The sequence below is a fragment of the Hemiscyllium ocellatum genome, unplaced genomic scaffold (assembly GCF_020745735.1).
Source record: "Hemiscyllium ocellatum isolate sHemOce1 unplaced genomic scaffold, sHemOce1.pat.X.cur. scaffold_460_pat_ctg1, whole genome shotgun sequence".
Classification (NCBI taxonomy): Eukaryota; Metazoa; Chordata; class Chondrichthyes; order Orectolobiformes; family Hemiscylliidae; genus Hemiscyllium; species Hemiscyllium ocellatum.
This window is the reverse complement of record NW_026869069.1, coordinates 393-72,481: the sequence shown is the minus strand read 5'-3', so window position 1 is coordinate 72,481 and position 72,089 is coordinate 393. Positions and strand designations below refer to the sequence as shown.

Sequence of the window (72,089 nt, the reverse complement as noted above, 5' to 3'; positions counted from 1 at the left end):
CACTATCTATAAAGAAACTATCTCTGACATCACTGTTAAAAACATGACTTTTGCTCATTTTAATGATCTCTGTAATCCAGCCTTATAAATTGAGAAAAACCTAATTACTTTTCCCCCTGCAACAATACCTGTTCATTTTTGCAGATAGCACAGTCAAGCAGCAAGATGAAATTTATCATTATTCTTAAGTATGCTAATAGAATTTTGAAAATCTATATGTTGCTAATATATAATAATTTTTCATTTCATTCCATAGAATATAGAACAGTACAGCACAGTACAGGCCCTTCGGTCACGATGTTGTTCCGACCTTTTATCCTACTCTAAGATCAAACTAACCAACATGCCCTTCATTGACCATCATCCATGTGCCTATCCAAGAGTCGCTGATGGATCTGAATCTACTACCTACCACTGGCAGTGCATTCCACGCACCCACCACTATCTATAAAGAAACTATCTCTGACATCTCCCCACAACTTCCCCCATTCACCTTAAAATTATGCCACTTTGTGGGGAAAACTCTTTCATTATCTACTCTATCTATGCCTCTCATCATCTTATAAAAATCTATCAAGCAAACTCTCACCCTCTTTCACTGCAATGACCAAAGCCCCAGCTCCCTCAACCTTTTTTTTCATAAGACAAGCCTTCTAGTTCAGGCAGCATCTTGGTAAATCTCATCTGCACCTTTTCTAAAGCTTCCTCATCCTATGTAAAATGAGGTGATCAGAACTGAACACAATATTCCAAGTGTAATCTCACCAGGGATCCATAGAGCTGCAGCATAACCTCGTGGCTCTTAAACTCAATTTTCCTGCGAATGAAAGCCAACACAGCATATACCGTCTCAATAAACCTATCACCTTGGATGTCAGCCATGAGGGATGTATGGACGTGCACCCCACGATCCCTCTGTTCCTCCACATTGTCATGAATCCTGCATTTAATCCGAAAATATGCACTCAAATTTGAAATTCCAAAATGAATAACTTCACACTTTCCCAGGTTGAACTCCATCTGCCACTTCTCAGCCAGCTCTGCCAATGTCCTCTAGCAACATACAAAAGCCCTCCACACTATCGACAACTCCACCAACCCTCGTGTCATTGGCAAACTTCCTAACCCACCCTTCTACTTCCTCATCCAAGTCATTTATAAAATCACAAAAAGCAGAGGTCCCAGAACTAATCCCTTCAGAATACTACTGGTCACCGTGCTCCAAGCTGAAAACTATCCATGTAATCTCACCCTGTCTTCTATGGGCCATCCAATTTATTTTCTAACTAGGCAGGTTTCCTGTATCCCATGCTTCATTACTTTCTAAATGAGCCTACCATGGGGAACCTAATCAAACACCTTGCTAAAATCAATATACACCACATCCACTACTCTGTCTTCATCAATGTGTTTGTCACATCCTCAAATAATTCAGTAAGGTTTGTGAGGTATAACCTGCCGCTCGCAAAGCCATGCTGACCATCTCTAATCAATCAATACTTTTCCAAATAATCATAAATTCTGTCTTTCAGAATCCTCTCCAATAATTTTCCCACAACTGATGTAAGACTGACTCATTGATGATTCCCAGGATTATCTCAATTGCTTTTCTTGAATAAGGGAGTAATGTTTGCCACCCTCCAATCATCTGGTATGACTCCAGTGGACAGTGAGGATGCAAAGATCATTGCCAAAACACAGTAATCATTTGCCTCCCTTGCCATAACAACCTAAGTTATATCCTTTCTGGCCCAGGGGACATCTATCCCTGTGATTTTTTAATATGCTCAGCACATTCTCCGCCTTAGCATCGACCTGTTCCACCATATCAGCCTGTTTCATGCTGTCCTCACAGGAACAAGGTCCCACTCACTCGTGAATACTGAAGCCAAGTACTCATTAAGGACATCCCCTATCCCCTCTGACTCCTGGCACAAGTTTGCTTCACTATATGGAGTATAAATGTGGAATTATGTCTCAGCACTGAATTAATGTAAAGATATTGCAGTGTACAATCACTCGATTACTTTGAATATTGAGCTGTATTTTAACTGAGAAAACACAGTTGAATTGATTTGATTATATTTCATTTCACGCTAACATTTATTGTATTTCGAAGCGCAATAAGAGCTTTCTTTTTACATATATATAACTTACTTAAAATTCCTCGCACGTTTATGTACAGAAAATAGAATTAACATCTGTTTGTTCCTTTCTTTATCGATGACTGTTCATTTTGAATTTGTGGAAGTTATACATTATTGAAAGGAAGGGAAATTGCATTTTTAAATCAAAGTACAATGATCATGCAGTTTTATCAATCTGTCTTTCAAAGAATTGTCATGAGATTCCTCTTTATTTAAGACCACCATTGTGTTGTTATTGTAAAATAGTGTTTAATTTCCAGTCCATTACACACAGAAACTACCTAATTAATTCCCATTCGAATACTGCAATAAACAGCTGATTAGTTTTCATTTGAGTAACCACATTAAACATAATATTACAATCCTGCCCGTCCTGGGTGGGAACATTATGAAAGGAGCTTGTGGAGCTGTGGCAGTGTCTATATTACTGGACTCAAGGGAAGGTTTCAAATCACACCTTCACCAGAAATGTATCAAGAGCTATCTGAATGGTGATTAGAGAGCACCTAAGCACAGACTGAACTGCTTTTCAATTCAACATTAGATCTGCTTTTATCTATTACATCAATAATCACAAAATCTGATACTTATTTGTGTCAGGTTACCAAGAAATATTGTTGGAAATTTCACTTTAGCCACATTGCTTTTACAAAAAGACTTACATCTGTCCCTGTTTACTCTAACTGAAAGAAATCTGAAGAGGATTTTCACTTTTACGAAAAAAAGGGGAGATGGTTCCCATTTAAATTAATGCTTCTTCGATTTGCCCCTTTTCAGCTTCTGTAAGGTTTCATAATAACGCTCTACTTTCGGATAGTGGGGATACCTGTATCTAATTCTGTTACTTATAAGTTCCTGGAGAAATTTGAAAATGTTGCAGAATTAAAGATAACGATGTCTAAGTAATGTGATCGATCTTTTTTTGTTACAAAGAGGCAAGTCCAAACAATTGAAACACATTAAACATTATTCTCTCATGATATAAATTTGAAATAAAGTTGATATCTTCTTCAGTAAACTAACAAATGCAACCACTAATTACATGTCAGTCAGCTGGTTACCTATTTTGTAACTAAATGTTGTGATTCATCTCAATATTACTCTGTCCTTTTATCAAAGTGAACTTGTATTTGTTCGGTTTATGAATTGTCAGAAACTTGTATTTATTTTTCCATTCACCTGTTCATTTTGACCGATAGATTGAAATGTTTTGAAAATATTGGGGTTTGTTCATTTAAAAATAAGGTTTGCACGTCTCTCACATATCTCATTTCTTATATTATGATTCAAGAATGTTTCCTGGTGGAATTCGAGTAAATTCCAAACATTTGTTGACTTCAAATAAGATCTGTAACACCCAGTTATCAATCTGTTGTTAATGTTTCAGCTGGTTACATTGACATTGATTAGGTTCTCATTCAGAGAGATCAATTAACAATTAGAAACTATTTGCAGGATTATTGAATTGAGAGATACAGATGGGCAAACATTTTTTTGGAAGGAATTGCTTTTTCATTTGAATGTGTAAACTGTTCAAGAATTCTACCTCGCCTTCCATTGGTTTTCTTGTCGAGAATGCAGATTTGTAGTTCATGTGAATTTTAATGTGTTCTGTATTTTGAGATTTGTATCAGATTTAAGAAGAAAAGGAGAAACAATTAACATGAAAACTTTAGTGAATAGAAAGCAAAGGAAATTAAATTGACAGAGGCAACTTTTAGTATAATCTCTGAATATTCAGTCAAATATTTCTAATGTCAAGAGCGTGGTGCCAGAAAAGTGCAGCAGGTCAGGCAGCATTCGAGGAGAAGCAGAATCGACGTTTTGGGCATAAGCCCTTCATCAGGAATATTTTCTGATTATGGCCTCAAGCCCAAAGTGTCGATCCTCCTGCTCTTTGGACGTGCCTGCCCTTGTCCAATGCCACACTCTTGGCTCTGATCTTCAGCTTCAGCTTTCCTCACTTTCTCCAAATATGTTTAATGAACATGAACTGAAAAGGTTAGCATCAGCACTTGAACAAGACCAAGATAACACATTTTTTGCAATATTTATAGAGAAAACCTGTTTGAGAACATGCAACAAATCAGATCGAACAACACTCTTGCCGTTGGAACCCTTGGCCATTCACAATAAAGAATAACCATGCTTTGAACATCCAGTATGGTGTATAACTACTGAACTGAAATACCAGAGGGACAATGATTGCATTTATTGGAGGGAATGATAACCAGTTCCTTACTGTGATAGTGGTGATTAATCTCAGAAACAATAAGATATTTACTGTGATTATTCCACTGAACAGTAATTAGATGGTCATGAAGATCTTTGTGTGGCTTCATGTGCAGTGTTTTGTTTGAACATTGATTTCAGTAACATTGAGATATTTTACAAGATTGACAATTGACTGTTAAAGATAAGTGTTAAAGGCAACTTTTTTTTTAAATGTCAGTTTTGTTTAGCGAAACACAATTCTAATTATACGGAATCCCTACTATGTAGAAATAGGCCATTTGGCCCAACAAGTCTACACTGACGTTCCAAAGAATAATCCACTCAGCACCATTCTGCTCTCAGATTATTGGACATTTACCCCTGACTAATGCACCTAACCTTCACATCCCTGAACAGAACGTGCAGCTTAGCATGGCCAATTTATGTAACCTGCATATCTTTGGATTGTGGGAGAAAACCAAAACATGCAAACTCCACACAAACATGTGGCCGAGGATGGAATCAAACACATTTGCATAACACTGTAAGACAAAAGTGCTAACCACTGATCCTCTGTTCTCAATGCCCAGCCCCCATGCAAGAAGTAAGAGACGTGCAAAACAAAAAAATAAAAATCTCTAACAAATCACAAATGAACAATAATTAGAAAATTAACATGATCAAAGGACACAACAATATTCAGGTGAATTGCATTGTTTAATTACAAATTTGGGAATGAGCTAACTAACGAATAACGGGAAGTTATATTTGCTTATTTCACTGATGAAGAAATTGACTGCTTTTCATCTTTTTAACACTGCAGAATAGCAATTTATGTGCCTGAAATTTTTGAATTAAGCTCTTTCTAATAAAAGAAATCAGTGAAATCACATTGACTTCTTCATCTTTAAGACTGCAACAAATCAAATACTTTGCAGGAATTTAGAACCAGCAGGATTAGTTAATTTGGTTGCTTGGGAACTCGAAGAGAATAAACAGCAGATTCTGTGAATTAGTCATTCAATGCGATTATTCAGCTGAAGACAACATCCCTTCTTTGTAAAAATGCTCAACTTCGAAAAATTCAAAATGCATTGTCACGGTTTAATGAAACAATACAGAGATGTTAATTCTTTTTCATTTGACTTAACAAAACGCAGGAATTTTCAATGATTTTGTTGCATGAAAAATACTTAAATCTTATTGTGATTAGAAGTACAATAAATGTTTGCATCGAAGTGAAATATATTTAAATGAATTCAACTATGTTTCCGTGGGTAAAATAAGAATTAATATTAACAATGATTGAAGGATTGTACACGACAATATATTCAGTTATTTATGTAAAGAGCTGTCATTCCACATTTACAGCAAATACTGGATTGAATGATTATTAGGTATGAGCAACAACTGAATAATAAAATTCGATCAATGAATTTAGAAATAATGAGAAATCTCGTTTTGCTATGTGACTGAGGAATATGTGCAAACACACAGGAATTATTGCAGTAAAAAGTAATTGCAGGTCTGTGAATTTAAAGTCTGTGATTATGGAGATCATTCAAATAAGCAAACATCAGACATTCATAATTAATGTTGGATGGGAAGTCCTTGGATCCATCGTGGGAAACTTGACCTGAAAATAAAGTTTCATATTGCTGTGTTGGTACTCAGAAACGATTGGTCAAATTAAAATGTGAATCTCACTTTACTTGTTCAAAAGACTTTCTTAAATAATTGCACAATTATTATCATGACAATGACCTGATAATATTGTTATATGAGCAATTAAGATGATTAAATATTTCAAAAACACTGCTGTTATGTTGATGGAATATTTATTAAAATTGGTAAATTGTGGAATACAATATAGTAACCAGCTTTATGAATTGAAGAAAAAATGAGCCATGCAGTGATTATAGAACTTTTTGTTTCTTTACTAAATACAAGTAACACAGGAAATATGAATTTCTATCAAATGGTTTCCTCATGGAGACATGTTATTTTAATTTAGATGATTAATATTATGATCAGATTTCAGACATTTGTGTCAAAATTTGGAAGAAAGTTAATAGATAATGAAAGTGAGCATGAAAGTGAACAAATGATGCAGATATTTGGTACATAAAGGAATTATAATAATTGTGTCATTATTATACAGTGATGAATAATGTTGGAATAGAAAAGACAAAAAGAATCAACGTGTTCAAAGCAGTTCTTTTCTTACAATTAACTGAAACCAATAATCATTTTGTAGAGCGCCTGAAAAAAACAGTCATTTACTGTGTTATATAAACTGAAAACGAATTCCATTTTGCAAAAATGGAGACTTTTCCAAATTCAAAGTTTAGGTTTGCTGAATTATACAACAAAAATTGTTGCAATTTGAAATATGTCTTGCACACAGAAGTAAAATAAGTAAACTTAAAGATTTTTAGAATGACAAAACGTTTGTTGTTTGCATGATTGTATTACAGTCAATATCCGTGATAAAGTAGAAGCATTGTTTTAAGCAACATAAATCATCTTTAACTCCTGAACTGAAATAGAAGATATCAATTGCACTTGTTGCATGGAACAGTAAACAAATGCTTACTGTTGTCATTGATTTCAGAAGCAATAAGGTACTTACTCAGGTTATTCTATTGAACAATAATCAGATGGTAATGGAAGTCTTTGTGTAGCTCTATGTGTACTGTTTAGCGTGAACATTGGTTTCAATAAAATTGAGATATTTACATGAATTAGGAACAGATTGATAATAGGTTGCGAATGATCTGATTTAAAATCTAACAGTTTTCTATATTTATTATGATTGCTGAGTGAAACGTTCTTAAACCATCATGCAATCAACGGGATAAGTGAGAGTTGGCAAATCCAACTTTCAAATGAACACAACCTGATATTTTCACATCATTACAATGTCACATTCAATATAAATAAATGATTGGAAAGCTAAGATCAAATCTCACACAATTCATAAACTGACCAGTAATTTTAAAAAAATCATATGGTATTTGTTTATTTTACTGAAGAATTAATTGATCTTTTCTCATATTTATAGCACTGGAACATAAAATTCTATGTGTTGTTTTAACTAAGATCGACAGAACAAGAGAAAATTAATGACTAACATGACTTTGTATATTTCAGCTTTATGAGTGCAACATTCTCAAATATTTTCCGAGGAATATTGATTGAGTGGAATTAGATACGTCTTGCTATTAGTGACCAGAAGAAAGTATATAGCAGATACTGTGATTATTGGAATGAACGATGATACCTCCTTATAATCTACTGATATTGTGATTGGATATACAGTAAATGTCAGCATCGAAGTAAATTATAATCAAATCAATTCAAAAATGTTTCCAAGTTTGAAATAAATACAATATTCACAATGATTGAGAGATTTCACTTTGCAATGTCCTTGCAGTATTTATTGTACGGAAACATAATTCCACATTTATACCCCTTACTGGATTGCACAATTATTATATATAAGATATATTAGCAACAAAGGGATTTTAAAAATCATATTCGTGAATTTGAGAATAATGAGATATCTCATCTTGATATTAGACTGAGTAATATATAGAAATGAAGAATAATATTGCAGGGAAACATAATTGGAGCTCCCTGAATTTCAAAGGTTGAGGTAATTGTAATCTTTCAAATGAGCAAAGATCAGATATTTACAAAGAATTTTGCAAGGGATATTATTGGTCGTTTTGTATTTAGATTGGCCTGAACAAATAGGTATTAATATAGTAGCATTGACAATAAGAAATAATGAAAGAAATTTAAAACAACACTACAAAGTCTAAGTTAAATTGCTGTGTAATTATTGTAATTGATAAATGCCTTTATAATCCTGACAGATAAATTGACTTCATATTTTGAAAGCACTTTGCTCTGATGTTGATTGGATATTTATTAAATTTAAGAAACTGAAAATTAAAGCATAAAACTAAGCTGGATGGTGTGAAAAAACCATTCAGCAACAATGGAAAAAAAACAGATTTTGTTCAAAAATGCAGGCAATGCAAAAGTTATATGCTTCCAATAGCTTTCTTGAAGAGTTATGTTAATATTGTTAACTTAATTTTTATCACAATAAAGGTTTCAATATTTATTTCAGAATTAGGAGGAAAAGTTTTAGACCATGAAAATGACTATTATTGTGAACAAACTGTAGCGTCAATGACATTTGGTACGGAAAGGAATTCTCATAATTGTGTGATTATTATTCACTGCCAACTAACATGGAAGGAAAAAGGAAATTGTCAACATTTCCAAGCATTTTTCTCTTATAATGAAATGAAATTAAAAATCATTTTGGAGGGCACATGGTTTGAAAAAAGTAAATAGTCACATCATGTGACATTTGAGCTGAAGACTAATTCCTGTTTCCTCGATTGTAGTCTTCACAATAAGTTAAAACTTATTGTTGGTTGGACTAAAGAAAAAATGGATATAATCAAATTGTTTTCTTGTACACCAAAAAATGCAAATGTAAAGCAATTTTATCATGAAAATTATATCACTCTGAATGTAATCATTTCACACACAATAAATGTTTGTATTGAATTGAAATGTCATCACAGCTGAAGAAGTGTTTTCCCCTGACAGGGAATGAATACTCAGGAGGCAGGCTGAGTTCAGGCATGTGGAAGATGTTTACTGATGCAGCAATTAAGGGCGGCACGGTGGCACAGTGGTTAGCCCTGCTGCCTCACAGCGCCAGGGACCTGGGTTCAATTCCCACCTCAGGCAACTGACTGTGTGGAGTTTGCACGTTTTCCCCGTGTCTGCGTGGGTTTCCTCCGGTTTCCTCCCACAGTCCAAAGATGTGCGGGTCAGGTGAATTGGCTATGCTAAATTGCCCGTAGTGTTAGGCAAGGGGTATATGTAGGGGTATGGGTGGGTTACGCTTCGGCGGGTCGGTGTGGACTTGTTGGGCCGAAGGGCCTGTTTCCACACTGTAAGTAATCTAACCAGTTAATGAAGGGATCTTCCCCCGAGTCCAATCTCGGAAGGGAGATCCATGAGACTCTGTAACATGGACAATACACGTCAGCATTTTTATGGACTTTCTGCATCACAATGGCCACATGCACTGTGGTTACAGTTCTCTCCTCCTCATACCGACACCCAATTTAAACACATAATCACAGATGGACATTCTAATGGACATTCACAAATTCCTTTCATGTTGTTTAACAGGTACGATAATCTCCAGGCTTTGCGATCTTTCCACACATCTTATTAATTCAGATTCCAAAGTTATTCCTGCACTCCCTCGGGCCTCTCAGGATGCCTTATCAGTTGGGACATTTTGAATTCTGCTATTCATTATATTTTATTTTATCAAAGTCAATTACTCCTCATATTGCTCACTGTCCTAATTATATATATATATAAAGAAATACAAAAGACCGTTAGTTTTAATTTACTTGCTATAAGATTAGTAATATGACTTGTGTTAAAATGTTTGTTACATTGTGTGAAATTATCCAGCTACTCTTACTGTCAGGACTTTATAGTTAATGGGCAGTCAACATCATACCTTGAAGTTAATTCCTAAAACTAGCTAACTGCACATCTAACTCTAAATGCTTTTCTATAATTTTTTTGATAGGCATTGGTTACATGTACCTAATTATGTTACAAATTACCCCTATGATTCTCAGGAATCTGTAATTAGAACCTTTGTTTTATATTCTTAGTAACTTTAAAATAATAACTATTTCTGACAAACAAACTCTTCTATTGTCGCAACAGCTGATTAGAAATCTCATATAGCTGCCCGTCATATGTAAAAATGAACAGCATTTGTTGGAGTGTAATGGGGGGCACGGTGGCACAGTGGTTAGTACTGCTGCCTCACAGCACCACAGACTCGGCTTCAATTCCCGCCTCAGGTGACTGAACTGTGTGGAATTTGCACATTCTCCCCGTGTCTGCGTGGGTTTCCTCCCACAGTCCAAAAATGTACAGATTAGGTGAATGGGCTATGCTAAATTGCCCGTAGTGTTAGGGGCAGGGGTAAATGTAGGGGAATGGGTCTGGGTGTATTGCGCTTCGGCGGGTCTGTGTGGACTTGTTGGGCCGAAGAGCCTGTTTCCACACTGTAAGTAATCTAAACTCAAAAAAAAATCAGACATCACTTAATATGTAAGGCCGAATATTAATCCAATCATTTCTGTGAACATTCAAATTAGAAAGGAACAGATATTACCTGGGAGTGTTGGATGGGGAATCATTAGTTAGTTTGTGTTTGTGCTGACCTGGAATGAGAGAACTATTATTTCTTTTTAATATTGACACTAAGAAATAATGGATTAAATTAACATGTGAATTAGACGATGTTTATTACAAAACCTAGACTGAATTACTGTGAGATATTTGCAGAGACATCGAATTGATAATTAATTTTAGAACTTTGGCAAAAGTAAATGATTCAATATTTCCAAACGGGTTTGCTGTGATGTTGACTAGATATTTCTTAATCTGTCAGCTGAGAATGCACATTCTGGCATGATGATGTGGCAAGACATTAGACATTCAGTGAACGTTGATCAGAAATGGTTTGTCATTCAAAATTCGCAGATCTTCAAGATTTCTGTACTTGGTTTCTTAGCTTTTCTTCTGGAGAAATATAATATATAATAAGAACAAATTCTGCATTGTATTTAATTTATGCAATTTTTCATATCATCAATATTTAGACATATGTGTCAGAATTATAACGAAAATAAGTCAATAAGGAAGATTTATTTTCACAGAAACATACAGTCAACAGCATTTATCAAGGTATTTGTTTTAATATTGTCTCTGAATAAACAGATAAATACGTTTAATGGGGATCTGTTGACAATGTAATGAGCCACAACCACATTTTTATCATAATTTTTGGATTAGAAACCTATCAGAAAAAGATTCCTATATTTAAGACTTGCTTCATCTCGATACATGTTATGAGTAAAAACTTCAGTCAGAAGTAATAAGGTGTCATCATTGGTCTGGGTAAGATATAGTGTGTAAATTATAATAATGTGTCTGTTACATATCTTTGGATCCGGTGAGACTGTGGTATTTGCTATGGTTATTCATCCTGAGAACAATAAGGCACGTACAAAGAGTTTTTCACCGAACAGTAATTAGGTGTCTTGAAGACCATTACGAGTACTTTGATTTCAATAATGTTGAGCTGATTTCCATGATCTGGGAAATGTTTCACAACATTTTACCAGAATTCTGGATTCTAAGCATTCAATGGGTTTTGAGCAAATATCCTTCACTTGTCGTCATTCTCAAGCGAGGTGTCTAACGCTCAGGCACTGGCTGCAAGTTAAGGTGCCAGGAAGTCTGCTTAAAACTCTCCAAAGCTCAACTCTCGGGTTGGTTGTGACTGGATCTCCAGAAACGTTGTAAGCTCTTTAACCGGGCTTTCCACTGTTTTTTGGAACTGGTTATTTTGTCTAATGCTTGCTTTTTAGCTCCGATTTCTCAAGCTTTAGGAATAATTAGAATGTTCAATTATGGGCGACAGGTCACTTGACCTTAGTGGACAGGTAAGATATGGTTCCCTTATTGTTTTAATAACGAATTGAGAATGAATCTTTGCATTTTAACAAATAAAAGTTTCAATTTTTTCAGTGGTTTACAATGACATTGATTAGATACTCATTAAGAGAGATCAACTGACAATTATAAGCTGTTTGCAGGATTATTGAATTGAAACAGGATACAGGCGTGCAGAGATTTTTTTAGAAGGCATTGCTTTTTCATTCAAATATCTCGGATGTTCAAGAGGTCTATGTAGCTGTTCATTGGTTGTCTTGTCCAGATGCTAATTTATAATTCATATCGCTTTTATTGTGCCCGGAGTTTTGAGATTTGTATCAGATTAAGAAGAAAACGTGGAGCTATTAAAATGAGAACTTGAGTGAATAGAAAGCACAGTAAATTTATATTACCGAGGAAACAGAGAGTATTTGCTCCAAATAAGCAGACAAGTATTTTTCATGTCGAAAGTGTGGTGGTGGAAAAGCAGAGCCGACCAGGCAGCATCCACGGAGCCGGAGATTCATGATAGAACATAGAACATAGAACAATACAGCACAGAACAGGCCCTTCAGCCCACGATGTTGTGCTGAACATTTGTCCTAGCTTAAGCACCCATCCATGTACCTATCCAATTGCCGCTTAAAGGTCACCAATGATTCTGACTCTGCCACTCCCACAGGCAGCGCATTCCATGCCCCCATCACTCTCTGGATAAAGAACCTACCCCTGACATCCCCCTATACCTTCCCCCCTTCACCTTAAATTTATGTCCCCTTGTAACACTCTGTTGTACCCGGGGAAAAGTCTCTGACTGTCTACTCTATCTATTCCTCTGATCATCTTATAAACCTCTATCAAGTTACCCCATATCCTTTGCCGTTCCAATGAGGAAAGGCCTAGCACTCTCAACCAATCCTCGTACGACCTATTCTCCATTCCAGCAACATCTGGTAAATCTGCTCTGCAGCCTCTCCAAAGCTTCCACATTTTTCCTAAAGTGAGGCGATCGGAACTTCACACAGTACTCTAAATGTGGCCTAACCAAGGTCCTGTACAGCTGCAACATCACTTCACGACTCTTGAATTCAAGCCCTCTGCTAATGAACGCTAATACACCATAGGCCTTCTTACAAGCTCTATCCACCTGAGTGGCAACTTTCAAAGATCTATGAACATAGACTCCAAGATCCCTCTGCTCCTCCATCTTACTAAGAACCCTACTGTTAACCCTGTATTCCACATTCTTATTTGTCCTTCCAAAATGGACAACCTTACACTTGACAGGGTTGAACTCCATCTGCCACTCCTCAGCCCAGATCTGCATCATATCTAAGTCCGTTTGCAGCCGACAACAGCCCTCCTCACTCTCCACAAAAACCACCAATCTTCGTATCATCTGCAAATTTACTGACTCACCTTTCGATTCCCTCTTCCAAGTCATTAATAAAAAATACAAACAGCAGAGAACCCAGAACTGATCCCTGCAGAACTCCACTTGTAACTGGGCTCCAGGCTGAAAATTTACCATCTACCATCACTCTCTGACTACAACCAGTTAGCCAGTTTCTATCCAACTGGCCAAATTTCCCTCTATCCCATGCCTCCTGACTTTCCGCATAAGCCTACCAGGGGGAAACTTATCAAATGCCTTACTAAAATCCGCGTACACTACATCTACTGCTCTACCCTCATCCACATGCTCGGTCACCTCCTCAAAGAATTCAATAATATGATGAAGGCTTATGCCTGAAACGTGGTTTCTGCTGCTCCTCAGATGCTGCCTGACATACTTTGCTATCACAGCACCACATGCTTGACTCTGATCACCAGCACTTGCTTTCCCTCACTTTCTCCAAATATTTGTAACGGACATGAACAGAAAATGTTAGCCTCGGCAGTTGAACAAAACCAAATTTACACTTTCCTTTTGCAATATTTGGACTGAAACCTGTTTGTCACCATGCAACACATCATTATACAAAATATACATTCTACAAGAATTGTGAATTTCCATCCACTGAACTCCTTGTAGAGATGTGTTACATTGATTTATATGATTAATATTATGATGAATGTTTAAACATTTGTGTCAGAATTAGGAAGAGAATTAGTAGATCATGAAAGTAAACAGGAAATTGAACAAACAATGTAGTCAACAACATGTGGTATATAAAGCAATTTTAATAATTTTGTCATTATTGTACAATGATGAATAACGTCAGAATAGAAACAGCAAAAAACAATTGACGTGATCAAAGCTGTTCTTTTCTTACAATGAAATGCAAGCAATAATCATTTTGGAGCACACATGATTTGAAAAAGCAGTCCTTTAATGTGAAACATACAGTGGCGACTAACCTTTTTGCAAAAATGTAGGAATTTCAGAAATTTGAAATGAAGCGTTTGTTGAATTTGCAACAAAAATGGCTGTAATTTGAATTGTCTGTTGCACACACAAAAAAGCTTAAACATTGTTAGAATGACAAAACTTTTGTTCCCAATGTTCTTGTATTCCAGTCAATGTCCAGGATAAAGTAGAATTATTGGTTGAAACAATATAAATCATCGTTGACGACTGGACTGAAATATAAGATATCAATTGCACTTACTGCAGGGAATATTAGACAAATGCTTACTGTTGTTATTAGTCTCAGGAACAATAAGGTATTTACTCAGTAATCAGGTGGTGATAAGGAACTTTGTGTTGCTTTATGTGCTCTGTTTTGTGTTAACATTGATTTCAATAAAATTGAGGTACTTACATGAATTAGGAACAGACTGATATTTGGGTGTGAAGGATCTTTTTTAAGATTAGACATTTTAAAATATTTACTAGAATTGCTGAGCAAAACACACTTAAGACATCATGCAATAAATGAGGTAAGTGAGAAATATGTAAAGTCAGTTTTCAAATGAACACACCCTGATATTTTCACAGCATTTCAATCTTACATTCAACATAAATAGGTGAGTGGAAAACTAAACATTTCACACAATTCACAAACAGATCAATAACTAAAAATTGATAAATAATAGCAAGTGGCATTTGTTTATTTTACTGAAGAAAAACAATATTATTTTCTAATATTTGTAGCACTGGAGCATCAAGTTCTATGTGTTGTCCGAACTAAGCTCTTCAGAACAAAACAAAATCAATGAATATAATTCCTTTGTATATTTCATCTTTATGACTGCAACATTCTCAAATATTTTCCAAGGAATATTGATTGAGTGGAATTAGATACATTCTGTTATTAATGACCTGATGAAAGTAAATAACAAATACTGAGATTATTGGAATTAACAACAGATGGAAGCATATCGAATATTGATTTGAAAGGCAATTCAATTGATTCTTAGATATTTTCGAATCAGAATTCTGTACAAGGTGGGAATTGAAACTGTGCCTACTGGTGTGGTAGCAGAGACAGTAACAGCTGCACAAGATTCCTTCATAACGTTCCCAGTCATAATGGGCATGGCGACAATCACATGCTTGTTACAAATTCTAAGCTAAAGTGTTGTGTACTTACTGTAATTGATAATTGTTTCTAAAATCCTGATAGATAAATTGACTTAATATTTTGAGTGCACTTTGCTCTGATGTCGATTGTATATTCATTAATACTAATAAACTGAAAACTAAAATGTAAAAGGTGGCTTTAATAATTAAAAAAACACTCAGCAACAATTGATTTTCTTTTGTAGATTCATGTCCATTTAATTAATGTAATTTTTACCATGATAAATGTTTAGACATTTATGTCAGAATTTGGAAGACAATAATTAGCCCAGGAAAGTGAGTATTATTGTGAAGGAAAGGTCGTGTTAATGACATTTGGTCCCAGAAGTCATTTTGTACCAAGTGACTGATAATTGTGGGATTACTGTTCACTGACAACTCATGTTGGAAGAAAAAGAAACTATCTCAACATTTCAAAAGCAGTTTTTTTTTCTTCTTATGAAATTAAATAAATAGTGTTTTGGAGGTCATAGGATTTGAAAAATAGAAACAGCCATTTAATATGAGATTTGAGCTAAGGATCGTTCTTTCATCCCAGTGTAGTGTTTCCAATAAATTAAAATTTTGTGTTAGCTGAACTAAAGAACAAATGGATGTACCTACATTGTTTTCTTGCACACATAAAAAGTAAAACAATTTTAACATGGAAATTATATTACTCTGAAAGTAATAATTTCACACAAAGTAAGTGTTTGTATTGAATTGAAGTGTCAATCATAGCTGCAGGAGTGTTTTCCACTGAATGAAGACTCAGAAGGCAGGCAGAACTCTGGGAAGTGGAAGATGTTTATCTATGCTGCAACCAGTTAACATAGAACATAGAATATTACAGTGCAGTACAGGCCCTCCGGCCCTCGATGTTGCGCCGATCTGTCATACCAATCTGAAGCCCATCCAATCTACACTATTCCATGTACGTCCATATGCTTGTCCAATGACAACTTAAATGTACTTAAAGTTGGCGAATCTCCTACAGTTGCAGGCAAAACATTCCATAGGAGTAAGTGAGGACTGCAGATGCTGGAGATCAGAACTGAAAATGTGTTGCTGGAGAAGTGCAGCAGGTCAGGCAGCATCCAAGGAACAGGAGAATCGACGTTTCGGGCATAAGCCCTTCTTCAGGAATGAGGAAAGTGTGTCCAGCAGGCTAAGATAAAAGGTAGGGAGGAGGGACTTGGGGGAGGGGCGTTGAAAATGCGATAGGTGGAAGGAGGTCAAGGTGAGGGTATAAGGCCGGAGTGGGGTGGGGGCGGAGAGGTCAGGAAAAAGTTTGCAGGTTAGGAAGACGATGCTGATTTTGAGGGATTTGACTGAGACAAGGTTGGGGAAGGTGAAATGTGGAAACTGGAGAAACTGGTTGGAGGGTTTCTAGGTGGAAGATGAGGCGCTCTTACTCTAACCATTGTGTTGCAATGGTCTGACCTGCATGTCCTTGGTGGAGTGGGAGGGGGAGTTGAAGTGTTGAGCCACGGGGTGGTTGGGTTGGTTGGTCCAGGTGTCCCAGAGGTGTTCTCTGAAACATTCCGTAAGTAGGGGGCCTGTCTCCCCAATATAGAGGAGGCCACATCGGATGCAGCGGATGCAATAAATGATGTATGTGGAGGTGCAGGTGAATTTGTGGTGGATATGGAAGGATCCCTTTGGGCCTTGGAGGGAAGTGAGGGGGGAGGTGTGGGCGCACGTTTTGCATTTCTTGCGGTTTCAGGGGAAGGTGCCGGGAGTGGAGGTTGGGTTGGTGGGGGTTGTGGACCTGACGAGGGAGTCACGGAGGGAGTGGTCTTTTCGGAACGCTGATAGGGGAGGGGAGAGAAATATATCCCTGGTGGTGGGGTCCGTTTGGAGGTGGCAAAAAAATATTCCATACCCTTACTACCCTCTGAGTAAAGAAACTACCTCTGACATCTTTCCTATATCTATCACCCCTCAATTTAATGTTATGACCCCTTGTGCTCCTCATCACTATACTTGGAAAAACGCTCTCCCTGTCCACCTTATCTAACACTCTGATTATCTTATATGTCTCTATTAAGTCACCTCTCAACCTTCTTCTCTCCAGCAAAAACAGCCTCAAGTCACTCAGCCTTTCCTCATAAGACCTTCCCTCCATACTAGGCAACATCCGAGGAAATCTCCTCAGCACTCTTTCCAAAGCTTCCACATCCATCTTATAATGCGGTGACCAGAACTGTACACAATACTCCAAGTTCGGCCGCACCAGAGTTTTGTACAGCTGCAGCATAACCTCATGGTTCCAGAACTCGATCCCTCTATTAATAAAAGCGAAAACACTGTATGCCTTCTTAACAAGCCTGTCAACCTAGGTGGCAAATTTCAAGGATCTGTGTACCTGGACACTGAGATCGCTCTGCTCATCTACACTACCAAGAATCTTACCATTAGCCCAGTACTTTGCATTACAGTTACTCCAACCAAAGTGAATCACCTCACACTTGTCCACATTAAATTCCATTTGCCACCTCTCAGCCGAGCTCTGAAGCTTATCTATGTCTCTCTGTAACCTACAACATCCTTCGTCATTATCCACAACTCCATTGACCTTAGTGTCATCTGCAAATTTACTAACCCACCCTTCTACGCCCTCAGCCAGGTCGTTTATAAAAATGACGAACAGCAGTGGACCCAACACTGACCCTTGCGGTACACCTCTGGTAACTGGACTCCAGGATGAACATTTCCCATCAACCACCATCCTATGTCTTCTTTCAGCAAGACAATCACTGTTCCAAACTGCTGTATCTCCCACAATCCCATTCCCCTGCAGTTTGTACAATAGCCTATTGTGGGGGAACTTTTTTGAATGCCTTGCAGGGATCATCCCCCAAGGCCAATCTCAGAATGTAGGTCCATGACACACTGTAACGTGTACAGTGAAAGCAGCAATTGTACATACTTGCTGTATTACAATGGCCACATGCAATGTGGTTACAGTCTTTCCCTCCTTACACAGACACCTGATCCTGTAGAACACCTAATCTCAGATGGACATTGTTATGGATAGCCCCAGCTTCCTATTGTTTCATGATGTTTCATGATACCAATGTTCCGGCATTGGTATCTCTCAATGTATCTTATTTCTTCAGTTTACAAAGTTAATTATTACACTCCTTCCAGCCTCGCACTCTGCCTTGTCCACAATTCTCAAGAATCTGCAATTAGAAGTTCTTTCTTAATGTTCTGAGCAACTTTAAAATAGTAACTGTTTTTGACAAATGAACCCTGTGAGTTGCCCTGATAGCTGCTGTGACATTTAACTGGGCTGTATCCTGCAGCTGGTGTTTATTCATTCACTGGGACAATTATTCTTTCGTTAATGAAGGTCAGGGTTGGTCGTTTTCTGTATCTGGCATGTTCTTATTACTGTCTGGAATATTACTGTCTGGACTGGCATACTGATGGAGTTGGAGTGGGATTTTACAAAATATTATTTTCTTTCATCAAGATTGGAACAGACTGTTAGTTTATCTCTCCTCCGCCATCTTGTGTTTTAATTCTAGGGCAGGTTGCGTCTTTTTGTTTGTCAGACATTTTGTATGAGCCAACATAGGCCATTCTATTCCAGATGGGGCGGGGCACCCCTACAACAGCGAATCAACCAGGATTTCAGTATTAAAATACAAATCTGCATTCGCTACCATTAGGGAACAATACCGTGCAATATGCCTACGTCACTGAGACTTAATTCCACACTTAAAGCCAAATATACTGGATTTCAACAATGATTAAATATTAGATATAAGGAAAAATTTGTCTCAAAACAGGTCACTGCGAACTTAAAATAATTAGAAACTTCATATTGCTATCTGTAACATGTAGAAATGAACATTAATTATTGGAGTCTAAAACAATTAGATGTATCTTCATTTGTCATGCCGAATATTAATCCAATGATTTCTGTGAACATTCAAATGAGAAGGCATCAGATAGTTCCTGTGAGTGTTGGATGAGGAATCATTGCTTAGTTCATGGATGTGTTGACCTGGAAAAAAAGATCCATTTTCCTTTGTAAAATTGGTATGAAGAAGTAATGGCTCAAATTGAAATGTGAAACTCATGATACTTGTTATTAAACTTAAACAGAATTATTGTGTGATGTTGGTCTAACAATGAATTGGTAATTTATTTTAGAACGCTGACACATTAAATGATTCAATATTTCCAAACGAGTTTGCTCTGATATCGATGACACAGTAATTAGTATCAGTGAGCTGAGAACTAGAATGCTGGCATGATGGTTTGGAAAATACATTCAATATGCAGTGATTATTGATCAGAAAAGTTTTGTCATTCAACATTCTCAGATACTCCTGCAATCTGTACTTGCTGTCTCAGCTTTTCGTCTGTAGAAATACAATATATAATCCATTCAATTTTCCATGTCACCAATATTCAGACATTTGTGTCAGCATTACAAAGAAAATAAATCGATAAGGAACATGGTTATTATAGCGAAATACAGTCAACAGCATTTATAGAGGAAATGTTTCAATCTTGTCTCTGAGTAAACACGTGAAAAGGTTTAATGGGGATCTGTTCACAATGTACTTAGCCACAATTACATTTTCTTAACATGATGACTGGAGGGAACTTATCAGAAAACTCGCCTATATTTAGGAATTCCTTCATCTCAATACATGTTACTATCAGCATCCTCAGTCACAAATAATGAAGTATGATTATTGGCATGGGAACATGTTGTGTGTAAATTATAAGAAGGTATCTATTGCATATCTTTGGGATGATGTGATAGCGTGATGTCTGATGTGTTTACTTATCCTGAGAACAATATGAAACTGACAAAAGGTTTTTCACTGAACAATTATCAGGTGGCCTTGAAGACCATCTTATGGCTTTATCTGCAGTGATTACTTTGAGTTCAAGACCTTTGATATATTTTCCATGATTTGGAAAATGATTAGATTACTTACAGTGTGGAAACAGGCCCTTTGGCCCAACATGTCCACACGGACCTACTGAAGCCCAACCCACCCAGACCCATTCCCTTACATTTACTCCTTCACCTAACACTACGGGCAATTTAACATGGCCAATTCACCTAACCTGCACATTTTTGGACTGTAGGAGGAAACTGGAGCACACCCACGCAGACACGGGGAGAATGTGCAAACTCCACACAGACAGTCACCTGAGGTGGGCACTGAACCCAGGTCTCTGGTACTGTGAGGCAGCAGTGCTAACCACTGTGCCACCGTGCCACCTAATGATTAATAACTTTATGACAAATATCTACATGTGGTTATTAGCTGGATTCAAAGCATTCAATGTGTTGGTGCCAAAACCCTTCATTGTTGACATTTTCAAGAGAGATATATAATGCTCAGCCATTGGCTGGAAGTCAAGGTGTAAGAAAATTTGGGTCATCCTGGAACTGATTGATTCTCGCTGCTGTTTGACTTAGTTTGATTAATTTTGTGTTTGTCCCGATTTATCTGGCTGTAGGTGAATTTAGAATGTATAATGTCTGTCCAAGGGTCACTTCACATCACTGGAGAGTGAAAATATAGTTCACATACCGTGATAACAATGAATTGATAATTAAATTTTGTGTTTTAACAGATAAAATGATTTATGTTTTCCAGTATTTGTTAGATATTGATTAGATATTTATTAAAATAGATAAACTGAGAATTGTAGTCCTGTTGCAGGATTGTTGAATTGTTAAAAGGTACATATGTAGAGTGTTTTTGGAATGATTTGGTGGGGCCAGTGTTGGATTGGGCTGTACAAAGTTAAAAAAATCAAGCACCACCAGGTTATGAACCAACAGGTTTATTTTGAAGAACTAGCTTTCGGAGCGCTGCTCCTTCATCAGTTGGTTGAAGGAGCAGCACTCCGAAAGCTAGCGCTTCCAAATAAACCTGTTGGACTATAACCTGGTTTTGTGTGATTATTTAACTTTGTTTTTTGGAAGGAATTGTTTTTTTCATTCAAATATACAGGCTGTTCAAGAATTCTATCTTGCCTTCCATGGCTTTCTTTTGGAGATCACACATTTATAGATTAGATTAGATTAGATTACTTACAGTGTGGAAACGGGCCCTTTGGCTCAACAAGTCCACACTGACCCTCCGAAGAGCAACCCACCCAGACTCATTTCCCTACATTTACCCCTTCAATATGGTCAATTCACCTAACCTGTACATTTTTTGGACTGCGGGAGGAAACCGGAGCACCCGGAAGAAACCCACACAGACACGGAGGGGGATGTGCAAATTTCACACAGACAGTTGCCTGAGGTGGAAATTGAACCAGGGTCCCTGGCGCTGTGAGGCAGCAGTGCCACCATGCCGTCCACAATTCATATAATCTTCACTGTAATCAGTATTTCAAATTTGCATCAGATTTAAGATGCAAATGAGGACCAGTAAACGAGTCCTTCCATGAATGGAAAACACAGTAAATTGAATTTACAGAAGCAAATTCAAGATTGGTCCAAATAAGCAAATAAATACTTTGAATGGAAATGATCCGAAAATGTTTACATCTACATTTGGACTAAGTCAAATGATTCTTTTTTTTGAAATGATTAGACTGAAAACCTGTTTGAAAACATGTACAAACCAGGACTATTGACAAGTCTTGCTGTTAGCGCTCTTGGCCAATCGTAATAAAGAATAAATACTACTTTGAGTAACAAGTATCATGTGTAATTGCTGGGCTGAAAAGTAAGAGGATAGCTCTTGTATTTATTGGCAAGAATTATAACCAAATGTTTACTGTGGTTACTGCACTCAGTAACAATAAGATCAAGATCAATGGCTGTTGGAATCCTTGGCCACTCGTAATGAAGAATAAACACTGCTGTACGCAATACGTATCTTGGATAATTACAGAACAGAAATTTCAGAACACACTCATTGTATTTACTGGAGGGAATGATAATCAGATGCTTACTGTGGTGATTGATCTCAGGAACAATAAGACAGTTACTCAGATTATTCCACTGAACAGTAATTAAATGATCATGAGACCATTGTCTGGCTTTATGAATAGTGTTTTGTGTGAGCATTGATTTCAATAACATTGTCATAGTATCCAAGTCTACAGGTTAGGTGAGTTGGCCATGCCAAATTGCCCATAGTGTTCACGGATATGTAGGTTAGGTGCATTAGTCAGGAGAAATGTCGAGTAATAGAGTAAGGGAATGTGTCTGTCTGGGTGGGTTACTCTTCAGTGGGTCAGTGTGGACTTGTTGAGCCAAGTATCCTGTTTCAACACTGTATGGTTTCTATGACTCTATGATTCTTTGATTTAGGAATAGATTGATAAGCGAGTGCTAAAGATACTATTCAAAGTCAACAAAATCTTTATGTTGAGTAGAATTGCTTAGCAAAATGCATTGAAGCCATCATACACAAAGTGAGATAAGTGGAAGTTGTAAGGTATTTTGATTAAATAAAATGAATGTCATTAGTTAGATATTTTAAATTTGAAAAACTACAGTGTCCTCAAATCTAAAATTTAGAGACAATGTAATGTGATACATACATTTATTAATGACTGAAGATAATAAATTGCCGAATCTGTGATTATTGGAATGAACAACAGACAGAGCAAATCCAAAATTGGATTGAAAAGCAATTCAAACTCTGCTTAGATATTTTCTAATCACCATTCTAAGCTGTTTTGGTGCATCTCTGTTGAAGATGGGAACTCAACGCACACTTCCTGGTCTCGTGGGAGACACTCTACTGGAGTTCCACAGGTTCCTTTCATTATGTTCCCACCAAGGAAGGGTGGGATTATAATTAATTGTGATTACGCAAATGAAAACTAACCAGTGTCCACTCCTATAATTGGGCTGGGAATTAATTCGACTGTTTCTATGCAATGGACTGAGAATGAAATGGTAATTCACAATAATGATGGTACTAAGTATATAGGCTCTTATGTAAAAATTACTATCGTGACAATTGAAGGACAAATAAATAGACATATCAGGCGCTTATTGTAAATTCATGAAAAATACAACTGCTGAATATGTTTAAAGCAATTTTTCTGATAATGAAAAGATAATTAGAATGCTTAGCACCAGGTGGAATCACCAAAACAAAAATTATTCACTGTGACTATTCAGCTGCAGGCAGCTCCCCTTCCTTACACAAATGTACAACTTCCAACAATTCAAAATGTACTCTGATTGATAAAGGGAAGAACAAACACATGTACGTTTTTTTCTCGTGTTTACAAAAAAAAGTCACAAATTTGAATATTTTTAGCTTTAAAATATTTAACCCTTGCTGAGATCAGAAATACAATAAGCCTTCACGTTGAAGAAAAATGTAATCAAATCAAATCAAAATATACATCAATATTCACAATAATTGGGAGAGTGAACACTGCAATATCTTTCCATCAGTTGATGTACTGAGCCATAATTCCACTTTTATATCCCTTACTGGATTGATCAGTTATTAGATATTAGCAATAACTAAATTATTAATATGCTGTCAGTGAACTGAATATTAAAGAGAAATCTCACATTGCTGTTTGAATATACAATGTTCTAAAATAAACAGTAATTATTGGTGAAATGTCATTCGATATCTCTGAATCGATGAGGCTATGGTTACTTTGATTGTTGAAGTGAGTGGCATTCAGATATTTCCAATGAGCATGGGATGGAAAATCGCTCTTTTTGGTATAGACGTAAAAAAAAAGTTTTATTGGAGTATTGTCAATAAGAAATATAGGATTAAATTATGATGTGCATCTCACCTTACCGAATATTTTCAAGTTTTCTCAAAGGTTTCTAGTCCAATCATCAGTTTAAAAGGAGTCATTTTGGTTCAGCAGATCAGTAACTGCAAACATTTTCAACACATCTCCATCAAATCTGATAATTCAGAAAAAAATACCAAAGCAATACCAAATGATAAAATATATCTTTAGATTAGAGTCAAGTTCATTCTCTACTTATTTTATTCCTATTTTTGATACCAGTGACTAAATATTGATTAGATTAAATGTCATATGTGTTAGACATGAGTTTTCTCTCAAAGATCTGTGCAACACAGGAATGGGCCCTTTGGCCCATAATGTTGTGCGGAACATCATGCAAAATAAACTCACCCCTTCGGTCTACCCTTGGTCCATATCCTTCCAAATTATCTAAATTAACATTTAAAAAGCCCTAATGTATCTGCCTCTACCACCAACCCTGGAAGTTCATTCCAGACACCTATCACTCCCTTTGTAAAAAACAAATTGCCCCTCACATGCCCCTTGAACTGTCGTCCCTAACCTTAAACGCATCTCACATACTTTTGGCGTTTCAACTCTGGGAAAACCATTTTGACTGTCAACCCTATTTACGTATCTCCTGATTGAATAGACTTGCATCAATTCTTCCTCCATCCTCCGCTACTCCACAAAAAAGCAACCTGAGTTTTTCTCACGTCTCCAAATCCAGGCAGCATCCTGGTAAATGCCCTCTGTACCCTCTCCAAAGCCACCATACCCGTCCTATAATGTGGCGAATAGGAGTGAATACAATACTTTAAGTATGCCTTAACCAAAGTCTTATAAAGTTGCAACATGACATCCTGACTCTTGTAATCAGTTCCCTGACCAATAAAGGCAAGCATGCCATTTGCCTTCCTGACCACCCTATCTACTTGCATGGTCACTTTCAGGGAGCCATGGTCTTGAACGCCAAGATCCCTTTGAACAACAAAGCTGTTCAGGGTCCTGCCATTACCTACTTTTCCTTAATATTTGAGCTCCCAAAGTGAAACACCTCACAGTTGTATGGATTAAACTTTGCCTTTAATTTCTCTGCCCATATCTGCAATTTATCTTTTTCCTGCTTCATTCTTTGACAACCCTCTACATTATCCACAGCTGCACTGAACTTTGTATCATCTGCAAATTTATTAACTCACCAAATTAGATTTTAATCCATGTCACTTATATATATTTGTCCCGCAAACAGAAGGGTTCCAGTGCAGATCCCTGTGGGAAAAAGACAGAAAATAAGGAAAATGCAGAATTCTTGAATAAATGAGGTTTCTTTCAATGACAAAACTATTCTGATGAATAATCTCTGAAGGTGTGATTTTTGTTTTGAAATTAACCCAATATTTTAATTCTCAGTTTACTGATCTTATTGAATATCTAGTACAAACTGCTGTGAAAATATTGAATCGTTTTAAGTGTTTAGTTCCAACATTAATTATTCTTTAATTGTAATTTCAATTATCACACCATCATGAGAGTTGAATCTATTATTTCTTAGTGCCAGTATCATGATGAAATATTTACACTCGTTTCAGGTCAACACACCTGCAATCAAGCAAAGTTTTCTCACCCAACACTCATAGTAACTATCACATTCTCTTTCATTTGAATTCTCATTTTAATTAAATGATCATTAATCAGTCTTATCAATTAAGAGATGACTAACTAGTTTTCACATCAATATTTCAGTTCTTTCCAACATATTGTACAATTACATTGCAGTAAGGTTTTCTCATCATTCTTAAATTTGTTATCAGCTATTTTTGTGTCTGATTTCCAGTATCCACAGTTTTTTGCGTCCTTGTATTAATTGTATTTCATTTCAATGCTAACATTTCTATATTTCTAATTATTACAATAAGAGCTAAGTATTTTTCATGTTAAACATTGTATTAATTTCACGTGTTTCTTGTGTATACAAACCAGAATTAACAAATGTTTGCTCTATTCTTTTACAATAAATCTTGAATTCTTAGAAATCACAATTTTGTGAAAATGAGGGAAATTATCTTTCGATTAATAGTCACATTGAATGACTAATGCTTTACTTCCAAGTCATGAGCATTACAAAGCAGTTTAATTTTGAGTACATAAATGACTGCTTCAAACATATTTAATTACTTGATTATCATGAGATTTATATCTGTTTAAGATCATTGTCGCTTCGTTCCAACATTTTTATGAATTACTAATTCCTTTTATCAGTCCATTACACACTGGAATTGTCGAATACAACCCGGTCTGATTATCACAATAAATATTCGAGCAGTTTTCCCTGTGAGTAACCATCGTGAGTGCTTGGCTCTCTCTCTCTTATTCCTGATGAAGGGCTTATGCTCGAAACGTCGAATTCTCTATTCCTGAGATGCTGCCTGGCCTGCTGTGCTTTGACCAGCAACACATTTGCAGCTATGATTATAGTCCTGCCCTTCTTGCATAGGAACATTATGTAGGGCTCTGGTCATGTCTGTACTGAAAGACCAGGAGGTATGGATTCAATTCTAAACTTCAACAGAGATGTGTCAAAGCACATCAGAGTTGATTAGAAAATATCTAAGTGTCTACTGAATTATTTTTCAATCCAACATTTTCTCAACTTGTATCCGTTGTTCATTGTAATGTTCACAATATCTTGAATTTATTTGCTTCCGTTCACTGACTAAACTATGAATGTTATTATGCTGCTTCTAAGTACCTCTCAACTTTTAATAACTTTGCAGTCATAAAGATTCTACAGTGTAAATTACATTTAAGGTAAGGGGAAACGATTTAAAAGGGATCTGAGGGGCAACTTTTTTCACAAAGTGTGTTTGGCTCACACGGAATGAGATGTGAGAGGAAAGGCGTTGGCTGGTACAATTATAACATCTAAAAGACTTTTGGACAGTTACATGGATAGAAAACGTCCAGAAGAATATGGAACAAACACAGGAAAATGGGGCTAGTTTAGTTTAGGGAACCTGGCCGGGCTGCCTGAATGGCCTGTTTCCGTGCTGTACCAAGCTAGCATTGTACAATTCAAACTTGACTGCGATGGGTAAAGGACTGAACAAACGGGTGTTGATTCGATTTTGCGTCTATAAAAAGTGACATGAATTTTAAATAATTTTGTCACAAGAAATAGTTCACTCTTATTGTGATCAGAAATACAATGAATGTGAGCATTGAAGTCAAATATAATTAAAACAATTCAACTGTGTTTATATGGTTAAAATAAAAATTGATATTCACAATCATTGTGAGTTTGTACACTGCCATATCTTCACATTACTTCATGTACTGAGCCATTATTGCATTTACTGAGCATAAATATACCCCCGACTGAACGGAAAAATAATTAGATGTTAGCAACACTTAGATTTCCAAAATCTATCAGTGCACCGTGAAGAAGGAGAAATTGATGTAATTTTATCCTGATCGATGATCCAACATTTGTGTCTGAATCAGGAAGACAGTAAGGAGATAACCAAAGTGAATATCAGAGTGACCACAAGATACAGTCCATGACATTTGATAGAAAAAGGAATTTGCATAATTCCATGGTTATTGAACGTTAATAATTAATTCCCTCCGCAGCTACTGAAACAGTCCAAGTCCAAGTACAACAAGATCTGGACAATATCCAGGTTTGGGCTGACAAGGGGCAAGTAACATACATCCCACACAAATGCAGGCAATGATCATCACATATAAGAAATAATCTAACCACCATCCCTTGACATTCGCTGGTATTGCCATCATTGAACACCCACGATCAACATCCTGGGAATAATCATTGATCAGAAACTGAATTGGTGTCAGCACATAAACACGGTGGCTACAAGAGTAATATGTTGGAAAGAACTGAAATATTGATGTGAAAACTAGCTAGATGGAAAGACAACTATCTTCAAGTTCCCCGATAAGGTACTCATCACCCTGAATTGGAAATATATAGCTGTTCCTTCACTGTCGCTGCGTCAAAATCCTGGAAATCCCCACCCCAAGGTATTACATAGAACATAGAAAAATACAGCACAGTACAGGCCCTTCGGCCCTTGATGTTGCGCCTACCAAAGCCTACCTAACCTACACTCGCCCAATAACCTCCATATGCTTATCCAATGCCCGCTTAAATGACCATAAAGAGGGAGAGTCCACCACTGCTACTGGCAGGGCATTCCATGAACTCACAACCCACTGAGTAAAGAATCTACCCCTAACATCTGTCCTATACCTACCACCCCTTAATTTAAAGCTGAGTCCCCTAGTAACAGCTGACTCCATTAGCGGAAAAAGGTTCTCACTGTCAACCCTATCTAAACCCCTAATCATCTTGTACACCTCTATCAAATCTCCCCAAACCTTCTTTTCTCCAATGAGAACAGACCCAAGTGCCTCAGCCTTTCCTCACAGTTTTGTGCTGTATACCCACAGCAGGTAGAATGCAGCGGCTCAAGAAGACAGCTCACCACCAATGTCTCAAGGGCAACTAGGGACGGGCAATAAATGCTGGGCCCAGCCAGTAACACCCACATCACATCAAATAAATATTATTATAATGTCTGCAAGATCAAAACAGCTCCACACTGTCCTAGCTGCAATCTCTGCCCCTTATTGAAAAAGATAAAAGAATCTGACATTGCTCAACTTTCTCATCAAAACCAAGTACAGTATTCACCCCAGCCCTCTCTTATATGAACCAGCAGCATTTCCACCACCAACCGTAGATCCTCTTAAAATATTTTGTCAGTAACTTTTAATTAACTGGTTACTACAATTACAATGCAATCTGTACAAACAGACCAAATACCTTTTATGCAACAACAAATTTTCTAACGACTTTTCTCGATCTCTGTCATTCTTTTTAGTTCGATGAGGTAGGGAGGGATGGAAACACGACAGTGATGTAAGATATATGTAATACAGCGAGACAGGGAAGCTAGTATGGCTCATGTTGACTCTTAGACCCCACACAGTGAAGCAACACATTCACTGCATAATAAACATAACATAACATTTCAACCCCACTCACACCCGGCGTGACAGAAATAAAATGTGGATCGGTTGGACAGGATAGGTTTGTTACAGTTAGAGTTTGGGAGAGTGAGGGGTGACATGACTGAAGTATCTAACATCCTGAATGGTTTGATAAGGTGGATGTGGAAAGGATGTTTCCACTTGTGGGTCATTCCTGAACTAGAGGGAACTGCTTTAAAATTGGGTTCACCCTTTCAGGACAGCGATGATGATATTTGTTTCCCATCAGAGGGCTGTGCAAATTTGGAACTCTCTGCCCCAGAAGGTGGGCTCACTGAGTATTTTAAGACACAAATTGATAGATTCTTGTTAAGGGACGTTGGCGGAAGATGGAATACAAATCACTAACAGATCAGGCCTGGTCTTATTGAATGGTTGGGCTCGAGGGGCCGAATGGTCACCTTCTGCTTCTCTCTCACATGATCCCCGGACTGAGAGCTTTGTTTCAAATTCATTCACTGGGATGTAAGTGCCACTGGCTGTGGGCAACATTATTCCCCAGAGAGCAGGTAAGGGCCAACCACATTGCTGTGGGTCAGGAGTCACATGTAGGCCAGACCAGGTCAGGATGGCAGCTTCCTTCCCTAAAGGACACCAGTGATCCAGATGGGTTTTTCCTGACAATCGAGAATAATTTCATCAATAGACTCATAATTCTAGATGATTATTAAATTCAAGTTCCACATCTGTCGTGGTGGGATTCGAATGAGGGACCCCAGAATATTCACTGGGTCTCTGCATTAACAGTTCAGCAATGATACCACAGGACTGTTCCCGAGCTACAAAGGGTGGGAACCAAAACCTTGATCAAACAGGGAGAATTAAGGAGCGTTGAAGGGAATGGGGGAAGAGAATGACCAAGTTTAGGTTCAAGGCAACTGAAACTAAAGCCCCCAACAGGGAGGAGAACAAAGTAAGAAACCCTCACACAGCTGGAATTGGATAAGTGCAGATACCCCAGGGAGGTGTGGAATTACACAGGGAGGACAGGGTGAAGGCACGGGTAGGTTTAAAAGCAGTGAACCAAATTTTGAAAATATCTTTCTGAACATAATGTAGATCAGGTTAAAACTGAGGTAGTGTCTGACACAACTTGCTGCAAGGACACAGACAGGAGAATCTGAGGTGATCATGAGGTAATGGAGGTAGAATGTGGGAGACAAGCTGAGACTGTATTGGAATAGTCATGGTGAGAGGGAACAAATGCTGGATGCAGGGTTTCAGCAGCTGACGGACTGATGCTGAGGTGAGCCTTCGGAAACTGAGCAAGTGACCACCATCTAATAGGACAGAGAAACTGATCCCTCAGCCTGAAACTGACTGACCACGTGGCTGTCAGTGACTCCAACACAAGTGAATGGAAACATTGCTCAGAGCCTGTTTCTGTAACATTGTACGCAACCAGGAAATAAAAAACATGAATAATGAGCTGAAAACAAGGCCCTGCTCTATTAGAGTCTAAACTATTCCATGTTCAGTTACTGAACATTATTGATTCACAGAATATTCTAACCTGCAGAATCACAGTAAAAGGGGAAAGTAAACAACATTCTGGCAAAGACATAATGAAACAACTGCTTGTATAAAACAGCTGAGAACAAAGGGGCTGAATCCTCCACAAACTGACAAACACAGGTACCATCGGTTTATAGATAGACAATGAAATTCTTCAGAAAAACCCTTCCCTGCCGATGGTGTGTGAACTGCCACTTATTTCCTTTGAAAAGAGTCTTTGTTTCCCCTCAGAAAAGCAGGTGTGTCGCGCACTTACAGACTGACTTACAGACAAAGGAAACCTGATCTGAGACTCGCAGGTTAATGAAGCTATTAGTGACAGCCCATTGCACACAACAAGAGCTTAGACCACAACAGATTCTAGTGAAACCAACAATGCAATGGAAAAGGTGAATTAGTCTTTATAATCATGCAGCCTCTCTCAATCAAATAATCCTAGTCAACTTCCAAACATTTTAAAACTATTAATACCAATGTATACATATTTATTTCCTTCCCTAATTTCCTCCAAAAATATATCTAATTATTCTCTTCAAAGTACATTTTGAATGGTCAATTCATAATCACAATTCATTTCCAATTATTCTTAGAACAAAACAACTTGCAAACTAAAATAGTATTCATGTCAGTAATGACACTGGAAACTTTGTTATGTAGTTTAACCATATTTCCAAATATTGTTTTGGTTCATTATTGCAGTGAAGCTAAAATTAAAGTCTATTTATTTTCTCTGATATCCTTCCATTACTTTATTCCCTAATAACAATGCCCATGGTGTAATGGGTGACAAGCATTAAAATAAAATCGAATTTTCAATGCAAGAACTGGTACAAATGATCACATATTATTCAGTCCATTCATTGTCGTTGATGTTGAGTTATTTTCACTGTATGATCATGTTAAATTCACTTAAATAATCACAGTACAATTCTCACCTCTATAGATCTGTAAAGTGAATGTCAAGTTATAAATATTTCAAGTAAAACCAAATTCACATTTTGTTCTGTTTTATTCCAGGAATGATGGAATGTGTTCCATTATTATGAGAAACAGGAACAAGTGAAGGTGGTGGCTCTTAGACATGAGACCTAAAAGCCAAAGGACCAGGTTGTAGTGACAGTGGGGGATGTACCTAGTGCCCCGCTCTCCTTGGAAGGCAGTGAGAATGGTGACACTGGCTAGAACGGGTTAGATGACAAAGCGCCCACGTATCAATAGGGGGACGGCAATGGGTGGGATGACCCACCACCCTGTAAGGCCCAGAAGGCCGTGTCCATGGCACCGCTCGGCATCAAAGCTCAACGTGGCTAGACAGTAGGGAGCAACAAAGGGAACTGACAGAAACCAAACCTGAACCGTTTACCCGGCTGAACGACAGGTGTTGGTGAATGACCACCCAGCCTGATAGAGAAATGGTAATAATGGGCCTCATTGAGACAATATGGATGAATTAATTGAGGTACACAGTCTCACCGAAGGTGGTGTCAGCCAAGATCTCTCAGGCCAAGATACCCTGACGTGTACAGCAGAAGCTGTCCCTGCAATGAGAGGGTGGGGGTGTGAGCCGGTTCCTCCCAGTGCACAGCCGATCAGTGGCTCCAGGCATTTACAGATATTACAGGGACACACTGGGGAGGGGACAGGCTGAATGGGCTAAAATAACCTTGGTGTCTCAGGGACCCAAGGGTAATATCGAGGATCATACAGAGAGGAAGCCTGAGGTGTGTAAGGAACACGGGGGATTACCAAACCCCAAACTGTGATGATGAAATAGGTTTGATGTGTTTAAAAGATGACATGGGACCCTATTTAACTGTAATTATAAACATGGGACTCCCAGTGGGAGATAATTCTAACCAAATGCTGAATTGGTCATGAGAGCCGAGGCAAACGCAGAAACATAGAGGAATAGCTTCAGTACAGGGAGGGTAATCAGACCCACAATGTTACAAGGGAAGCAGGAAAGGGCACATAGCCAAGGAACGTAGGCAGAGAGAGGGAGATAGATGTTCACATTGTGTGTGGCCTGTGTTCATGTAGGCACATGCAGAGCCCATGAATATTTATTGATGCTGTGTTTGCTGTATTAATAAACATTAATACAGGAGCAGCTATATCAGTTACCGATATGGATTTGCCCCCACCCTCTCAATTACTAAAATGAGAGCATTTGGAGAGGGAATCGAGGAAGCTGGATAAAATAACCCGATGCAGATCACCGATATGGCAAAATATACTCAGATATGGGAGTGTGAAACTGAGGAAGGGACCATTCTGGGAGTTGCCATTTTAGAACAGTTAGGAGCAACTATTGATGTAGAGACCTGAACTGTAATATGGGAACAACCTGGACAGGCCTGAGACAGGAAGCAAAGGAGAGGCGACATCTCCAGAGTAGTTGCATTGCAGGGAGACTGGAACAGTCAGGGAATCTGGGGAGTTATAGCTAGGACCCAAACAGCAGTGTGGGGAACTCAAACAGGAATGTGGGTTATTATCTGTGGATCCTGCAAAGATCGAGGGCCCTCTCACTCCCCACACACACAGGATCCCATTAAAGCTGGGGCTGAGGAGGCAGTCATTGTGACAGTAACAGATTGAGAGAAGCAGGGAACAGTCAGACCGACAGTATCCCAGACTAATTCACTGAATCCAGACGGCTCATCCCACCTCACTATTGATTATACCTCCCTCAGTAAATCCACCACTAAAGAGTATCCTACAGTAGCAAACCACACCACTGTATTTAATGGATTGAAATCGCAACAGGATATAGTCTCAGCCCTTGATATTGTGAATGGGTTCTGGTCCATAATGGCAGAATAAACTGATGTTTACTATCAAAGGAAAACAGTAGACCTGGATCCAGTTACCTCAGGGATCCCATAATATTCCATTATATCTCATCGATGTATGGCTGATGGAGTTAGTCTATTTAATCTTACCAACACCTCATTACCTCAGTTGGTGAGAAAGAACATATCCAAATATTAAACATAGTATTGTGACAGTTCAGGCAGGCCGGGCTTAAAATTAACCCACAGAGAGTGCAACTGGGAAGGTAAGTAGAGGCGTACCTGGGACATCATATCAGGGAGATCAAATCAGGAAGGCAGAGGGGATAATCCCAGTGGAACAAAAGACCATGATTTTAAAACTATCCATCTGCACATCGCAAAGAGGTAAGGCAAACTTTAGATTGTTTAATTATTGGAGGCCTTTTGTGGAGGTCAGAATTGGCAGAACCATCACAAGCCCTGACAGAAGCACGGACATTAGCCAGGGGTCAGGGAGTCATCATATACACAGACAGACAGCATGCCTTTGGTATTGTTCATGACCATGTGTTGGTCTGGGCTCGGTGAGGGTACATCACTTGTCTGGGGGCCACATAGAGCATGAGGAACAGGTCAGAGAGTTAGTGGAAACAGCTTTCCCAGTGAAGCAGCAATAATGAAGATTAGAGCTTACAGGGAAGTACAAACCCCACACCAACGGGGCAGTGAGTATGTGGCTAAGGCAGGTAAAATACTGACTGAAACAGTGCAGACATGTGAGGAGATGGCAGTGGCAGGAGCTGCAGAAGTGAGAGAGGAAGGTTGAAAGATATTCCCAGAAACAGTCCCACAACAGGAGAAAGAGGAATGGGAAAAGGGTGGGGCAGTAATAGGACAAGACAGAGTCTGGATGATCCAGCAGTGCCACCACACTGTAAAAGACAAACATTATTAAAAACATATCATGGGTCAGCCAATATTGGGCAGGATACAATGCTCCACTACAAGGGGAGGCCTGGAACAGGGAGAGATACAGCAGCTTTTTGTTGAAGGGGTATAGTCTTGTACACACTCAATGAGCCAGGGAAAGCAATCAGGATAAAATGGAGGCAGCAGCAGGGACCCAGGGGCCCATGGGAACAATTACAGATTTTACATACACCCCCATCCCAATCTCAGGGAAGCAAATCCTGCTGGGTCTTAATAAACAGGTTTACGCAGTGGGTGGAAGCGTTCCCCTGCAGATTTTGACCAAGGGACACATGTTACAGGGAACGTAGTTAAACAGCTCTGTGGCCTGTTTGGTACTGAACAGAAACCCCATCTCCCATCCCACCCCGAGAGCTCAGGGACAGCAGAAGAAATGAAGCAGACACTGAAAGCTAGTCTGACTAAGGCCCTCCCAGAGACAGGCAGAGATGGGTTAGAGTACTCCCCACCATCCTAATTAAATTAACATCAACTCCAGCAAAGGGAACAGGGCAGTCCCCCTTTGAATTAGTGACCGGACGGACTACGCAGGTGCCACAGGGTGTGGCAGTGGGAGTGCCCGAGATGTCCAATGGCAAGGATAGGGTCAAACAATTCTTGAATGAACTGGCAAAGCAACTGCATGAGCTGAGAGGGGAAGTTGCAGAGGGACAGAGAATCAGAAACTGGGAAAGGGAGCACAGAAATATCCGAGCTGACATTCCAAACCCAGGAGATCGTGTCGGGAGAAAATATTAGCGGAAAGCATGAAGGAAACCCAGCTGTACTTGGCTGGGGAAGCCACAGAGTTCCCGAGAGGGAGCTCTCCCACCATGCTTAAGTAAGGAGCGCTGTATAAAGGTCACACGCACTGCTAAACTCAGGCTCCTCTTTGGTACTTCTCCCAGCAACAGTTGTGCGGCACTATGTTGCTGGCTGGAGGTCTGTGGCCAGTGCCTCTGTTCCACAAGGATCAGAACTGGGACATCTGTTGTTTGCAACATATATCAGTGATTAGCAAGAAAATGTAAACAACTGAATTAGCAAGTTTGTAGATGGTACAATTGATGAAGCTGTGAATAGTGAAGAATGTTGTCAAAGGACACAGCAAGAAAGATCAGTTAGAAGGTTATACGGAGAAAATACAGATAGATCTGATTTGGACAAATGTGTGGTGATGCATTTTGGGAGGCACATTGCAAGAGGAATGTATACACTAAACGGAAGGGCCCTGAGCAGCATTGATATACAGAGGGATCTTCAGGTGCACGTTCACAGCTCCCTGAAAGTGGTGAAGGAGGTGGATGGCAGGCTTGTCTTCTTCTGTCAGGGGAGTGAATATAAAACTGTCATTAGGCCACCTTTGGGGTATTGTGTGCCGTTTTGATCACCGCATAAGGAGGATGTGGAGGCTTTGGAGAGGTTGAAAACAGGTTTACCAGGATGATGTCTGGATTGGGAGAGGTTGGAACGACTTGGATTGCTGTCACTAGAAAGTCAGTGGCTGCGGGGCGACCCAAGAGGCACAGAGTGAATAATCTGAATCTTTTTCCAAGGTGGAAACGACAAATTCTAGAGGCCATAGGTTTAAGGGGACAGGGGGCACATTCTCCTGCCAAAGGACTTACTGCTGCATTGTAAGAGTACGAGGCCTGTACTCTTACAATACAGACAGAACACCTCAGTAGGGGGAGGCGGACTGTACCTTCGAAATAGAACATATTGCAGCCACACGTGGATTCCCCTGTAACCCCAGACAGAGGGATTTGTCCTTTCCAGACAAGACTGAGAGCCCTGGGCACAACCCTGTGAAACTGCCTCCCGCTCCCATTGTCTTACCTCCCCTCCATATTAGCATAGGTAACTGAATTCCCCATTTACTGAAGGAAGAACCCTTCTGCCTTAATATCTTCCCATCATTTAAAGGAAATGAAAACCAAAACAACTGCAGATGCTGTAAACCAAACACAAAAACATTTTTGTGAAAAGTTCAGCAGGTCTACCAGCATCTGTGAAGAGAAATCAGCGATAACGTTTCTGAGGAAGGCTGACCAAACCCGAAACATTAACTGATTTTTCTTCACAGATGCTGCATGACCTGCTGAGTATTTCCAACAACATCTGTGCAAGTTTAAAGGGAGGTTGTATCAGGCAAGTTTCTTCTCCAGGAGGTGGTCAGTGACTAGAATGTACTTGCCTGAGAGTTGGTAAAAGCAGAAACAATCACAATGTTTAAGAGGCATTTGGGCAGACACATAAGCAGACATGGGTTGGCAGGGATATGGACCATATACAGGCAGATGGAATTAGTTTGGAATGGTATCATGATCCGTACAGACATAGTGGGCCGATTATCCCAGTGCTGTCCTGTTCTGTTTTCTGGGCGGTAGAATGTGTCGAGCAAGAGATAATATTTTGAGTGGAATATGTCTCTTCATTAGAACACATAGTAAGTTGATGCATTTTGAGAGAAGCAATGTAGAAAGGGAATATATATTTGATTGGAACAGACACAGGGAGCAGGACAGCAGGATGGGGGACAATGTGTACAAATCATTTAAGGAGAGAGAACATAAAGTGTTTTGAGTAAACGTACAGGATACTGGGCTTCATTAATAGACCGAACGATAACAAACTCATGGAAAAGCTGCTGACCATTGACAAAGCTCTAGTTAGGTCACAGTCAATCATTACATCCAATTCTGGTCACCAGATTCCTGATCAGAATGGGGAAGTTAAAATACCACAGAGGGGCGAGTTCCATACTTTGCTTTCTTTCAGGATGCATTGGCGACTCAAGGGTTAAACATTCTCCTGCCAAAGGACTTACTGCTGCATTGTAAGAGTACGAGGCCTGTACTCTTACAATACAGACAGAACACCTCAGTAGGGGGAGGCGGACTGTACCTTCGAAATAGAACATATTGCAGCCACACGTGGATTCCCCTGTAACCCCAGACAGAGGGATTTGTCCTTTCCAGACAAGACTGAGAGCCCTGGGCACAACCCTGTGAAACTGCCTCCCGCTCCCATTGTCTTACCTCCCCTCCATATTAGCATAGGTAACTGAATTCCCCATTTACTGAAGGAAGAACCCTTCTGCCTTAATATCTTCCCATCAACACATAATCATAAGCAATACGATAATCAGTTTCTGTAATCCATTCATACGTTATCACAGGACATCGCCATTCATCAAGCTTTGTAAGGTCATAATCACCTACTTTAAACTATGTAATGGCAATCGCCCATGTGACTGATATGTCTTTGTCTAATTCCTATTAAATATACTGTCTCTGTGGGTAAGGCAGAGATTCATGAAGAACAGTCTCTGCAAGTAGACACTCGGCTACTTTCGAGACATTTTGAAACTCTCGCCGGCTGTCCAATAATAAAGCTACTGCTGTTGTGCAGAAAACTTGCATCGTCTGGATTTGTGGAACAAAATAGGCATCAACAATGAAGGATATGAGTGATCTTCAGGGTGTGGAGTACAGACTTACTGGAGTGGTTCACTGATGAAGAAAATGCAGTCACTGAATTGATTTGAAGAAATTTGTATTTTCTTTGAAGTAAACAAGTTGAATATATTTTTGATAGAGCTGTATAAGATTATAACATGTCTAGGTATAGCAGTCAAAAATATCTGTATTCGATAGGTGATCGCACAAGAATTAAGATCAGATGTAAAGTTTTGATACAGCGGGAGATGAGCAAGTGTTTCTGCTGACTGTATTGGCTGGAAATATGCAGAACATGCTGCCTATTATGGTGGTGCAGGCAGAGAAGATGAATGATTGATAAAAACAAATAGATCAGATCTGAGGGAAATAAAATTGCAGAGTTTGGGGGACATATGGGGAATGAGAATATTGGATTCTGCTACAGTGCGCCAGCTTGGATTTGATGGGCCTCTCTCTGTGCTATAATGCATTTTATGTGGACTTGCTTAACTTGCTCTGGTCACCGATTAAATTGTCATTGAGGTAAATCTGCTCAGTGTTCCTACTCAGTCTAACACAGGCTGTCCTTCCACAGCAGGAGATAATGTTTACTGCTTTATACTGGGTTCTGGGAGGGGGAGGGGTGGTGGGTGGGGTGTGTAACGGTGTGTATTACAGTCTGCCAGCACTTATCTGACATCAAAACACTAGTGCAGCCACACTAGGGACAGACTCTGGAAATGTGGGGAATGCCAGAAGGGAATTCTTTACCCATTCCCATCTGGAAATGTGCCAAACCAGACAGTCTGAGGAGAAGCTGTGTGTGTGTGTGTGTGGGGGGGGGGGGGGGGGGGGGGGGAGGGTGAGAGGAGGGGAAGGGTTTCACTCAGGCATCCATCCTGCTGAGACACCAATGAATTTACTTATAACCACAAGTTGAAGGACTTTTTTTTCTCTTTTCACACCAAGTAATGAACAATGGTATTGGCAGTCCATAAAGTTTTTTGCATATACAGAACTTAGCTTTGGAAATGTTCACAGCAGTGTTGAACATGTACAGATTCACACTGGGTAGAGACTTTTATTTTCCTTTATTCATTCACAGGATGAGGGTATCGCTGGCCCGGCAGCATTTCCTGCCCATCCCTAATTGCCCAGAGGGCAGGTATGAATCAACCCCATTGCTGTTTATATTGATATTAATGAACACGAATGTCAGACTAGATTAATTATCATCAAACTCAAATCCATTTGATATTCATATATTTACAATTAGTTTTCAATTCACCAAATGTAGCTGAAGGGAGTAATCTTCAAGTGATTCTAACAGAGAAGATACCTGGATACTTGTTCAGCAAATTAAAGCCTGTTGTGTTTAGATAGTAATAATTTTAAAAAGGTGACTTGAGAATAATGGAAGAAGTTGATTGTTGGGTAACTGATAATCTTGTTTTAATCTGGAGTTAATTTAGGATTAGTTACCAAATGGTAGGGAATCCCAGCCCCATGGAGTGCACATCCAGTTCCATGTGGGAAAACCAGGACACTTCTTGTATCAGCGACAACCACAAGAACACGGAGGTGACACTGGAAATGTCAGGAACACGAGTTAATCCATGGTTAAAGTACTACACTCACTCCGAGTCCCCACGTTGATGTGTTCTCACCAGAGAGGGTACAGAGGAGATTGATCAGAATGTTTCCATGATTGGAGAATGTCTGCTCTGAGGAAAGGTTGGATAAGTTGGGGATGTTTTCCGAGGAGGATGAGCTGAGATTTAATTGAAGTGATAAGATGCTGAGGAATCCAGATCGAGTGAATAGGAAGGAGCTATTCATAACAGAGAGGTCAGAAACTGGAGGTTTTCGATTGAAACTAATTCTCAGATAAAGGGGAGTGGATGGTGGGGGGCAGGAACTCACTGTTGGGGTGGTAGAGGCAGTAGCCAGCATCACATTAGAATAAAAGGACATGGATGTAACTGAAACGCTGGAACATGCAGGGCTATGGACTAAAGTCTGCAGAATGGGATCATTGTGATTTATTTGACATTTCTCCAGAATATTAAACTCAAGTCCAATTTGAGAATTTATGAATATCATCCGACCTGAATTCCAAACGTCAGACTAAATTTGTCAGTAAGTTCCAGCACAGATCGAGGCTACTTGGTCCATCCTGTATGTGTTGGCTGTAATAGAACGATCCAGGCCTTACAGCGTTCTGTACTCACCAATGACAGCAACAATTTCAGACTGTGTACTCTGCCCTCTATGTTGATATAATCTGTTTTTTTTTCAATGTATTTCTTTGGCAGCTGCTCAACTTGTTTCCTTGTTTCGTTCCCAGCCCTAACTCCATTCCCCGTGGCCTTGAGGGACTACCATTTCTGCTGTTTAATCTCTCCTGTCTTCCCCCGAGTGACAGACTGTCTTTTTGTCCTTGTCTCACCCCCACCTTGCTCACAACCTGTTACATTTCTGATTGTTCCCAGACCTCTGTAACTTTCACTGCGCCCCCTGGGTCAATGGCACGAGTTTTGAATTTTCTTCCTCATGGGATAATCAGAAATCTTTCTGGTTGCAGTTTCCCCCAGATTTTATTTTGAAAAAAAAAGAGCATTTGTGTCAGAGTCAAGTATTTGTGAGCCTTCATCCACAATCCTGAGCACTTAGACATAATATGTGACCCTCCCACAGATGTGCAGGTTTGCTGGATTGGCCGTGCTAACATGGCCTGTAGTGTGTAGGTTAGGTGGGTTGGTTTAGCCATGCTAAATGTGGGGTTATGGAGGTAGGGCCATTGCAAATTCGATGGATCGAATTAGTCTCTTTCTGCGCCTCAGGGATTCTGTGATTCTAACTAGTTGTGATTGTCGACACGTTTTCCTCATGCCAGGTTCATTCAGCTCAGGTACACACACTGCCTTTGTGTTTCTGTTGGTTCTCACTCAATCCCTTCCTTCTGTTTTACAGCAATTTCACACTGTATGTGAGGGTGAGAATGAATTTGTCAATACAAATACTCCAACCGAAACCCGCACAGGTCAGGACCTGTTTCTGCTGCTGATGTCGCTCACAGGGAACAGGAAAATAAAGGTTCAGTCATATATCTTACAAGGACGCAGAGGTTACAATCACCAGGAATGGCTACACAGCTTAAACCTCTTTTCTCAAGAAATAAAGGACGCTGGAGAGACCCAAAGTAGGAAGCTTTGTGTCTGTATTTTCAGAGATTTGAGGTTGAAATCATTGGGTTTGAAGCATGTTTCATTGCCCCAGATCATCAAAGCTGCTATTTAAATGTGCCTCTTTCTTTCTGTCTTTTTGTCTGAGTTAACAATCAGATGGATAGGTCAGTCAGTGTCTGTGTTTTCCCAAATCCCTGATTGAATCTGTCTCCCCCAACAAACTCAGGTGCCTCACCACACTCTGTGTCAGGGAGAAACTCTGCCGTTACAATGAGAACTGTCTTTGCTGTCACCTCTCCTCGTGCTTCCGCCTAATCCCCACTTCCCTTCATTAAATCCCAGCTGCCTCTAGCCCACCCACATGGACATGTTGAAGAGCATGACAGGAGAATCGATTGAAACCGAGAGTTCAATAGCCAGGATGAAATAGGAAGAAGGAAATAAATGGGGTTTTTGGATTCCAGGGGATACAGACTCCGGGATTAGTCCTTGTGGGCATTCCCGCAGTAATATGAGACAGCATTCCATAATGACAGTTAAACCCGGGAGGCAGGAGAGGGAGCTACTGAACATTAACAGGTGTAGTTCAAACACAGGAGGTTTGTTCAGTCAGTAACAGTGTGTTAGACATGGAGGTGAAGTGAGCAGTGAGGGGAAATGTTACCGCAAGCTGCAGATGGACAACTTTCATTGGAACAGGAGGAGACCATTCAGCCCCTCAACCCTGCTCTTCCATTCAATAGATCTTGGATAATTTGTGGCCTAACTTGCAATTTTCAAAACTCTCCAAACTCATCAATAAACTCCTCTGCAACACACAAGATGAATATTGAAAAACTAACCATCTGCAAATGCTGGGAAATCGGAAACAAAACCAGACATTGCTGGAAATTTTCAGGAGGTCTGGCAGCATCTGTGGAGAGTGAACCTTTGGGTCCAGTGACCGGTCAGGTGACCAGCTGTAACTGACCATTCTGCCTGTTCTGTAACACTCTCTGGAACAGGTTCTGGTGCGGGGGGGGGTTGGGGGGGGTGAGATTGTCAATAATAACTGAGAAAACAGGAGGACAGGCTCAATCAGAATAAAACCCATTTTGGTCTTTCACTTTTAGATTAGATTAGACTAGACTTACAGTGTGGAAACAGGCCCTTCGGCCCAACAAGTCCACACCGACCCGCCGAAGCGCAACCCACCCATACCCCTACATTTACCCCTTACCTAACACTATGGGCAATTTAGCATGGCCAATTCACCTGACCCGCACATCTTTGTGACTGTGGGAGGAAACCGAAGCACCCGGAGGAAACCCACGCAGACACGGGGAGAACGTGCAAACTCCACACAGTCAGTCGCCTGAGTCGGGAATTGAACCCGGGTCTACAGGCGCTGTGAGGCAGCAGTGCTAACCACTGTGCCACCGTGCCGCCCACTGCAAACATTATTATTTCTGAAATAGGATCATAGGCCAGAAAACAACTCTTCATGTCATTGGATCTGGGAAACTGTGTTAATTCTGACCTAGTCCAGCCGACATGAGAGTCCAGACCCTGAATAATGGGAATGACTCTGAACCATCTCCTGGGCAGTCAGAATGGATGACAAATGCTGCCCCAGCAAGTGATGCCGTGATCCCATGAACAAACAAAACAAATTCAATCGCTGTGGTTAGTTGTGAACTCGCTGGTGTTATTGGAAGGTTTATGGGGTAAGGTGAGAAGAATGGCATTCAGTGAGGTGATCCTTTGGAGAGCTGATCAGCCAATCAGCCTCCTTTTGTACAGTAACAATTCTGTGAATAATTAATTCTGAGCCCTCTAAGGAAATATCAGAGCAGGGTTTGCAAAGAGGTCAGATTGAATGAGTGTCTTGGTGAACACAAGTGAGGCACAGGTACAGAGAGGCTTTCGGATGGATTAAATTAAATTTTATACATTTGAACAGTCAGGAACATTACAGCAGTTAAAAATTGGAGTGATCAAGAGAGTGGAATTAGAGCAGCAAATAAATCTTCAACATTGATGCAGCTAAAGGGGATGTTTGGTAAAGATACTGTAGTTAGTGCTTATTTCATTCCAGGCACACCAGCCAGGGAGCTCTTCCTTCCTGTATCTATCCTCTTGAGCTCTTGAAGATTTTTGTTCATTTGAAGTGTTTCATGTTTAGATACTCCAGAGAAGACACCTTCAAGCTCTTCAATCTCTCCTGCCAGGGCAATGCTGCTGTTAGAATTCAATTCACTGGGGCATGTTACTGGCTGCTTCATGGACTGGAACTGGCAATTGAGACTGTAAGGTTACTGTATAAAATACCTTCAATGGTATTGCCAGTCGTGAGTGGTTTTAGGAAAATGACCTTGACTTACGGGCATTGAGTGCCAGAGCACTTCCTGTTGTGGGGCATCCTGTTTAGATACAATCTATTGATAACTATTAGAACTGACTAGCACTGGCTCTGTTAAAGTGGTCAGAGCATTATGGCTGTCATCGAAGCTGGTAACAAACTTCCCATGGTGTAAAAATCGTAAATGATAGAGTAGGCACGAGGTCTGATGACACTGTTGGAGTATTGATGTTGTTGTTAATCACATTAACTTGACAGGAGTTGACTAAATTCATATTGTCTCTTTCTGAATCTCAGGATGTCTCTCTGGGCAATGAGTCTCCACAAACAGCAATGAGCAGGGGTCATTTATTTTGATTTAAATTGCTGTATAGCACTGCTGCTTCACAGCACCAGGTACAAGGTTGGAGTCCAGCCTTGGTCAACAGCCTGTGTGGAGTCTGCACATTCTCCCCAGGATAGTGTGGGTCCACTCCAGGTGCTCTGGTTTCCGCCCACAGTCCAAAGATTTGTGGGTTAGGTGGATCAGTCATGGTAAATTGTCCACAGTGTCCAGGATTGTGCAGACTTGGTGGATCAGCCATGGCAAATGCAGTGTTACAGGGGTGGAGTGCTCCAGATGGGATGCTGTTTGGATAGTTGGTGGGATTTGATGGGCCAATGCTCTCCTTCCACACTGTCGGGGTTCTATTCTATGATTGTGGATAAAGTCGACACAACAGGGTGTCCTTGGAGAAGGAGCATGTAATGCATCTCAATTTTCCCAATGTCTTTAGATAGAGGTGGGTACCGCAGTGGATACAGTGCTTTATCTCCATCGCTGCCCCCTCACCCCCAACTCTACTTTGATTTGGTCTCTTCCCACTTTGTCATTTGTAATGGTTTGCTTTGCCTGTAAGGGGCGTTGTTTATAAATATTCAATTGGTTACATGGGTGGTTTACTGCTGGTGATTATATGGGAACCAAAATGGTGTAATGGAGGGTGTTGATGTTGATGGTGGGAAGGTTGCTCAGCTGTGTGAGATAACACGTCTGGGTCAGAGAAATGGGGAATAAAGAACACTTCACAGCTCACATAACCAGAACTGAAAAGCAGTTAAATCAAACCAAAGGTTCAGACAGGGAGGGAGTATTTCCCTGGAGCTTGAGTAACTGGAAAGTGATGGTGTCCAGGAATAGACAGGATTTGTTTTACAGGGCGTTGAAATTTTAAAAACTGTTACATTCAGATAGTTTCATTTCTTTTCTTTTAGTTTTATTTATTGTGGAATAAATAGCTACAATATTTTAAAAGCAAATTTACAAACCTTGTGTTAAAGATAAATGTTAAATAAAATCCATCAAACCTTCCCTCACTGAAACCTGTTGTGGAAGTGCAATCTCCTGGAGAATCCCTGCCCACTCCTTCCTACCTGGGCTCTATGGCTATATACATACCTGGGAGATAGCAGCAGGAAGAGACCATTCAGCCTTTCAATCCTGCTCCACCATTCAATGGGAAACAGCTGACCACCCAGCTCAGTCTCCTGTTCCTGCTGGGTTCCAATCCCCTTTCATGACTTTACCCCGAAGAACTATATCCAAGTCCTTCTTTGGCTTCACTGCCTTTTGTACCAGTGATGTTGCGGTGTTACTGTGTGGGTGTAGGCAGGGGTAATGTGATGGTGCTGCCTCCTGGAGGATGCACTCAGCATCCCTCATCATCCTGCAGTAACATCAACCGGGTTTCAGCAACTATAAATAGAAACCATTTCCAGGATATGGGCATCACTGGCTCAGCCAGCATTTATTCCCCATCTCTAGTTACCCTTGAGAAGATGGGAGTGAGCTGCTGTCTTGAAACATTCACAGTCCATTTGGCGCAGAGAGACCGACAATGCTGGGAAGGAGAGTGTACAGGATTTTGGCCAAGTTATTCTCCATCTTTGGTTCTTCAAATGCTGGTTAACTTAATCACGATCTGCACATGAGTTTGAGATTTCAGTCTGCAAATCTTCACCATCAAGCACCCTGAATAAACAAATATGTACAGGTTAGAAATTCAGAGCAGACAATTCTAGCTTCTCTGGAAATCTTCTTTCCCTTTCTTCTGCAAAAGCTGTAACCCTCCAGCCCACTTACTCTCTCCCACCATTCTGCCTCTGCTGTCCCTAATGTACCCGCCCCCATTCTCATGGAGTTACTGATAAACAGATCCATGCCATCACTTCCCGTCCCTGGTTAGACTCTGCACCCTTTCTGGGTTCACTTCCTTTCCCTTCAGTTGCTGCAAGTCAATAATGTAACAGCAGAATGAAACACAAGGAAACAGAAAGGGAGGTGGCAGATCCTGGACAGAAGGGGAACCTTCAGTCTGGGAGAATGGGTCAGATCCTTCTTTGTTTCCCATTGGTCGATTCCCAGCATTATGACAAGTTGGGGATGGAACTTGGGCCCATGTGGGTGTGGTGACCCTTTGACTCCCCCAACCCGTTAATCCTACAAGCTGATTGGTTCCTCCTCCAGCCAATCACAGTGTCAAATGCTTTCCGCTAATTACCCCAAAGCACATGCTCCAAAATCCGCCCATATTCTGTACATGTGCAGTTCTGGGCTTCCCCGCACATGTGTAGTCCCTGCCTCAGGGATTGTGGGAGTTGTAGCCCCCATGAAGCCACTGGAGACATGTTTCTGGATAGTGAATGAAAGGTGTGGGCTGGAGGGTGTTGTGTATAGGATCCCCATTCAGACACACAGGACATGTGGGCTGTCACGGGATTTTACTGAGACATCTGCTTCCACAACCTGATTTCTGACGTAAGGAACATAGATTGCGGGGTGGGGAGGTTAATAAAGGGTAGCAGATTTTAAGCAGATGTAGCTGAGTGGTGAGCACCACTGCCTCACAGCGTCAGGAACCCGGGTTTTATTTCAGCCAGAGGCGACTGTGAGGAGTTTACACGGTCTCACCATGTCTGCGTGGGTTTCCTAGGGTGCTCGAGCTTCCTCCCACAGTCCAAAGATGTGTAGGTTATGTGAATTGCCCATGCTAAATTTCCCACAGTGTCCATGTATGTGCCGGTTAGGCCATTAGCCAAGGGAAATGCAGGGTTACAGGGACAGGGTGGGTCTGAATGGGATGCTCATCATAGGCTGGTGTGGACTCGATGGATGAATACCCTGTTTCTGCACAATAGGGACTCTATTCTCATGAAGAAGAATGTACCTATCTCAATGTGTTGCAAATCTGTGGCATTCCCTCTTCAAAATGTGGTGGATGCCAGGACAATGAGCAGATTTAATGAAGAGATACAGATGTTGAATTTACAATGAGATGAAGGGTGAGAGAGAGCAGGTGGGAAAACCCAGCTGAGACCGAGGTGAGCTTAATCATCACCGTATTAAATGGTGGGGCTGGTTCGAAGGGCTGCATTGCCTCTCCTGTGCCCAGTGCTTATCTTCTTACGGTAATAACTGGAAAGCTGAATCCAAAACTCACCACCTTCACCAAAGGAGATTTTGGAAAAAGCAGGATAGTCAGGTGGATTAGCGTTCCAAACTTAGATAGTGAGGAAGCGTGTAGGAGATAATGATTTTGCAATTTTAAACTGAGGGGAGACAGTGATTTATGGTTTTAGACTGTGAGGACATTCACACCGTCCAGAATACTCTGTTGTGAATATCCATCCTGTACTTTGTCAAAGACCTTGGCTTTGTATTAATGAAACGCAAAACACCCAGGAAACTTCGCCTCACCTCGTAATCTGATAGAAGACTTCTGATAAATCTGGTTGAACTTAGAACACAGCTGGAAAGCGGGAAGATTAGATCCAATCCAAGATCCAATGCTTAAACAAAGGAGACTACAATAGGATGAGGCAGGAGTTGGCTAATGTAAACTGGAAGCAAAGACTTTACCGTGGGAAAGTTGACGGACAACGGGGGAATTTTTCAAAGTGCTCAGCAAAAGTATATATCAGGGAAAAGGGAGGACTATAGGAAAAGGAGTAATCTGCCATGGGTGGCTCAGGAAATAAGGGAGTATATCAAATTTAAATAGAAGGCATACAAATTGGCAAAGACCACAGAGAAACTAGGAGATTAGAGAAACTTTAAAGATCAACAGAAAGCTAGATGGGATTGGGAGAGAAAAGTGATGAGTAGCTGTCCCCAGGGCCGGAATAGCAGTTTTACACTGCTCAAGGGGAAATATATGGTCTCTGTAATTGTTGAAGCACTTAACTGTTACCATAGAGATAATCCTGATCAAGTTAAAAAATCACAGCACACTCCAAAAGCTTGTACTTCCAAATAAACCTGTTGGACTATAACCTGGTGTTGTGTGATTCATAGGTTTGCCCACCCCACCCCAACACCGGCTCCTCCATATCAGAATCCTGATAGACAGCCCCACTGAAACTGAAGTGCCTGTCAGATACTTGAGGGAGCCACAGGGGTGTATGTTTTAACCAAAGTGCGAAACTGAAGTAGACTTTCTAACTGACCATTGTCATGGAGATAATACTGAGAGAGAGTCTCTATTCAAAGTACCAAACCACAAAAGGTATAAGAATGGGAGCTTTACATTGGACAGGTGGGGCTTTACCTGATATTGCCTGGAGGTGTTTTGCATGTACACTATCCAGGTAACTGCCATGTCTCATCAATAAAGACTCAAAGAAGACCTCTCAGAGTTCTGCTAATGTAGTTGTTGCTATCCAGCATGGTTTAGGAATATGAGTACACAGCAGTCAGTCTTCACAGTGGAGGATACGAAGAACATGCCAGTAATTGATAAGGAGACTGAGGAAGGTGAGGAACTAGAAACAACCATTATCACGAAAGAGGTAGAGCTGGGCAAGCTTATGGAGCTAAAGATAGATAAGTCTCTTTGCCCTGATGGAATACATCCCAGGATATCAACAGAGTTAGTGGGAGAAATAGCAGATGCAGTTAGAGACAGAGCATCCTACAGCAGAGACAGGCCCTTTGGCCCAAACTGGCCCATGCCGACCAGAATGTCCATCCACACTAACCCCATTTCCCTGCACTTGGCCCATCTGCTTCTGACCCTTTCCTATCCATGTATTTGTCCAAATGTCTTTTACCTGTTGTTAATGTACCCACCTCAACCACTTCCACTGGCAGCTCTGTCCATATACATACCACCCTCTGTGTAAAACAGTTACCCCTCAACTTCCCTTCTATTCTTTCCCCTCTAACCTTCAACTGATGCCCTCCAGTCCTAGATTTCCTGGGAAAAAGACTGAATGCATTCACCTTATCCATGCCTCTCATGGTCTTATACACTTCTAGAACAGTACCCACTCAGTTTCCTCTGCTCTAAACAAAAAAAAATCCTCGCTTGTCCAACCTCTCCCTATAACTCAGACCCCTGAGCCCTGACAACATCCTTGTAAATTGTTCTGCACTTTTTACAGTTTAATAACTGAAACCTACACTGCATTCATCATATTTCCAATGTTTCCCCACGGCACTGGAACCGACGTGACAACGCCAATGGATTACAGTCCATGATCGAGAATGAACTCCTTTACAACAATCCCATTTTCATAGTGTTTCCCATGGTGCAGGTATCCTTGTGTCTTTCTGGTTGTATGGTTAATTAAAGACTTGTCCTTCTACAAAGCAAAGCTGTGGCTTAATTGTTCCTGGGAAACATGCCATGATTTTTCAGACTTCTAAAACAAACGAACTCTCTCTCCACAGTCACCACGCTAACATGAACTTGGCTGTACCTCAGTATTTTTTCCAGTCACACTGAGATTTGGAATATTCGCCCACGGACAGAATACACACCTTTCCTTCCACAGGAAAAGGCCAATGAATATTCAGATCGGCACGGATCAAGTAACTATCAGACCTGAAAATGAAGTTCAATTTGAATTTCTCATTCACAAACCCACCCTTTCAGTACCCTACAACTGAGAAAACAACTCACCATATTAATACAGGATGGATCTTTATAAGATAATTATAGTATTAAATTGTAGTTTCATGTTTCCCAAAGTTTTAACTCTCAGTCTAGCAATCTCTTTCTTCTGTGAACTGAAATCCAAACCAATCTCCTCACTCCCTTCCCTCCACACCCAGTTCTCACACTCTCTCTCCTCACTTTGAATTCAGTTTCCTAGCTCTTGTCTGCGGACTAAGAACCAAATTAATGAGTCTGACTCTGAGTCCAGCAGGGTGGGGGGGGGGGGGGGGCGGGGGGGATGGGCGCGGGGCGTTGTTGGTGAATCCTCTGATGACAACCATCCTGCATGCACTGCTTCCTGCACACTCTGGCCAAAACCTGTCTTACTAAAATGAACCAAATTAGAACTCGAATTGCAGACCCATCCTTGACATTTTCCATAAAAATCCTGAATCTTCACCAAAGAGTTCTGATAACTCTCTGCAAAATGCTGCCCCACTGATAGTCTGATCACATGTCAGGGTACCAGGAAATAGGCCATTCCCCTGGGTCCTGCTCCCAGAGGGAGGAAGATGCCAATAACAGATTAATCCCTCACAACCACAGCCTCCTTCCCAGGCACTGTGCATACTCCCACAATAGGCCAGCACTGTGCCCATACACTGGTCTCCCCTCCTACAGCACGTACTCCCGATCATACAGGAGTCCGGGAGACTGACAGCAGCTGCTGCCCAATATATCAGAATCCCTACAGTATGGAAACAGGCCCTTCGGCCAAACAAGTCCATACCGACCCTCCAAACAGTAACTTGCACAGACCCATTCCCCTACCCTATATTTACCCCTGACTAATGTAACTAATACTATGGACAATTTAGAATGGCCAATTCACCTGTCCTGCCCATCTTTGGATTGTGGGAGGAAACTGGAACACCCGGAGGAAACCCGCTCAGACATGGGGAGAATGCACAAACTCTGGGTTTGGCTGGAATCAAAACCGGGTACCTGGTGCTGTGAGGCAGCAGTGCTAATCATTGAGCCGTCTCTATGGGCTGGAGAACTGGGGTAATGGATTGTAAACAATGAATGAATGTGGAGGACACTGGGGGATGGACAGGTCAGTGAGCGACAGGAGCAGTGCAGCAGCAGGAGGGAATCCTGGACAAACTGAGCAATGGGAGAGTCTGACAGGAGAGAAACTACAGGAAGGTTCTGTTTAGAGGCTGAGGCAGGGACAGCTGGGAAACAGTATGGCCTGGTGGCTTGGGCAGGTTTTCTAATCATCCTCTTCAAAGATGCTGTTCCTCAACGCTGAGCCTGACCCTCCTGGTCCAGAGGTAAGGACACTGCCACCATTTCCTGGTGGGCAAGGGATACGGGGACTGCCTTTCAAAAGGTTTCAAAAACCGGTGTTGGTAACATTAACAAGACTCAATACACAGTCACTGACAAAATGCTGGTGTACATGAACTTCATCCCGAATATTAACACCTATAACTGGGTAACGCAGACCCCGATGTACAGAGTTAAATCCTGGATATTAATAACAGATATGTGCATGGGAAATCATGTCTCATGAATCTGACTCAGTTTTTTTGAACAAATAACAAAGAGGATTGCTGAGGTCAGAGCATGGACATGATCTACATGGACTTCAGTAAGGCGTTCCTCATGGGAGACTGGTCAGCAAGGTTAGATCGTACGGAGTACAGAACTGGCCCGAAGGTAGAAGGCAGAGGGTACTTTTCAGGCTGGAGGCCTGTGACCAGTGGAGTGTCACAAGGATCGGTGCTGGATCCACGTTTCGTCATTTATATCCATGATTTGGATGTGAACATAAGAGATCTTATAAATAAGTTTGCGGATGACACCAAAATGGGAGGTGTGGTAGACAGGGAAAAAGATCAGAGTACAAGGGGATCTGGATCAGATGGGTGATGGGCTGAGGAGTTCAGTTTAGAAAAATGCGAACTGCTGCATTTTGGAAAAGCAAAGTTTAGCAGGACGTATACAGTTAATATAAGTTCCAGGGGAGTGCTGCTTAACAAAGTGTCCTTGGAGTGCAGCTTCATAGTTCCTTAACAGTAGAATAGCAAGGAAATTAGGATAGTGAAGGTGGCAGTTGGTCTGCTTGTCTTTATCGGTCAGAGTGTTTAGTATAGGGGTTGGGAGGTCATATTGCGGCTGTACAGGACATTGATTCGGCAACTTTTGTAATATTCCATGCAATTCTGGTCTCCTTCCTGTCAGATGGATGTTCTCAAAATTGAAAGGGGTCAGAAAAGAATTATAGGATGTTGCCAGGGTTGGATAGGCTGTTTTCCCTGGACCGTCAGAGGCTGAACGGTGACCTGAAGGAGACTTTTAAAATCAGGCCGGGCATGGATAGGGTAAATAGACAAGATATTTTCCCTGCCGGGGGTGGCGGGGGGGGGGAGGGGAGGGAGGAAGGGGAGGAAGGGACTGGGAGGGGAGGGTACACAGAGAGGGTGGGTGGATCGAGAGGGTTGGGACAGAAATGGGTGGGGACAGAGAGGGGAGGCACAGAAATGGATGGGGCCAGAAAACAGGATTAGAGAGGAGGGGAACAGACTGGGGGGGGGGGACAGAGGGGGGCGACCGACAAAGAGTGGGAACAGACTGAGGGCGGGGGGGGCAACCGACAGAGGGGGGAAAAGAGACGGGTGTGCGACCAACAAGGGGGCGACTGACAGAGGGTGTGACAGATTGTGGGACAGATCAAAGGGGGGGGGATGCACGACCGACGATGTGGGGGGGCTGACAAAGGACTGACCGACAAAGGAGGGGGGGGTAAAAGAGTGGGGGGAGACGGGGGGGAACACAGAGGGGGAAGATGGAGAGTTATTTTTCGATCTCCTACTCAACCCTGTTTGTGTTTTCTCCTCCTCACCTTACTTCCCTCTGAAGGGCTCAGAACAACTGCATAGTTCCTGGAAAGTGGGGTTTCAGGGAGATCAGGTGCTGAATGTGGCATTTGGGACACTGACCTTTAATGGAATGCGCTGGTCAATAAATGGACTCTGGTTCGACTCCACTGTCTGTGTGGTGTTTGCACATTCTCCCTGTTTGTCTGCGTGGGCTTCCTCTGGGTGCTCTCAATTTCCTCCCACAAATCCAAAGCCATGCAGGTTAGCTGGATTAGCTTTGGGTAATGGTAGGTTACAGAGTTAGGGTGGAATGCTGTTCCGATGGTTGGTATGGTCTCATGGGCCGAAAGGCCTGCTTCCACACTGTGGGGATTCTGTCACTGAGTATAGGGGTTAGGAGGTCACGTTGTGGCTGAGTAGGGCATTGGTGAGGCCAGTATTAGAATACTGCATTCAATTGTAGTCTCCCTGATTTCAGAAAGATGTTACCAGTATAGGACTCAACCTCTTAATAGCAATTCCTGGGAAGTGTTGACAGACAAACAGAACGTGCAGTGTGGGTTGATAGTTCCTTGAAAGTGTGGTTGAAGGTAGACAGGTCGGTGAAGGTGGTGTGCGGTATGCTAGCTGTTATTGGGCAGTGCATTGAGGATAGGAGTTGGGAGATCGGGTTTCAGTTGTACAGTTTATTGGCTTGGCCACTTTTGGAATCCCCAGACTGCTTTCAATTCCAGTCTCCCTGTTACAGGAAAGATGTTGGGAAACTTGCACGAGTTCAGAAAAGTTTACTAGGATGTTGCCAGTATTGGAACATTTGAACCATAGGGAGAGGCTGAATAGGCTGAGGCTATTTCCCTGCAGCACTGGACACTTTAGGTGGCTTTATCGAACTTTATAAAATTATGAGGAGCAATGCTCGGGTGACTAGTCATGGTTTATATTTTTCCCCCAGAGTCGGGGAGACCAAACAAATGTGAATCTTTTTTTCAAGGTGGAAATGACAAATTCTAGAGGAGAGATGGCAAGTTTAAATGATATGAAAACCGATCCAACTGAAGATGCTGTAAACCAGGAAGAGAATCAGAAGTTTCTGGAAAAGCTCAGCAGGTCTAGCAGCAGGTGTGAAAAGAAATTAGAGTTAACGTATCTGAGGAAGGGTGACCAGACCCGAAACTTTAACTGATTTTTCTTCAGAGATGCTGCATGACCTTCTGAGCATTTCCAACAACATCTGTGCTAGTTTAAAGGGAGTTGTTTGGAGTATATACCTGAGAGGAACTTTATAAAGAGCGAGTCAGACCACATCTGGAGTAATGACAGAAGTGTTGGTCCCTTTATTTAAGGAAATACATCATTTCATCAGAGGCATTTCACAGAAACTTGACTGGGATGAACCCTGGTTTGCAGGGATTATCTTTTAAGAAAAGGCTGAAGAAGTTGGGATTCTACTCACTGAATTTGGGAAGAATGAGAGGTGATCTCATTGTAACATGTAGAATTCTTAAGGAATTTGACAGGGTAAATACTGAGAGGATGTTTCCCATCATGAGGGAGTCTGGAACCAGGTTCTGGGATAGTCGTGGAATCACGTGTTCTGTTTTGGATTCGTCAAGTTTAAGGCAACACCCGACACGGCTCAGGGGTTTCAGTAGCAATGGAGCTGGGGTGAGGAGGAGACAAGCAACATTTAAGAGATTGGAATTCCTGGTGTCTGTGATAGTGTAGATGCCTGATCAGAAGGTCACCTTGGGGTCAGAATATGACAGCAATATCGTGAAGAGTGTGGTTCTGCCTCAGACAGTTCCCAGGGAGAGAGAGGGGCTCAGCAGTAAGGGAAAGGAATTTGTAATAGCAACTGAAGGCAATGGGTTTAACCATTGCAACATTCCATTGTAGGAAATTGCAGCCAATCGCGTAGTGGGAGTGTGATGAGCAGTTTGATAACTGAGTAATGGAGAGGGATGATGGGGAGGGAGAGCTAGGCATTGTCAGTGTACATGTGAAACCTAACACAGTGCTTTTGGACGATGTCACCTCCTGGCAGTATGTAGGTGAGAAACAGGAGAGGCCAAGGATAGATCCTGGAGGTACACCAAATACAAGGAATTCAGAAAGGAAAGGGAGAGTGGGGATGGAGCAGGATTTTGCAACAACGGTGAGGTCAAATATTACTTTGTAGCAGAATGGAAGAGAAAGACATAACCAGAAAAGACAGACAGACAGAACAAGGAACAATATCTGTGATTTGGTGAGGGGGAGTGACGATGAGGAGGAGGAGCCCAACTCCAAAAACACACTTTCTTCATTGGTGACATCACCCAACTCACCCTAGTCTCAGCTCATTTACTGAAATACTCGTCCATCCCTGTGTTATCTTCAGACTTAATTATCCAAACACTCCTGGCCAGCCTCTCACATACAACTTTCCTATAGTGTCAAGAGTACCTTAAACCCTCCTGCCCAAGTGCTCACTTGTACCAAAACTAGGCTCCTATTTACAAGCAACAATTTAAAATTCTCACCCTTGATGTAATTCCTGGCTGTGAACATCCCTGTTTCCCTGCACCACACAACCTGTGAGACCCCGACAACTCATTTGTGTTTATTCATTGTTTCACCGGTCTGGCTGTTTCTACTGTTGCCAAGGCAACACGGTCTGGAATTCCTACCCTAACTCTCTCAGACCTGCTTTCCTCCTTTAAGGTGTTCTCAGAAACCTGCTTATTTGGCAATGCTTTTGATCATTTGACCTAGTATCTCAATCTGTGGCCTTATGTCAGAAGCTCTCAATAGTATTTCTGTGGAATTATAAACATGATAAAAACAAACTGTTGCTGACTTGCACATACATTGTCAACTCTTCACTGTCGCTGAGTGAATAATCTGTAACAGCACTAACCCAACCACATTGTGGGAGCACCTTCACCACACGAACTGCAGTAGTACAAGGAATTCAAACATCACCTTCTTCACACACAATGGGACTTTGGCACTGATTACTGGGATCTGTGGAGAGAGAAACAGTTGATATTTTAGGGAGTGCAAAATGCATTATAGGGAGGGAAAATGGTGCAGAATTTGGGATTTTCAAATTTGTGTTTTACAATGTGCACTAAGTTCTGTAAAACCTCTCATCCCATACCATGGAAATTTCCTCCTCTTCCTGGTCAATATGACTTTCCTTCCCCCTGCCCTGCACCTTCACACATTTCCAATGCCTTGGTCACAACAACACTGTGCTGCCAGTGAAGTTTATCACGTGGTTGAGTATTGTCCCGCCCCTCATTCACTCCGATTGGTTGAAGGAACAACTAGCACCTCTAGCCCCCGTTCCCCCACTGACATCAAGCATCGGAGGCCCATTGTGGGCTGGAGCATGCTCAGTGCGTCCTGCTTTTGCTGCTGTTCATCAGGTATAAGAGAGAGAGGGCTCATCCCTGTTTCTCCTGATGTCAGACAACAACAACAACAACTACCTGCATTGTATGGAGCCTTTCACATTGACAAGTCTCCTAAAATGCTTCACGAATGATGGAAACATTGATTAAAGAGAACAATTTTTAGATACATCTTTAAGGCAGACAGAGGGGGTTAGGGAGGATATTCCAAAGGTTTGTGTCCTCGGAAGCTCCAATCGTGGAGTGATATAGGTGGGCAACAGCTTACACTGGAGACTGTTAGGTTAACAACCTCATGTCGTAGCCCCCTACCCCACACACCAGTGTGTTTCTCACAGCCTGCCATTACACACTACCTATGGTTAGCCACTAACAGTCTCCATTAACAGCGAGTCACCCTCCCCAGCCAGATCGTTATCCACTCCTTTATCCAACCGTTCTTCTCACTATATCCCCACCTATCCTTTACTCCTTATATCCTCCCACACACTATCTTCTGAACATAAACTGACCTTTTCTTCCCCTCAGTAACATCTGTTCTGTGGAAAGGACACCAGATCTGAATTGGTCACTCTGATTTCTCTGCACAGATGCTGCCAGACCTGCTGAGCTTTTCCAGAACCTCCTGGTTGTTGTTTCTGATTTACAGCATCTGCAGTTCTTTTGGTTTTAATTTACCGGAAGTTTGTAATTCAGGTCCAACAGCCTCTGTCCCAGTCTCTGCTGTCTCTCCCACCCCCACCCAGTGACACTGCACCTGCACAGCTCATGGACAGGTGTCGTCTTGCTGGCCACACCCCTCATTCACTCCCATTGGCTGCAGGACAACACAGACTCTCCTCCTATTGGTCTGGAGCTGCCATTAATTAAGCCGGCGCCGATTGAGAGGTGAGTGGTGGGATCCTCCCTCTCTCTGCCCTGGGATGAGCTTCATCATTCACAGTGAATGGGGCAGTATCACAGAGCACTGGGGCTGGGGGCTATTCAGCCCATTGGGGCTGTACTCTCTCCCTCTGGAGATGCTACAAGTCTGTCCCAAGTCCCCTCCCATGTGCCCACAGCCCCCCAAATCTTTCCTTAAAAAGTAAAATTCCAAGTCTGTTTCAGAATACCTGCTGAATCTGTGTCGTTCAGACTGTTCCAGATGCTCAGAACTTACTGAGTAAAATAGTGTTCACATTTTCACCTTGTATTATTTGCCAATTACTTGAACGTAGTTACTAAAAATTGTGACCGGGTTAACAATTCCTCTCTCTCTTTGCAAATTCAAGACCTTGGAACCAAATCGGCACCAGGTCAAAATCACTGCTTCACCTTCTCAGCTCCAAGGTTAATTATCTGTGCTTCAGCTAGCTCTGCACAAAAGAGAGGAATGCATCTTAATTTATTAAGGTCAAAGAAACAGACCTTCAGTCAAATTCGTCCGGGCCAACAAGGAATCCGAAACTAATGGATTCCCATTTACCATCTACTGGCCTGTATCCATTAAAAACCCTTCCTATTCATGTACCCAGTTGGAAGCCATTTAAATGTTGTGATTTTATCAGCCTCCACTATTTCATCTGGTAGCCCCTCCCATACACACACCACACTCAGCTTGAAAACATTGCCATTTAGATCCCTTTTAAATCTTTGCCCTCTCAACTTAAACCCATGTGCTCTAGTTTTGGACCCACCTAACCTGAGGAAATAGGACCCCGGCTGTTCACCTCATCCACGCCCCTCATGATTTTATAAATCTCCATGAAGTCCCCTCTCAGTCTTTGACTCTCCAGAGAAAATAGCCCCAGCCTCTTCAGCCCCTCCCTGTAGCCCAAATCCTCCAATCCTGGCAACGTTTTTGTAAATCTTGTCCAAACATTTTCAAGTTTCACAACATCCTTCCCAGAAAAGGGAAATTCAAACTGAAAACAGAATTCCTGAAGTGGCTTAATCAACATCCTGTCCAGCCACAATATGACGTTCCAGCTTCTGTATTCAATGCATTGACCAATAACAGAGAGCGTTAATGGAGTCCCATTTGCCAGCAGTTCACCCTCATCCCTCCAAAACCTCCCTCTTCATGTACCCAATCAGATGCCTTTTAAATTCTGCAATTGTACTAACCTCCACCCCTTCCTCTGGCAGTTCATTCCATACATGCAACGCCCTCAACATGAACAAGATTCCCCTTAAATCCGTTTTAACTCTTTTTCCCTCTCACCTTAAGCCTGTACCCTCTCGTTCTGGACCCACCGAACTTGGGAAAAAGTCCCTGACTGCTCACCTTATCCATGCCCTTCATGATTTTATAAGGACACCTCTCAGCCTCCAACTCTCCAGGGAAAATAGTCCCAGCCTATTCAGCCTTTCCCAATAGCTCAAACCGTCCAACCCCAGGAAAGTCCTTGCAAATGCTTTCTGAACCCTTTCAAGTTTCTCAACATTATTCCAAGAACAGGGAGATTGGAACTGAAACCAGAATTCCAGAAGGGCCTTCATCAGTGCCCTGTCCAGCTACAATATGACATCACAACAGCTGCATTCAATGCTTTGACCAATAACGGGGAGCGTACCAAATGCTGCATTCACTCCCCTGCCTACCTGTGACTTTACTTCCAAGGAACTATGAACCTGCACTCCAAGGTCTCTTTGTTCAGCAATGTTCCCCAGGACTTTACCATTAATTGTATAAGCCCTGCCCTGATTTGCCTTTCCAAAATACAACAGCTCACATTTATCTAAATTGAACTCCGTCTGCTATTCCTTGCTCCAATGGCCCATCTGACCGAGATCCTGCTGTATTTTGAACTAAACTTCTTCACTGTCCACTACACCTCCAATTTTGGTGTCTTCTGTAAACCTACTGACCATACCTTATATATTCACATCCAAGTCATTTATTTAAGGGCTCAATATCCAACCTTGCAGCACATTGTTGCTCACAGGCCTCCAGTCCGCAAAGCAACCCTCCATCATCCTCTGTCTCCTACCTTCAAGGCAGTTTTGTAATGGCTTGCTCTCTCTGCATTCCATGTTATCTAACCCTGCTAACCAGTCTGCTTTGTGGAACCTTGTTGAATGTCCATATAACCAGCATTCACTGCCTGGCTGAATCAATTTTGTCAGTTCAAAACACTCACTCAAGTTAGTGAGACACAATTGTGCATGTACAAAGCCACATTGACTCTCCCTGATAATTTCTTACCTTTCCCAAGAGATGGATTTCCTGTCCGGCTGTGCCTTCCTTGTTCAGTCCACACCCTCCCACCAACCCACACTCCACACCCTTGACCATCCCTTACCGCCATGGGAGGTGTAAAAGATGCAGCCACACCTCCCTCTGACCTCTGTCCAAGACCCCAAAATGATCTTTTCACATCAGGCAGAGATTTGCCTGCACATCCCAAAACCTCATACACTGCATCTACTCACTATGGGAAATTTAACGTGGTTCATCCAACTAACCTACACATCTTTGGACTGTGGGAGCAAATTGGAACACCCGAAGGAAATCCTCACAGACACTGGGGAGAATGTGCCAACTCCAACACAGACAGTTGCCCGAGGCTGGAATCAAACCCAGGTCCCTGGTGCTGAGGAAGCAGCACTAACCACTGAGCCACAATACTGTGGGATCTTCGGTGCTGATGTGCTGCCCCACTGATACCTCAGTCACTCTCCCTGCCTCATTTCCTAAGAGGCAGTGATGACGGAGTGAAATTATCGCTAGACAGTTAATCCAGAGACCCCGATAACGTTCTGGGGACAAAGGTTTGAATCCCATCACGGCAGATTTTGGAACGTGAATTCAATAAATATCTGGAAAAAATAATCTAGTGACGACAGGAATCCATTGTCAATTGTTGGAAAAACCCATGTGGTTCACTCATGACCTTTAGGGAAGGAAAATGCCATCCTTACCTGGTCTGGTCTGCATGTGACTCCAGACCTACAGCAACGTGGTTGACTCTTAACTGCCCTCTGGGTAAACGCAGCAATAAATGCTGGCCGAGCCAGTGATAGCCTCATCCTGTGAATGAATAAAGAAAACAGGTCAGGTTTTGTTCCTTCTCTAGTAGGTACATCCTACAAACTGAATCAGAAATGTTCTCGTACACAATGAACAAATACCCTTCCATCCAAACCCTTAACACTACAGCACTCCGAGGCTATGTTGGTAAAGTTAAAACCCCTTATCATTGCAACGATATTATTCTTACAGATAACTGAGGTCTCCTGGTAAAATTTTGTCTCAATTCCCTGCTGACTATTGGGAGAGAGTCTATAACACAATCCCAGTAAGATGGTCATCCCTTTCTTATTTCTCAGTACCAACCAAATAACTTGTCTGGTCGTACTCCCAGGAATATCCTCCCGAAGCCCAACTATAATGTTATTCATAATCAAAAACACCTCTCCCCCTGCTCAGTTGGTCCCTTTCCATCCTTGCTATAGCATCTATACCCTGGAACATTAAGCTGCTAGTCCTATCCATCCCTGAGTGATGCCTCAGTAATTGCTGTAATATCCCAGTGCCATGTTCAAAACCATACCCTGAGCCCACCTGCCTGACCTGTCAGGTCTCTTGCACTGAAATAAATGCAGTGCAACTGGTCCGTCCCACCTCATTCTGTGACTTGCTCTTGCCTGCCTTGACAGTCTGACCGGTGAACAGTACCAGCCTCAGACTCACCTCTTTTCTCACTATCTCTTTAGGATTACCCTGACTCCCTCACTGGTTTAATGCCTCCCAAGTGGCACTAGCAAATCTCCCTGCTCGTCAGGACCCCATGCTTTCCCCTTCCTATGCAATTGGTACCAATGTACAATGTCCTCCCAATGGTTAATATCCCTTTTGAGAATATTCTGCTCCCTCTGTGAGACACTGACACCAGGGCAGCACCACCCCATTCTGATGCCTCACTGTCAGCTGCAGAAACGGCAGACTGTGACCCTGACTAGAGAGTCCCATATCACCATCGATCGTGTGGAACTGGATATACCTCACATTATGTTCGAAGCCAGTCTCACTACCAGTAACTTGGCTGCCAGTGCTACATTCCCCTGAAAGTCTATTACCACCTACATTTTCCAAAACAGTATCCTTGTCTGAGATGGGGATAACCACAGGAGACTCCTGCAGTACCTACCTACCCCTCCTAGCTTTCCTGGAGGTAACCCATCTACCTGACTGTATCTGCAGTATCCTGCAATCCTGAGACTGCCACCTATCACACCCCCCGGCTCCTTTGAATTCCTCACTGCCTTTAATCACTCCTCCACCAATCCATGTGATCCAATAGGATTTGCAATCACACTTCCTGCAGACATAATCATCGGGATCATTGAAACTCTCCCTAATCTCCCACATCCGACAGGAACAGTAGGCCACTCTACAACAGGCCATCTCTCTGCCTTAACAACCTACAGACCAAGACAAAGGCACAGTCTTACTGCTCGAAAAATACTGCCCGAGAATAACTTAATGCTTACGTTTTATATCTTAAACATTTAATCAAGACACCGTAAGACATTAAAAAGAAATTCTCACCTGACTCACGATTGTAGATTTAATAAAATAAAACTGACTAAGATTGATGTTTGAAGAGACTGAAACTCACTGAGCTGATCCCTGGCTCTGAGTACTTCCAAGGGTGAGGTCTCTCTGAGGGCAGCTGTGAAATGTCACTGTTTCTCTTCTCTGCCCACTCCATTAACTTCACAGCAAGTCAGCTCAGAGAGGTCACTGCTTGGTTTTATTCACTGGCGGTTGCCTTTGCTGCCCAGACCAGTATTTATTGGCCCCCTTTACTTGTTTTGGAGGAAGTGGTGGTTAACCGCCTCCCTGAAATGCTGCAGTCCATGTACACCACAGTGATGTTTGGACAACAATCCCCCTCTGGCCCCACAATTCTCCCTGTCTCTGTAATCCCCCTCCGCCTTCAGAAATTACATTTCCGTGGCATCAGATTTTTATTTAGATTCATTTTTGTTTAATAAACTTCCCCCCACCCCACCAAAAAAAAGTGAAATATTTCGCCCCCAAACAAATCTGTTGATTGACCTTTTGGAGACGCCGACACATGGACGTTGCAGTATTTTATCTCACATTGTTCACGTAGAATGACAGAACATTCTTTTAAACATTGCTAAAAAGGAAGGCAATGGCTTTATGGTATTCCTGCCAGATGAGGGACATGTGCAATGCTCCGAGGATTAGAGTTAGAATCCCAACATGGCTGATGGTGGCATCGGAATCCAATACAATCTAGAATGAGAAGGCAAATGATGACCACGAAACTATTGTCGATTGTTAGAAAACCCATCTGGTTCACTAATGTCCTGTAGGGAAGGAAACTGTCATCCTCACCTGGTCTGGCCTACATGTGACTCCAGACCCACAGCAATGTGGTTAACACTCAACTGCCCTCAGGAAAACTACTTTAAAAACTGTTAACAAATACTCCGCAGGTATCACTTAAAAACTGACTGTTCCCATTGGGACCATGTGAATTTCTGAACGGCCTGAACTAAAACTGAGTTTCAGCTTCACCTTCTCCCGGTCTCCCCTCGCTCTGTTTTCATCTAACTCCAGAACACTCATTGAGCCAAGCAGCCCTCACAGTGCAGCCCTGTCATTTTCATTGCCTGCTCACACCTACACTGCCCTCAGCCTCCTGTCCTGTTCCAATGCATCTCAATGGGAGCTCAGGGACAGCACCTCATCTTTCAATTCAGCCCTTTGTAACCCCAGAGTCAACATGGACCTCAGCAGTTTCTGAATGAACAGACAGTTGTCAGAATCTGAAACATTCCACCTGAAAAGGTACTGGAATTTGAGTCCAAAAGGACTTTCAATGGGAACTTTGCAGGAAATTGAAAATATGAAGTTTACAGGTTAACATCATGAAGTGGGTGATTGGGTCTAATCTGAGAGTTCTTACAAAGAGATGAGGTATTATTTGGATAAATTTGCAGGGCCCAGAACAGAGCACACATCCAAAGGGTGATCCAACCACGATTTTGTACATCGTTCTGCTTTACAAAAGCATTGGAGATATTTTCCCACAAATAGAACAAACCTTTCTTCTTCCACAGTTAAATGCCAATGATATTCAGATCCTGATGAATCCATTGACTGTAAAAACTTGCTTTTTAGATCCCAACTTCAATTATTCTGATTTAATATCCTATGAAGTGAATTCACAAAACAAAACTCAGTCAGTACAGGAAGAATATAAAGACATACTTTTTTCTTGGTATGTGCTTGATGTGTAAATGCCTCTCTTTAAATGGTACACACCCGCCCCATCCTAGGAAGAGGACATGTCCATGCCCCTCACTGTACCTTGCCCCCAATAAAGATGGCGGCCATATCCCAGGACCTATCACCACCTGAGGGCCGCAGCCATTTTCCCATCTGCTGCAAACTCGGGAAAGAGTTTCTAATTCAGATTAACGACCCGCACAGAGTGAAACTAAAACTTCCCAGTCAAAGGTGACTCATTATCTCCCTTTCCCCGAGGCCACTCTCAGCTTCCCTGTTTGCCTCTCCCATATTCACCAACGGCCGAGTCACGTGGCTCTGCACAGGCGGAGTTCCTGGTGACGTGTCATCCCACTGGCCACGCCCCTCATTCACTCCCATTGTTTGAATGACCAGCTGGTTCCACTTGGTCCACCAGTCCCACCACCTTTTCCTATTGGTCCGAAGTTGCCATCAATCAGCTGGACCCCATTGTGAGGTCAGTGGTGGGATCCTCCCCCTGCCTGAATCAAACCCGGAAGGTGGATGGATGGTGTCAATCAGGAACAACAAGCAGGAGGTGCTGGGAAAGCTCAGCAGGTCTGGCAGCATCTGGGAACAGGAATCTGTCCAGTGGCCCTTCCTCAGAACCGATGTGAGCTGGGAAAATTAGGATCCTGACAGCGTGGAAACAGGCCATTCGGCCCTAAAAGTCCACAGCGTCCCTCCGAAGGGTATCCCACCCAGACCCATTCCCCTACCCTATTACTGTATATTCCTCCTGACTAATGCACCTCACCTACACATCCCTGAGCATTATGGGAAATTTAGCTTGGCCAATTCAACTAACCTGCAGATCTTTGTACTGCAGGAGATAGGGATTAATGAGTAAATAATGGGCAGGGACAGAACCCAAAGAGAGACCAGTACATTTGGAAAGACAAAGGAGTGGATTATGAGCAGGCTGGGATTGTGCATAGCTGTTAATGGAGGGGACAGGAACTGGTGTCTGGCAGCATTTCAGTGGTGGTAATGGAAATGGCAGACGACGATCTACGTTTTGCTGCAAAAACAGACCCCGAGCTTCCAGCTGCCTGTCACTTTAACACACGAGCCTGTTCCTGGCCAACATCCCTGTCTCGTGCTTACTGCAGTGTTCCAGTAAAGCCTGAACATACCAAATGGCCCCGTATTTCAAGGACTGCAATATTCTCTCCCACGTTGTTAATACCATTGAAAGTGTCTCCTCCGCGTCCGGCATCTTTGCCTTTGAAACCCACACATCCAACTGCAAGGATAGAACCCTCCCTAAGTCCTTACCTTCCACCCAGATACAACACATCATCCTCTGCCATTTCCACCACTTACAATCAGACCCCACCACCAGACACTTAAGGAGTTTGACAGGATAAATCGTGAGAGGATGTTTCCCATCATGGGGGAGTCTGAAACCAGATTCTGGGTCAGTCACGGAATCAAGGGTTCCGCTTCAGATTCATCAAGTTTAAGGCGACACCGACGCGGGTAAGGAGTTTCAGTAGCAATGGAGCTGGGGGGAGGAGGAGACAAACAACGTTTCAGAGATTGGAATTCCTGGTGTTAGTGATTGTGTAGATACCTGATCAGAAGGTCACCTTGGGGTTACAGATATGAGAGCAATATTACGAAGAGTGTAGTTCTGCCTCAGAGTTCCCAGGGAGAGGGAGGGGCTCAGCAGTACGGGAAAGGAATTTGTCAGGCAACGGGTTTAACCATTATAATGTTTCATTGGAGGAAGCTGCAGCTAATCGAGTAGTGGGAATGTGGTCAGCAGTTTGATAACTGAGTAACAGTGGAGTAATGGAGTGGGATGATGGGGAGGGAGAGCTCTGCAACAATTACTGACTGAGCTGGTCAGGTCCTAAAGGATATAGCTGCTCAACTGAGTCTGCAGTGGGTGGTGAGGGAACCAACAAGAGGGAAAAACATACTCGATCTCATTGTTATGAATTGACCAGCTGCAGATACATCTGCCCATGACAGTATCGGTACGAGCGACCATCACATATTCCTTTTGGAGACAAAGTCTTGCCTTAAAGTTAAGAAAAATCTCCATTGTGTTGAGTGGCACTAACACCATTCTAAATGGGATATACTTTGAAGAGATGTTAGATCTTAAACTGGGTACCTCTGAGGCACTGTGGGATAATAACAGCAGCAGAACTGTACTCCAGCACAATCTGTAATCTCATGGGTTTGTAAATCCCGCTCTCACCCATCACAATGGACAGGAAAGGAGGGCATGCCCAGAGCAGCACCAGGCATACCTAAAAACAAAGTGCCAACCTGGTGAAGCTACCAAACAGGACTACGTGCATATCAAACAGCATCAGCAGCAAGCAATAGAGTTATGTGATTCTACATCCAATGGAACAGATCGGAGCTCTGCAGTTCTGCCACACCCAGTTGTGAACAGCGATGGACAATTAAACAACTCACTGGAGGACGCATCACAGGTATCCCCACCCTTACTGATGGAGGGGCCTCTCACATCAATTCAGTTTGAATAACATCAAGAAATAGTTAAGTAGTGCATAGGCTACAGGTCCTGCAAATATTCTGGAAATAGTACAGATGGCTTGTGCTCCAGAACTTGCCATCCACCAAGCCACGTACCGCTTCAGCACTGGCATCGAACAACAATGTAGAACAGGCATGTTCAACACAAACACAGGGCAATCCAACCCAGGAAATTTCCCTCTATCAGTCCACACTCGATCAGCAGTAAAGTGATGGAAGTAGTCATCAACAGGGCTACCAAGCAGCAGCTGCTCAGCAACAGCCAGCTGAGTGACACTCATTTTAGGCTCCACCAGGGCCACTCAGCTCCCGATTGTGGTACTGCCCTGATTCACAACCTGACAACCAGCTGACTCCCAGAGGTGAGGTGAGGGGGACAGCCCAGTCCCACTCCAACACCACTATTTCTAGCTGATTCCACCCTCACCTCAGCTCAGAAACTCTCACCCACCTTGTGTTATCTCGAGACTTCATTATCCAAACACACTCCTGGCCAACATCCCACATTCAACCTCCCTGTAATCTCAAGAAAAAACTAAATCTCTGCCCAAGTACTCCCTTGTTCGAAAACTTGTTGATCCATCAAAAGGCTGCTATTCATAATCAACAACATAGACCCACAGAGATGTACAGCATGGAAGCAGACCCTTCAATCCAACCTGTCCATTCCGACCAGATATCCCAACCCAATCTAGTCTCACCTGCCAGTATCCGGCCCACATCCCTCAATTTAAAATTCTCACCCTTGATGTAATTTTTGGTTGTGACCATCCCCAGCTCGCTGTATCTCACACCCTTTGAGACCTCGACAACCCATTCTGTTTGAGACACCCAATGATCTGTTAATTCATTACCTCACCTGTGTGGCTGCTTTTACAGTTGCCAAAGCAACAATGTCTGAAATTCACAGCTAAAACCTCACAGGTCTGCTTTCCTCCTTTAAGATATTCCTAAAACCTGCTTATTTGGCAATGCTTTTGGTCACCTGACCTAATACCACCCTTCTCTGGCCTGATGTCTAAAGTTCCCAATAGTAGTTTTGTGAAATTATAAGCAGGATAATAAAATTACAACTGTTCTTGATTTGGACATTATCTTCAAATCATCACTGTTGCTGTAATGAATAATCTGTAATGTCTCTTACCCAACCACATTGTGGGAGCACCTTCCCCACACAAACTGCAGCTGTACAAGAAAGTCAAACATCACCCTCTCCCCAGGCAACAGGGCTTTGGCATTAATCATTGGGATCTGTGGAAGGAGAAATACACATGATGTTTCAGGGAGTGCAAAACGGATTACAGGGAATGAAAATGGTGCAGAATTTGATCGTCAGAAATGGAAGGAAAATACACATGTTTATTGGAAAAAAGATTTCTTGACAGTCAAAGATTTTCCAGAAAAATATTAATAAGCAGCACATGGTCAGGGGCTCGGCGGCAGTGAAAGATTAACTTACAAAAATGTCTGTAAAAGTAATAGTAAAATAATAAACAGACCAAAAATACACCCAGTGTTCGAGACTGAGGAAGCTAGATATTGCCAAAATGGTCATGAGGGAGCCCAGAGATGATGCAGAACAGTATAAGTTGTTATGATCCCACAGTCAGAGATGTATATCACCGACACAGACCCTTCGGTCTAACTCATCCATGCCAACCAGGTATCCGAACCTAATCCATTCCCATTTTGCCCATAGCCCTGTAAACGCTTCCTAATCATATCATGTGTCTATTTAGATGCCTTTAACATGTTTTAATTGTACTAGCCTCCACCACTTCCTCTGGCAGCTCATTCCACCCACTGCAGGAAAGAGTTGTCCTTTAGGCCCCTTTGAAATTTTATCCACTCACCATAAAGCAATGCCCTCTACTTCTGGACACCACCACTCCAGGGAAAAGACCTTGTTCAATTTAGTCTATTCATGCCCCTCATGATAGTATAAACCTCCATAACATCACCGCTCAGCCTATGGCACTCCAGGGAAAACAGCCCCAGCCTCCAACCTCAAATCCTAAAACCCTAACAGCATCCTTTTTTGAAACATTTCAAGTTTCACAGCACTCTTCTGATCGGAGGCAGGTCAGAACTGCACATAATATTCTAACAAATGTTCAAAGTTTGTGCGAAGATTTGTAGCTCGGGTGCTTGTTGTAGTGGTTCTGTTCGCCGAGCTGGAAGTTTTAGTTGCAAACGTTTCGTCCCCTGGCTAGGAGACATCATCAGTGCTGTGGAGCCTCCTGCGAAGCGTTTCTTTGATGTTTCTTCCAGTATTTATAGTGGTCTGTCCTTGCCGCTTCCGGGTGTCAGTTTCAGCTGTCCGCTGTAGTGGTTGGTATATTGGGTCCAGGTCGATGTGTTTGTTGATGGAGTTTTTGGATGAATGCCATGCCTCTAGGAATTCCCTGGCTGTTCTCTGTCTGGCTTGCCCTATGATAGTAGTGTTTTCCCAGTCAAATTCATGTTGCTTGTTGTCTGAGTGTGTGGCTACGAGGGATAGCTGGTCGTGTCGTTTCGTGGCTAGTTGGTGTTCATGGATGCGGATTGTTAGCTGTCTTCCTGTTTGTCCTATATAGTGTTTTGTGCAGTCCTTGCATGGTATTTTTATAAACTACATTAGTTTTGCTCATGTTGGGTATTGGCTCCTTTGTTCTAAGAAGTTGTTGTCTGAGCGTGGCTGTTGGTTTGTGTGCCGTTATGAGTCCGTTAGGTGCAGAGGGAGCTGGGAGCCCTTGTGCATGAATCACAGGAAGCTGGTTTGCAGGTACAGCAGGTAATTAAGGCAGTGAAGGGAATATTGTCTTTCATTGCTAGAGGGATGGTTATGCTGCAGCTCTACAGGGTGCTGGGGAGGCCACACCTGGAGTACTGTGTACAGGATTGGTCCCCTTATATGAGCAAGGATGTACTGGCACTGGAGAGAGTACAGAGGAGGGTCACTAGTTTGAGTTGGGAGTTGAGAGGGTGGTGTATGTGGAGAGATTGAGAAACCTGGTTCTATAGTCATTGTAATTTAGAAGAATGGAAGGTTGGAGAGGAAACAAGTAAAATTATGAGGGGAGGAGATAAGACAGAAACAGGGAGGCTATTTCCACTGAGGGCGGGTCAAACTACAGAGGATAGCCTCAAAATAAGGGGGAGCAGATTTAGGACTGAGATCAGGAGGAGCTTCTTCAGCTAAAGGGTTGTGAATCTGTGGCGTTCCCTGCTGACTGCAGCATTTGAATGCCTTTAAGGCAAAATGTAGATTTGTAAACAGGGAAAGAATTAAGGGTTATGGTGAGAGAGCAGGAATGTGGAGCTGAGGCCATGAAAAGATCAGCCCTGATCTTATTGAATGGCAGAGCAGGCTGGAGGGGCCAAAGTTCTTGCCTTGTGCCATCAAAATTGGACTTTGTCCAATTCAGAACCTTAACTTGTAGATCTGGTCTATTATTTTCTGTAACTATTTTAAAACTAGTAGAATTATCAGAGACTCCCAACAGTGTGGAAGCAGGTCATTCAGCGCAACACATTGATACTGACGCAGAGATACTAACGTCCCCCTGTAACATTGCATTTCCCAGGGCCACCCAACCTGCACATCCCTGAGCACTGTGGGTAATTCAGCCTGGATAATCCACCCAACCTGCACATCCCTAAACACTGTGGGTAATTCAGCCTGGATAATCCAACCTACATCTTTGGACTGTGGGAGGAAACCAGAGGATCCAGACGAAATCCATGCAGAATACCCCAATAAGGTGGTCATCCCTTTCTTATTTCCCAGTTCCACCTAAATAACCTCACTAGGTGTACTCCCAGGAATATCCTCCCTCAGCAAAAACATAATGCTATCCTGAATGAAAAATGCCACCCCCCCTCCTCTCTTGTCCCCCTTTCTATCCTTGCTATAGCATCTATAGCCTGGAACATTAAGCTGCCAGTCCTACCCATCCCTGAGTGATGCCTCTGAAATTGTGATAATATCCCAGCGCCATGTTCAAGACCATACCCTGAGCTCATCTACCTTCCCTGTCAGGCCTCGTGCATGGAGGTAAATGCAGTGCAACTGCTCAGTCCGACTTCATTCTGTGCCTTGCCCTTGCCTGCCTTGACTATTTGACTTCTGAACTGTACCAGCCTCAGACATACTCTTTCCTCACTATCTTATTGGGTTTACACCCACTCCCTCACTGGTTTAATGCCTCCCAAGTATCACTAACAAATCTCCCTGCTTGATATTAGATACCTTCCAATTCAGGTACAATCCATCCTTCTTATGCAGGTCATCTCTACTCCAGAGGAGATCACAATGATTACAAAGGCCCTTTAGATTATCCTTAACCCTATTCACCAAAGCTATCTCACATCCTTTTTTGCCTCCTGACCTCCCTCTTAATTATACTCCTACTGGATTTATACTCAATTTTTTTGGATTGGAATAAATGCAAAATATAACATCCTGACAAAACAAACGAGGGCAGGACTGACACTCAATAAAAGTAGGGCCTTGAGTAGTGATATGGGAACAGAGAGACCGAGGGCTTCACAACTTTGAAGTCTGTGTCACATGTAGATGGTTAAGAAGGTATTTAGCATGCTTGCCTTCACTGTTTAAACCTTTGAGTACAGGAGTTGGGACGTTATGTTGAGGATGTACAGGACGCTGGGGAGAGGCTGGATAGGCTGGAACTTTTTTCACTGGCGTGCACGAGGTTGAGGGGTGACCTTATTAGAGGTATATAAAATCAGAAAGAGTGTAGACAGGGTGAATAGCCAGGGGAGGGGGGGATTCCAAACTCGGGTGCATTCATTTTGAGAAGAAATAAGAAAGATTTGAGAAAAGACATTAGGGTTTTAAAAAAAACAATTTAGACACGTGGAATGAACTTCCAGAGGAGGTGGTAGCTGTGAATACAATTACAGTATTTAAAAGACATTCAGATAAGTACATAAATAGGAAATATTTGGATGGATGTGGACCAAGCGGAGGCAGGTATAATCAGTTCAGTTTGGAATTATGGTCGGCTTGGACGGGTTGGACCACAGGGCCTGTTTCCTTGCTGTATAACATTATGACTCTAATCCTCACTAACTCTAAATTCCTCCATCCTCACAACGCTCCCGATCAATGTCACTTCATCCAGCCTCACAACTCTTCCTTATTTATATAATTCCTCACCAGCCACAGAATGCTCCCTATCTCATGTCCTCCAGTTTCTCAAATCTCTGCGATATGTGCCTTTCTTTAGTTCCAGCCTTGAGGATGTCCTCATTCACTCCGATTGGTTGGAGGACAAACTAATACGACCTGGTCCTCTAGTACTGCCCTCTGCCCCCTATTGGCCTGCACTGACATCAATCATCGGGGCCCATTGTGAGGTGAGTGGTGGGATCCACCCTCTCTCTGCCCTGGGATGAGCTTCAACTTTTACAGTCAATGGGGCAGTATCACAGAGCACAGGGGCTGGGGGCTATTCAGCCCATTGGGGCTGTATTCTCTCCCTCTGGAGATGCTGCAAATCTGTCCCAATTCCCTTCCCATTTGCCCATAGCCCCCCAAATCTTCCCTTAAAAAGTAAAATTCCAAATCTGTTTATGAATAACTGCGGAGTCTGTGTCCAGCTGCTATTTAGACTGTTCCAGACGCTCAGAACTTACTGAATAAAATAATGTTCACATATCACATTATTTACCAGTTACCTGAAAATAGTTACTAAAATTGTAACATTGTTAATAATTCCCCTCTGCAGATTAGATAACCTAGAAACAAATTTGCACCTGGTAAAAATCACAGCCTAACCTTCTCAGCTCCAAGGATGATTATCTGTGCTTCTGCTAGCTCTCCACAATAGAGGAACACATCCTATTTTCATTGAATTAGTATCGAAGAGATGTACAACACAGAAACAGACCTTTGGTCCAATTTGTCCATGCCAACGAGGAATCCTCAAAAAATGGAGCCCCGTTTGCCAGCAATCGGTCAAACATTCAAAACTTCCTATTCATGTACCCAATCTGATGCCTTTCAAATGTTGTAATTATATCAGCCTCCACTACAGCTCATTCCCCCACACAGCTTGAAAACTTTGTCCCTTAGATTCGTTTTAAAGCTTTGACCTGTCAACTTACGCCCACGTGAATCTTGTTTAGAACCCACCTAACCTGGAGGGAAAGACCCTGGATGCTCACCTTATCCACGTCCCTCATGATTTTTATAAATCTATATGAACTCACCTCTCAGTCTTTGACTCTCTCTCCAGGGAAATTTACCCCCGGCCATTCAGCCTCTCCCTGTAACCCAAATCCTCCAACCCTAACAAAGTCTTTGTAAATCTTGTCTGAACTCTTTCAAGATCACACACATCCTTTCCAAACAGGGAATTCAAACTTAAACAGAATTCCCAAAATGCTTTAATCAATGTCCTGTCCAGTCACAATTTGACATCCCAGCTTCTGCACTCAACGCATTGACCCAATAAATATAAGCATACAAAACTACCTCACTGTCTGCTGAATCCCTGCGACTCTACTTTCAAGGAACAATGAACCTACACTCCTGGTCTCTATGTCAGCAACATTTCCAAGGACTTTACCATTAGTGTATAAGTCCTGCCCTGATTTGCCTTT

The 72,089-nt window shown here is 41.8% G+C and overlaps 1 long non-coding RNA gene across 1 annotated transcript; it reads right to left on the bottom strand.

Annotated features, from left to right (window-relative positions):
• Nucleotides 1–18,660: 18,660 nt before the first annotated feature.
• Nucleotides 18,661–52,499, bottom strand: LOC132813753 (uncharacterized). The gene is made up of 4 exons (XR_009644161.1): nucleotides 52,413–52,499; nucleotides 25,380–25,449; nucleotides 24,214–24,331; nucleotides 18,661–19,453 (listed from the first exon to the last, which is right to left on the bottom strand). It is a non-coding gene; the product is annotated as an uncharacterized LOC132813753 (long non-coding RNA).
• Between the last annotated feature and the right edge of the window lie 19,590 nt (nucleotides 52,500–72,089).